Source organism: Arachis hypogaea, chromosome 16 (genome assembly GCF_003086295.3).
Source record: "Arachis hypogaea cultivar Tifrunner chromosome 16, arahy.Tifrunner.gnm2.J5K5, whole genome shotgun sequence".
Lineage (NCBI taxonomy): Eukaryota > Viridiplantae > Streptophyta > Magnoliopsida > Fabales > Fabaceae > Arachis > Arachis hypogaea.
Genome location: NC_092051.1, coordinates 27,658,338 through 27,730,426, shown reverse-complemented (window position 1 = coordinate 27,730,426; position 72,089 = coordinate 27,658,338). Strand labels below are relative to the sequence as shown.

The window sequence follows — 72,089 nt, the reverse complement described above, 5'->3', positions numbered from 1 at the left end:
ATTTTTAGTAGATTAGGTTCAAAATATACCTGAGGATGTCAGTGTACTTATAGTAGAGTCGATAACCACCTTTTAGAATAGTTCTACCTTTAATGGTGGATAACCATTTTTTTTGTTAGAAAATTTGTTAAGATCTCCTTTCTAGATGAATAGGAGAGATAGTAGGAATTAGTTACTGATTCGAACAAGTAGTGCTAGATTAATGTCGTCGTGTTCGACCTATGTGAGATCGAGTAGGTGTCGATCCAGCCACTATCTATTGATTGGGTTTTACTTATTTTGGGCCTAGCTAAGTTGTAGACTAGGGTATGAATAATACTTATTTCAATAAATAAAAAAAATTAAAATAGTTATTTAAAAATATTCCTATTATAAGGACAAGAAGGCGCAATGAATTTTCTATCACAAAATACTAAGTTTTAAACATTGGTTCTGGCTTTTAATAAGAAAGGCTCTTGTCAACAATGTTTTAAGAAAATATTTTAAGAATGGGTTTATCTATCTTCCATCTTAAAAGCACTTGTTAAGTTTTTAATGCATTTATTTTGTATTTATTAAATAAAAAAATTTAAATCTTTTCACTAATGATAAGTTTATCATATGTCTTTAGGGCATATGTTAGCTAAACTCTTTAAGAATATTATAAAAAAATATTTTATTTATAGTGATTAAAAAATATTTTTTTATATTTTTAATTTATTAAATAAATTTTTTATTATATTTTTAAAATATATTCTTAAGAAACAAAAATACTACCCTAAAAAATGGAAGAAAGATAGATTTTCATGGATACTGATTAATGTTTTGAAAGTCGAACCGAATCGGTCGGTTCAATCGGGTTAACCGAGAACCAGTCACTTAGTCGATTCGGTTGAAGTGCAAAATCGTCTGACAAAAAATTGGTAAAAATCGGTTGAACCAATAGTTAATCAGTGAATCATTTGAACAAGACAGATTTTTTTGTTTTCAATTAAAAAATAAAAAAAATAGTACATAAACCCTCCCCGTTCTCTCTCTCTCTCTCTCTCTCTCTCTCTCTCTCTCTCGCACACTACCATGGAACCCTAGCCCTTGCTCTCTCTCTCTCTCTCAGCACTCCACAGAACCCTAGCACCCCCAACCAACAGCAGCTGTAGCCAACAGCCAGCGCCCAATTCCCAACGCCGCCGAACTCTTTTCCTCATCCGCTGTTGCCGATCCTCTTTCCCTGGATCCCTTCTCCTCGCGTCACTGGGTCTGCTCGGAGCGTCTGTTGGCATCGCCGTCTCTGTCCTCATTGTCGTCGCCCACCCTGAACTTATGTCTCTGTCCACGTCGTCGAGCCCTCTTTCTCTTGCGTGGGCATCAAGCCTCTATCTTCGATCCCCTCTCTGTCCGAGCTCACTTTCCTTCCTTCCTCGCCGTCACTTCTTTTCCTCTCTCACCGCCGTAAGCAAAGCTATTCAATTTATGTTTTCTTATTTTGTTATTTTACTGATTCTAAGTTGCTGAAATATGATTTTGAGTTGTTCATTTTTTGCTTATTTTGTTAAATTTTGATGGATGATGGTTGATAATGTTTTGTTAATTTTCGAAAATAATTGTTATTTTGACTTCTGAGTTCCCTTCAGATGCAAGCCAGAGAAGCAAATTGTATATCTCTCTGCATAGTTGTCAGAACCGAACCGGTGATCGAACCGGTCAGGTTATTGGGTCACTGGGTCATTGGTTCAACCGGTGGGTTACTGGTTAAACCGATTGACCCGGTTCTATGTAAATAAAAATAAAAAATAGTCAAAATTTAAAATACATATTTTTACTAATATTTTAAAAATATCAAATTATTTTAAAATAATATGGAACATGAACAATAAATATTTTATTATTTTTACTCTATCGTAAATATTTTTTATTTTGTTTTTATATTAAAAAACTATTATTTTTAAATTTTAATAATTTATTAATTAGTTTATATCTATTATACTATTATATACTACAAGTATTTACTAAAAAATAATATTAATAGATATTATATAATTATAAAAAAATAAGTGAGTTTATAATTATTGTTAAATAAAAATATAATTAATTTAAAAATGAGTGAGTTTATAATTAAAATTAAAATAAATTAAATAAAAATAAATTATTTGATGAAAAATATCTATATGTATTATAATTTGCATAAATTTTAATAGGAAACATAATGGCTTGGTGGTTGTGGAGTGCTTTTGTTTCCTTGAGGCAAGGGTTCGAACCCTACCTCAAGTATTTTGGAAATATTTTCACTCGCAAGCGGTTCGGTCGGACCGGTCTCACCGAGTTTGACCGGTTCATTTTGGATTTGACCGGTTTGTACTGGTTCGATTCTTTGTACGGTCCAAATATCGAACCGGATCGATATAGGATCCGGTTCATCGGTTTTTTGATTGAACCAGTCGGTCCGGTCCGGTTTTAATAACAATGTCTCTCTGTATCTATCTGTAGCAAGAAAGTAGGCCAGGCTTTATCCGCGAGCAAGCTAGCTAGCAGAAAGTGAGTGAAGCTACTTTGGTCTACTCTGGGTGCACAATTATTATTGTAATATCCTTTTTGCTGATTTTTTGAAATAATTTTGTGTTTTGAGTTGGGATTTTTTTGAAATAATTTTGTGTTTTGAGTTGGGATTGTTGATTGTTGCTGATGTAATTCTGAATTTAGTTTGGATGCTGAGTTTTGATTCTTTGCTTAATTTTCTATTGTTGGATTCTTTGGCTTTAGATGCTGAGAAGTTTTTGGATTCTGAATTTTTGTTGAATACTTTATTAGTATTAAGAATATAAACGTAATAGAATAAGATTTGGTTTAAGAAAGAGTGAAAGAAGAGCAGGTAAACTCTTGATTATTAGTTAGTTATTCTGATTTAGGTCAATAACTTTCATATATATAGTGTAGACTTTGTATTTAGAAGTGTGATTCAGTTTTTAGTTCAAAATAATATGATCAATGTGTATTGATTCTCAATAATTATATTCTCAATTTTAATTCTTTGAATTCACTTCTTTGTTTCTTATATCACAAGAATTCTTCTCTTAGGGTGTTTATCTTGATTGTCAAGTAATTGAGATTGATTAGAGTTTAGAAGTTAATTAAAATTTTTTATTATGAATTCTTAATGATAAAATATGAACAAATTACTATGTGAAATGGTAAATTTTTTAATTTTATTAATTTAAAAATATTAAATTTGAATATTTAAAATTATATATTAAATTTTTAATAATTTTATTGTATATTTAATTAAACCGGTTCAACAACGATTCGATTTCGATTAGACCATTAAATCATTGAACCAGTCACTTGACCAATTCAATGACCGGTTCGGTTCTCGCAACCTTGATACTGATTGAGAATGCCCTTCTAATATAAGGTGCAAGCTTGGCAACTTTTGGTAGGAGGATGAAAAAAAAAAACAAAGTTGGTATATTTTATCATGATTCATGGTTATGCTAACGGTGTTAAGCTTGGGAGGATTTGGATCCTCTAAATTTTGAATTTTAGTTTAGAGGGAAAAGTGTGATCTCTCACTATTTATTTCATAAGTGAGATGAAGAGAAAATATGAGAGAAAAGCTATTCAAAGGTAAGAAGATCCAAATTCAGCTTGGGAACATATGAATGTGGTCACTTTATTATAATTTACTCTACCGACGCCATCAAGTACATGCAATTTTGAAACCTGGAAACTCATTACACCATGACTTATTAACTTTAGTTTTTACCTGAAAACACTCAATGAGTTATTAGTTAGGTCCCTTTGGATAGTGTTCATACCCTGGACCGAGCTATAAGGTCCGAGTTGCATGAAGACAAAGGACCGACCTCTTTAAAGGCAGGCCCATTACAACGAATTCTTCACAAAGAGCTCAGAAGATCACCGCAGAGGCCCAGAATGAAAGGACCACTGACTACTAGAAGGCGGTTGGCCAAAGATATGATCTTACTCACAAAAGATAAGATAAGATAACAAACTTATCTCAAAGGAAGATCGTCAAACACTACTATAAATACACCAGAGCACCCAAGTATAACTCATACTTCAATTCTGCAGAAAAATTGCTTAAAGCCCGTGCTAACTTAAGCACCGTGTCAAAGGACACACCCCAATCCAAGGGAGACAAGCAACTTCAAAACACGAAAATTTTAGATGCCATCCGTGAACAGCAGGATCGCCTCAAACAGCTCAAACAAGAAGCCGAACGTCAGTGAGAGGCCGAGAGAGATCTCCGGAGAGAAACAAGACGGTGTCGAGAGCTGGAGGACAAGCTCCTAAAGCTTGAAGCCGACCTCAAAACTAAGACCACTCGATTCAGTCACGAAGATAGCCCTCACAAGGACCAAGACCCGTTTACAAAAGAGATCATGAAAGCTAAAGTCCTAAAAGACTTCAAAGCTCCCGACATGACCCCGTACGACGGTATGTTTGATTTGAGCCATCATCTCAGCAATTTCAGAAGTCGGATGTATCTCACAGATGCCTCAGATGCAATCTGTTGCAAAGCCTTCCCGACCACCTTGACCAAGACGGCAATAAAATGGTTCGACAGCTTACCGCCAAGGTCGATAACAAGCTTTGATGACCTCGCCAAGAAATTCTTAGCTAGATTCTCCATCCAGAAAGACAAAGCCAAGCACTCCCCAAGCCTACTAGGGATTAAGCAAGGAGATAGGGAAAGCCTCCGCAGTTACATGGAGAGATTCAATAAAGCATGCCTGGATATACAAAATCTTCCAACAGAAGCAGCTATCATGGGTCTCATCAATAGCCTACATGAAGGACCCTTTAGTCACTCCATATCCAAAAAGCATCCAACATCTCTCAACGAGGTTCAAGAGCGGGGGGAAAAATACATTAATATGGAAGAGAACTCCCGATTAGGAGAAACTTCAAAGACTGGATTCTCTTACCCACCTCGGGACAAGGATAAAGAGTCCAGGAAAAAAAAGACCAACCTACTGAGAAACCCAGAAAGTACCACAACTACACCCCTCTTCGAGTGTCTCTTGTTGATATTTACCGGGAGATATGCAACACTGAGAAGATCTCACTGCCTCGCCCGATTAAACACAAGAGAGGAGGAAGTCGGACAGAGTATTGCGAATACCACCGTATCTACGGGCATCCTACCAACGAATGCTACGACCTAAAGAATGTCATAGAAAAATTGGCACGAGAAGGGCGACTAGATCGATTCTTAGCCAATAGAGTGGATGAACCAAAAAAGAGAATAAGGGATGAAAAGGTCGGACGAGTTGAACGTCCCCCTCACACCCCTGAGAGACATGTTCATATGATAAAGAGAGGATTCGCAGGAGGAGGGATCTCTAAGTCATCCCGCAAAAGACACCTTAAAGAGGTGTATCATGTGGGAGAAGGGGACAGGTCACCCGACCTCCCCACTATTACCTTCACTCAAGAAGACGCCACAGGCATCATCCCGGGGCATGATGACCCCGTGGTTATTACCATTATACTCGCCAACGCCAATCTCCATCGAATGTTGGTAGACCAAGAAAGTTCCGCAGATATCCTGTTCAAATCTGCCTTCGATAAGCTCGGCCTACAAGAGAAAGAACTCAGAGCATATCCAAATAGTTTTTTCGGGCTCAGAGACGCCCCAATCCAACCACTTGGATACATCCCACTGCACACAACATTTGGGAAAGGAACACGGTCAAGAACACTGAGCATAGACTACATCGTAGTCAACGTGAGCTCGGCATACAACGCCCTCATAGGTCGGACAACGTTAAACCAGCTCGCCGCGGTGGTCTCCACTCAGCACCTATGCATGAAGTTCCCGACTCCAGAAGGAATCGCCACCATAAAGGGAGACCAAAAGCTCACGCGACTCTGTTACAACGAAAGTCTGAACCTTAAAGGCGACCCGATAGGGAAAGAAACCAATACTATAAAACTCGGGGGAATCCGAGCTCGTGAAGAACTCCGCCCTCAGCCGAAAGGTGAGACCAAAGAAGTTCAAATTGGAGACACTCAAGACAAAACAACAAACATAGGGGGCGAATCTAAATGAAGACCTAAAGGAGCTGCTAACAAAGCTCCTAAAGGATAATTCCGATCTCTTTGCATGGAAGACTACCGACATACCCGGTATTGATCCCGGACTAATGTGTCATAAGTTAGCCGTATATCCTGGGTCTCGGCCAGTACAATAGAGGCGTAGGAAGCTTGGTCCAGAGAGGTCGCAAGCCGTAGAGGAGCAGATACGAGCCTTGTTGGAGGCAGGGTTCATAAGGGAGGTAAAATATCCATTATGGTTAGCCAATGTAGTATTGGTCAAAAAGTCAAATGGGAAGTGGCGGATGTGCACTGATTACACTGACTTCAACAAAGCCTACCCAAAAGATCCTTACCCACTCCCGAATATAGACACACTAGTCGACGCTTCATCGGGATACAAGTACCTCTCCTTCATGGACGCTTACTCGGAATACAACCAAATCCCTATGTATCAACCCGACCAGGAGAAAACCTCATTCCTAACCCCAAGAGCAAACTACTGCTACATAGTCATGCCTTTTGGACTCAAGAACACATGGGCTACATATCAAAGATTGATGAACAAAGTATTTGATGCGTGAGCATCTTGTCTATCTTTTCCTAGTGAATTTGCATCTAATTTGTTGAGTTTAATTAAGAATTAATTATATTTTAGCCACTATGGATGCTATTTTAAGTTTTGTGCAATACTGTTTATTTTAGGTAGCATTTGGCAGAATTTGATGGAGTTTCTGCAGAGAAAGAGAAGAAGCCAAGAAGATGACCAGCGAACACCGACGCGGACGCATGGCTCACGTGACCGCGCGGAATGGTAAAAATCGCAATGACGCGATCGCGTAGACTATAATTTGCACAAATGACGCGAACGCATGGACGACGCGGACGCGTCACATGCGCCACGTGCAGAAAATGTAGAAAAATGCTGGGGGCAATTTCTGGGCTATTTTGACCCAGTTTCCAGCCCAGAAAACACAGATTAGAAGCTGCAGCATGGACAATTCAAGTGGTCCCCATCCATCCATTGAAGATTTGATTATTTAAATTAATTCAAATTTAAATTCAAATTTTAATTCTAGGAAAAGATATTATTTTAATTTTTAGTTTTAGATATTAGATTTCAAATTAATTAGGATTAGTTATAAAAAGGGGAGACTTCTCTCCTAGTAGAAGGAGACCATTAGGGGGATTCCATTAGGAAATTCTATACAAATTTACATTCTACATTCCATGAGCAACTAATCCTCCATTGTTAAGGTTAGGAGCTCTGTCTATTTCTATGGATTGATTTTATTGCTTTTTCTATTTTAATTTATGTATGGATTTATAATTTAAGAATTGTTTTCGCTCTTTATTTTATGAATTTGGGTGGAACGGAAGTATGACCCTCTTTCTATTTGAGTTCCTGTAAAACTTGGAAAAGCTCTTGAACAACAACTTGAAAACATATTCTCCTAAATTTTAATTATTTAGACTTAACGGAATACGTGACATATAATCCTTTTATTTTTGGGTAATTAGAGTTTTTGTGGCATATAAACTGGAATTTGATTATCACCCTCTAATTGGAATTAATTGACCAAGGAATTGGCTGTTGATGAATTTTAGAGGAGACTAGGAAGGTCTAAGGAATTAGGGTCTAGTCACATATAGTTTGCCATAAATTAAATCCTGCATAATTAAATTAGTTAGTAAGAAAAGTTAATCCGGAAAAATAGATAACTCTGAAACCTTAACTGTTTTCTCCATATTTTCTTCCCAATTTATTTATCTGCATGTCTTTAATATTTTTAATATTGTTTAATGTCTTTTGAACTCCCAAACATTATTTTCTGTTTGTCTAACTAATCCTATCAAACGCTATTGTTGCTTAATCCATCAATCCTCGTGGGATTGACCCTTACTCACGTAAGGTATTACTTGGTACGACCCGGTGCACTTGCCGGTTAGTAAGTGTGGTTGTAAATACCGCACCAAATTTTTGGCACCGTTGTCGGGGATTGACTGTGATTAACAACTATTAGTTGTTTGATTATTTAGATTAGGCGTTTTAATTTTAATTTTATTTAAATACTATTTTTTTTTAAAAAAAAATCTCTTTGTTTTCTTCTTTTCGTGCCCCCGCCCCTGTTCCCTTTTACGTCCTTTTGCTTTTGATCTTTTTTTAACTTTAGTTCGTTTTTATTTTTTTTATTTATTATTTCATTTTAATTTCTTTCTATTTTTACTTTCTTTTAGTTTCGTTTTTGTTTACTTCTATTATTTTATTTTCTCTTTCTATATTCTATTAGTTTTATTTTATTTCTATATTTAAAAAAAATAAAAAAATAAAAATAAAAATAAAAAAATAAATATAAAAAAATTTATTTTTTTTAATTTCTGAAATTAAGTTTGCTGTTTCCTAGTTAGTTTTATTTTAATTTTTTTATTTTAATTTTTAGAATTCTGTTCTTTCTTATTTGCTTTTCTGTTTACCACATGGTGCGTTTAATTTTGTTTGGTGTGTTGTGCTAAGGAAAAATAATGGAGAGAGATCACATGGGTTACAACTTACACCCAAGTAGTGATTCATATTATGGTGGATGGAGGAACGACTCAAATTTTGGTTGGCAAAGTCAAAACCAAAGAAATTTCAATGCTCCATGTTCCAACTACCAAGAACCATCATATTTCTACCCATATCAAGAGCCACCATCAGATATTGAAGCTCCTCAGAAGAAGGGTGTTATGGAAGTATAAATTTTTAATGCTATTCTCGCCCAAAACAAGCTTATGACTCAGCAATTAAATCTACTTACTCAACAGATGGGTGGCATGCAAGTCTCAGCTATCAACACCCAAAATCCTCTTCAAGAAGTCAATTACATGGGGAGTGCTCCTAGAAACCCCAACAATGATCCCTATTCTAAGACTTACAATCAGGGGTGGAGAAATCACCCAAACTTTGGGTGGAGAGAGCAACCTCAGAGGCCACAAAATTTTAATCATAATTCTCAAGATGGTTCTCAACAGAATAATTTTAATAACCACAAGTTTCAATCAACTCAGCAGGAAAACTCTAAATCCCAAGAAGATTCTAATTGGGAGATGATGATGAGTTTTATGCAGGAAACCAAAGCCTCCATTAGAAACTTGGAAGTGCAAATGGGCCAAATGAGCAAGCAATTACCTGAGAAGTCTGCAAGTACATTTCCAAGTGATACAGTGGTTAACCCAAGAGAAGACTGCAATGCTATTCAACTGAGAAGTGGTAAAGTAGCTGGCTCTGAGATCAAGGTCAATGAAGAGTCAGTCGAAAAAGAAAGCCACCAAGAGGAAGAGGTTGAGGAAGCTTGCAAGGAAGTGATAGAATTCAAAGAAGAACACAGGGGAGTGGAGCTTGCAAGACCTCTTCCAAAGCCATCACCATCCAATACAACATTCAAGTGGGTAAAATTCCTATCCTTAATCCTTACTTTCCCATTTGAATATGGGCTACTAGAGACGGATGGTAACTTAGAGCTCTTTGTGGCATTAAGAGTAAGAGGAAGATGGTTAGTGGTAAGAGTTGTCAAGCAAGGTTCAATATGGGTGCATGCTCCAAATCGAAGTGCAAGAATTGGTGTAGAGCTAATTTGAATGGGTCCAGAAAGTTGTTTGGATGCCTCTGTGAGAATTCAGATTGCTTGCTACCCGGTGGGAACAATGGTGATACACAAGAAGACGGGTGTAAAAGCAAGGTTTGGAACCCTAGAATTCATTCCCACAATCAATATTCTTGGGGCCCTGTCACTTGTTTCCACTTGCTCAAAGGCGTTATGCGCCTCGTTTGGGATCCCGGTCGCCATTGGAATTACAAACATTGGTGGAGATTCTTGGATCAGTACAAGCACAAGCCACCATGACAAGAAACTCACAACATGTCCAACTTAAGGACTTTAACTAAAAGTGCTTGGTGGGAGACAACCCACCGTGGTATGATCGTTCTTTTTCATGCTTAGTTGTTTTTTGTAGTAGTAGTTTTTACTTAGTTGATTTTTATTAAGTTCTTACTAATTTTCTGATCATGCAGCTATTTTATCATAGGAACCGAACACCTCAGGCTCAAAAAAAAAAGGAGAGGCACACGACGCGATCGCGTCATTGACGCGAACGCGTCAATCATGTGTGCGTGAAAAATAAATTTGAACAGAGAGTTGCGCAGGAGTGGCGCAAGAACGATGCCTCTAGCACAAACAACCACGCGGACGCATGGCTCATGCGACCGCGTCATTCATGATTTTTTCCACTTCATGCGACCGCGTCATCCACGTGGACGCGTGACCCAAAAAATCGACGTAAAAGGTGTCTGGACAGAGAGTTAAGCTGGCTTGAGGCAAAAAGTGTGCTAAAAGCACAAATTTGGTCACGCAGACGCGTGCCCAAAGCGTCCGCGTCAATTGCATAAATAACCATCTACGCGGACGCGTGCCTGAAGCTAACGCGTCATTATGAAGTATGCGCAACGTACGCGAACGCGTCGCTTGTGCCGCCCAGTTTTCTTTCTCTCTCTCTCTCCCAATCCTAATTCTCTCTTATTCTCGTATCCTTTTATTTTTTCTTTCATTTTAATATTTGTCTCTTCTATTTTCAGTTCTTCTTTGCTTGAGGACAAGCAAACCTTTAAGTTTGGTGTTGACGCTGCGCTTATAGGTTTTCTAATACAAAAGGGAGGCGAATCATCTTCGCGAAGGAGCACAACCTGAAGAATAAAGCGACCGCTAGGATAATTAAGGTGGTTGAGTTCCTTTCATTTTTTATTCCTCCCCTCTTTTTCTATGTTATGTTCCGGTTTCCTGTTATTTTGCTTTGTTTGTTGCATGATCCTTTATTAGTTAGAATCCTAGGACTATTTTAGTTTTCCTATTGCTTTAATTCTGAAAAGATGTCTCATGTATTACTCACTGAGCTTAAATAAAAAAAAATATAGGAGTGATATATTGCATGAGAAAGTGGGTCTATATTGAATAATAGTCTTATTTACTTAAATGTGGTGGTATTTTCTGTGATTCTGAATGCATGACATGAACAGTGCATATTTTTTGATAGTGAAGTTTATGAATGTTAAAATTATTGGCTCTTGAAAGAATGATGACAAAGAGAAATGTTATTGATAATCTGAAAAATCATAAAATTGATTCTTGAAGCAAGAAAAAGCAGTGAAAAATACAAAGCTTGTGAAAAAAAAGGGCAAGCAGAAAAAGCCAATAACCCTTTAAAACTAAAAGGCAAAGGATAAAAAGGATCCAAGACTTTGAGCATTAATGAATAGGAGGGCCCTAAGGAATAAAATCCTGGCCTAAGCGGCTAAATCAAGCTATCCCTAACCATGTGCTTGTGGCGTGAAGGTGTCAAGTGAAAAGCTTGAGACTGAGCGGTCAAAGTCATGGTCCAAAGCAAAAAGAGTGTGCTTAAGAACTCTGGGCACCTCTAACTGGGGACTCTAGCAAAGCTGAGTCACAATCTGAAAAGGTTCACCCAGCTATGTGTCTGTGGCATTGATGTATCCGGTGGTAATACTGGAAAACAAAATGCTTAGGGTCACAGCCAAGACTCATAAAGTAGCTATGTTCAAGAATCAACATACTGAACTAGGAAAGTCAATAACACTATCTGAATTCTGAGTTCCTATGGATGCCAATCATTCTGAACTTCAAAGGATAAAGTGAGATGCCAAAACTGTTCAGGATTGCAGTTGTAAACCCCACTATAAGAAGAGACATGAGCTTAATCGAACTCTCATTCTCATGCAAATTCACATCCTAAGCTTATACTAGTTTTGGTTGCTTGAGGACAAACAACAATTTAAGTTTGGTGTTGTGATGCGTGAGCATCTTGTCTATCTTTTCCTAGTGAATTTGCATCTAATTTGTTGAGTTTAATTAAGAATTAATTATATTTTAGCCACTATGGATGCTATTTTGAGTTTTGTGCAATACTGTTTATTTTAGGTAGCATTTGGCGGAATTTGATGGAGTTTCTGCAGAGAAAGAGAAGAAGCCAAGAAGATGACCAGCGAACACCGACGCGGACGCATGGCTCACGCGACCGCGCGGAATGGAGAAAATCACAATGACGCGATCGCGTGGACTGGAATCTGCAAAAATGACGCGAACGCATGGACGACGCGGACGCGTCACATGCGCCACATGCAGAAAATATAGAAAAACGCTGGGGGCAATTTCTGGGCTATTTTGACCCAGTTTCCAGCCCAGAAAACACAGATTAGAAGCTGCAGCATGGACAATTCAAGTGGTCCCCATCCATCCATTGAAGATTTGATTATTTAAATTAATTCAAATTTAAATTCAAATTTTAATTCTAGGAAATCATATTATTTTAATTTTTAGTTTTAAATATTAGATTTCAAATTAATTAGGATTAGTTATAAAAAGGGGAGACTTCTCTCCTAGTAGAAGGAGACCATTAGGGGGATTCCATTAGGAAATTCTATACAAATTTACATTCTACATTCCATGAGCAACTAATCCTCCATTGTTAAGGTTAGGAGCTCTGTCTATTTCTATGGATTGATTTTATTGCTTTTTCTATTTTAATTTATGTATGGATTTATAATTTAAGAATTGTTTTCGCTCTTTATTTTATGAATTTGGGTGGAACGGAAGTATGACCCTCTTTCTATTTGAGTTCCTGTAAAACTTGGAAAAGCTCTTTACTTGAATAACAACTTGAAAACATATTCTCCTAAATTTTAATTATTTAGACTTAACGGGATACGTGACATATAATCCTTTTATTTTTGGGTAATTAGAGTTTTCGTGGCATATAAACTGGAATTTGATTATCACCCTCTAATTGGAATTAATTGACCAAGGAATTGGCTGTTGATGAATTTTAGAGGAGACTAGGAAGGTCTAAGGAATTAGGGTCTAGTCACATATAGTTTGCCATAAATTAAATCCTGCATAATTAAATTAGTTAGTAAGAAAAGTTAATCCGGAAAAATAGATAACTCTGAAACCTTAACTATTTTCTCCATATTTTCTTCCCAATTTATTTATCTGCCTGTCTTTAATATTTTTAATATTGTTTAATGTCTTTTGAACTCCCAAACATTATTTTCTGTTTGTCTAACTAATCCTATCAAACGCTATTGTTGCTTAATCCATCAATCCTCGTGGGATCGACCTTTACTCACGTAAGGTATTACTTGGTACGACCTGGTGCACTTGCCGGTTAGTAAGTGTGGTTGTAAATACCGCAACAGTATTCACCAATCACATCGGAAAGCTGATGGAAGTTTATGTAGACGACATGCTGGTAAAAACACAAAGAGAGGAAACGTTGTTATCCGACCTCACTGAAGTGTTCAACACCATAAGAAAGCATGGGATGAGACTTAACCCCACAAAGTGCACCTTCGCAGTAGAAGCTGGCGAATTCCTGGGCTTCATGCTCACTCAAAGGGGGATTGAAGCAAACCCGGATAAATGCCAGGCCATACTTAGTATGAAAAGCCCGACTTGTGTTAAGGAGGTCCAGCAACTCAACAGAAGACTAGCGGCTCTGTCCAGATTCCTAGCTGGCTCGGCATTAAGATCTCTCCCTTTCTATGCAACACTAAGGAAAGGAAAGAGGTTCGAATAGACCCCAGAATGTGAAAAAGCTTTCCAAGACTTCAAGACATTCTTGGGGCGACCACCCATCCTAACCCGACCCAGGGAAGGTGAAGAACTAATACTATACCTCGCCGTAGGAAGTCGGGCAATAGTTTCAGCACTAGTTAGAGAAGACGAAAATGGGCAACAACCCATCTACTTCATTAGTAAGGCTCTACAAGGGGCTAAACTAAACTATCAAAAGATAGAAAAGTTCGCCTACGCCCTTATACTCACTTCTCGATGACTCCGGCCATACTTTCAAGCTCACACTATCAGAGTACGGACCAATCAACCTATAAAAAGTATTCTACAAAAAACAGACTAAGCTGAAAGAATTCTACAATGGGCAGTCGAGTTGTCTAAGTTTGATCTCAAGTATGAAGCTCGGACAGCCATAGGGGTAGAAACAGGCTAGGCCAGGCCAGGCTTTGCTCTTAACAGGCCTAGCCTGTCATGTAGTTGATTGGCCTGAGCCTGGCCTGCAGCCTGCTATAGGCTTTTTTCAAAGTACTAAGCATGGCCTGTTATTCAGCCTGGCCTGGCCTGAAGCCTGTTAAAAGGCCTGCTAATTTTTTTTTACAAAAATAAAAATATTATTTAAAAAAAATTTAATAAACATATTTATATGTAAAATATCATATTTAATATTTATAAGAATTTTTAAACTTTAAAGTATTTAAAATATACAAAGCTATTTATAATTAAATATAATAAATTTAAAATATCTTATAATTTGTTAATAATAAAAAAATTATTTATATATGTAATTATGTATTAAAAGGCCCAGGCAGGCCTGACAGGCTAATAAGGCTAATTAGTGAGCCTGGGCCTGGCCTATTAACATAATAAGGCTTTTATAACAGCCTGAGCTTGTGCCTATTTTATAACAGGCCAGGTCAGGCCAGGCTGCAGGCCCCTGGCAGGCCGCCTGGCCTTTTTTCACCCCTAGACAGCCATCAAGTCCCAATATCTGGCCGTCTTCGTCGCAGAATACACCGACACCCCAGACACCCCCACTGGCTGGAACCTCTACGTCGATGGTTCATCGAATAAAGCCGGAAGTGGAGCCGGAGTAATCCTAGAAAGTAATAAAGGAACTCAACTTGAGCTCTCCCTAAAGTTCGAGTTTCCCGCCACAAATAACCAAGCCGAGTACGAAGCCCTACTGGAAGGTTTGAAGCTAGCTAGGGAGGTCGGATCTCAAAAACTTACCATTTTTAGCGACTCACAGGTAGTCACCTTGCAAATAGAAGGGAGCTACCAGGCTAAGGATCCTACCATGAAGAAATACCTAGACAAGACCAGAGAATAGCTTGGAAAATTCATGGGATATGAGATCCGACATATACCTCGGGAACAAAATGCCCGAGCCGATGCACTTTTGAAACTAGCCAGCACCAAACCTGAGGGCAACAATAGAAGCCTCATCCAAGAAACACTACAAAATCTGTCAACCTCGGAAGAAAAAAAGGTCTTAAGCATATCAGACTAGGACCAAGGGTGGATGACTCCCATAGTCAGCTATCTCAAGTCTGAAACACTCCCCGCAGACAAAGAAGAGGCGAAAAGGCTAGTACGAGAAGCGCAGTACTACACCATAGTGCACGACGTCCTATATAGGAGAGGAATCTCTACACCCCTCCTAAAATGCGTCCCAACCTCCGCTACGAGGGAAGTTCTTGAGGAAGTCCACAGTGGCATGTGCGGCAACCACTTCGGGGCGCAAGCTCTTTCCAAAAAGGTACTCCAAGCTGGTTTTTACTGGTCGACCTTGCAAAAAGAAGCAACAGAGTTCCTCAAAACATGCCCCCATATCAGAAGCACGCCAACTTTCACATCGCACCACCCGAAGAACTCATTTGTGTCACTTCACCCTGGCCATTCGCAAAGTGGGGGCTCGACCTCCTCGGACCTTTCCCTCAAAGATCAAGGCAAGTCAAATTCCTCATTGTAGGAATAGACTATTTTACAAACTGGACCGAGGCTGAACCTAGAGCCACTGCCACCACCCAAAGAAGTCAAAAGTTCTTATACAGAAACATTGTCACAAGGTTTAGGGTTTCATACTCCGTTACCACTGACAATGACACTCAGTTCACCGACACGGGCTTTAGAAACCTGGTAGCCGATTTGAAAATCAAGCACTAGTTCACCTCTGTAGAGCACCCACAAGCCAATAGACAGGCGGAAGTCGCCAACAAAGTCATACTGGCCGGGTTAAAACGGAGACTACAGGACGCCAAGGGAGCTTGGGCCGAAGAACTCTCGCAAGTCCTATGGGCATACCGGACAACACCACACTCAACCACTGGAGAATCACCATTCCAACTTGCTTACGGAATGGAGGAAATGATTCCCGTGGAAATAGAAGAAGGATCCCCTAGAGGAATTCTCTACAATGAAGACACCAACTTCCAAGCTCAAAGGGAAGAGCTCGACCTACTTCCAAAAGTCCGAGAAAGAGTTCGGATCAGAGAGGAAGCCCTAAAGCGTCGAATGGCTCTGAGGTATAATCGGAAGGTAATCCAGCGAAGCTTCGCCACCAACAATCTCATCTTAATCCAAAATGATATCGGAGCAGGTCGGTCAGGAGAAGGGAAGCTAGCAGCTAACTGGAAAGGGCCATACCGAGTTACAGAAGTACTAGGAAAAGGCTACTATAAGGTGTCCGACCTCGAAGGGTGAGAGCTACCAAGGTCATGGCATGCCTGTAACCTAAGAAGGTACTATAGCTAGAAAATAGTAAAGATCTTAGGTTAAGGCGCCCTCTTTTTCCTTAAAAAGTTTTTTAATGAGGCGCCAGGCCGAGATCTAAAAAACTGCCCGACCTAGAAGGATAAGCACTCTCATGTACACACTTTTATTTATGTTTTTATCTCATTATTATTTGAATGAAAGTTATCAATTCCCTAAAAAGTTACCTACCAAGATGCTAAGCTCATAAACACAAAATTCATCACCCCGATTAAAAGAAGTCAGCAAGGTGAAGCGATAGAAGCAAGATAATGCAAGAAGTTATAAAAAGTAACCCAGAAAAGTGACCTGACGAGGTCTAACTAAAAATGGGATTACTAAAAATAACTTAATAAGGCCCGACAGAGAAGTCAGACTAATGAAAGGATTACTGAAAAGGGACAAAAACATCTCGCAAAGGCCAAAGAACGGATAATAAACCAAGGCCCAAAATGCTCAGCTAAAAAGGTACAAGCCCTGAAAAGGATTTACCTAAAGCAAGAGCACGACCTCGAAACGGAGCTAAAAAGTCATCCAAACAAACTAAAAAGAAAATGTTCCCCATTGGGACACTACCTAAAAAGTTGTTGGAATACGACTAAAAAGCTCGGATAGCAAAGGCATACAGATCAACACCAAAAGGAGGCGACCCAAAGAGACAAATACGACCTCAAAAAAAGAGAATAAGTAAAAGTCCAAAGGTCGAAAAGCCCAGCTAAAAAGGGGTACAAGACTCCTGAAAAGATATACTATTCAAAAGGATAATCCCAAAACAAGGCTAAGAAGGTCGTCCAAACAAACTAAGGGTTTTATACCCAAAGAAGTTGTTTGGAATTCGACTAAGAAGCCCGGACAATAAGTTGCAAAGATGATATAGCCGACTAAAGAAAGGAGGTAGCTACCGTAAGGGAAACCAAGGCAAACCCCACCTCAAAGGGTGTCAAACCAAGGAAATCCAAAGCACCTATATAAAGGTTGAAGAGCAACCTCCTCCAAACAAAAGTTGAAAAACAACTTCCAAATACAAAGCATATTAACACAAGCAAAGTCAATGCATCATTCAACACAAATTAAAGCAGTAAAGACTCAAAGGCTGCCTAAACGGCAGCCCAAGAATTTAAAGTTTTTTTTAAGTTACTGGTACACGGAATCGTGATCACACATTTTTTACACAACTCCGTGCAGCTGACCAGCAAGTGCACTGGGTCGTCCAAGTAATACCTTACGTGAGTAAGGATCGATCCCACGGAGATTGTCGGCATGAAGCAAGCTATGGTCATCCTTGTAAATCTCAGTCAGGCATATTCAAATGGTTATGGGATTTTGATAATTGAAATATAATTAAAACAGAAAATAAGATAGAAGCACTTATGTAATTCATTGGTGGGATTTCAGATAAGCGTATGAAGATACTTTGTTGCTTCTGAACCTCTGCTTTCCTATTGCCTTCATCCAATCATTCATACTCCTTTCCATGGTAAGTTGTATGTTGGGGGATCACCGTTGTCAATGGCTACCGTCCGTCCTCTCAGTGAAAATGGTCCAAATGCGCTGTCACCACATGGCTAATCATCTGTCAGTTCTCACTCATGTTGGAATAAGATCTATTGATCCTTTTACGTCTGTCACTACGCCCAACACTCGCGAGTTTGAACCTCATCACAGTCATCCCTTCCCAGATCCTACTCGGAATACCACAGACAAGGTTTAGACTTTCTGGATCTCAGGAATGGCCGCCAATAATTCTATCCTATACCATGAAGGTTCTAATCTTAGATTAGAAACCTAAGAGATATGCACTCAAGCTTTGCAGATAGAACGGAGGTGGTTGTCAGGCACGCGTTCATAGGTGAGAATGATAATAAGTGTCACAGATAATCACATTCATCATGTTGAAGTGCGAGTGAATATCTTGGAATAAGAATAAGCTTGAATTGAATAGAAAATAGTAGTACTTTGCATTAATTCATGAGGAACAGCAGAGCTCCACACCTTAATCTACAGGGTGTAGAAACTCCACCGTTGAAAATACATAAGTGAAAATAGGGTAGACATGGCCGAGTGGCCAGCCTCCCATGGAGGTCTCAGAACGTAAAAGTTACATAATGTGTTCCAGAGATCGATCCAAAGATGAAAATACAATAGTGAAAGGTCCTATTTATAATAAACTAGTAGCCTAGGGTTTACAGAAATAAGTAATTAATGCAGAAATCCACTTCTGGGCCCACTTGGTGTGTGCTTGGGCTGAGCATTGAAGCTTTCACATGTAGAGACTTTTCTTGGAGTTAAACGCCAGCTTTGGTGCCAGTTTGGGCATTTAACTCCAGCTTTTATGCCAGTTTTGGCGTTTAACGCCAGAATAGGGTAGAAAGTTGGCGTTTAAACGCCAGTTTGCGTTATCAAATCTCGGGCAAAGTATGGAATATTATATATTGCTGGAAAGCCCAGAATTTCTACTTTCTAACGCAATTGAGAGCGCACCAATTGGGCTTCTTTAGCTCCAGAAAATTCATTTCGAGTGCAGGGAGGTCAGAATCCAACAGCATCTGCAGTCCTTTTTCAGCCTCTGAATCAGATTTTTGCTCAGGTCCCTCAATTTCAGCCAGAAAATACCTGAAATCACAGAAAAACACACAAACTCATAGTAAAGTCCAGAAATGTGATTTTTATTTAAAAACTAATAAAAATATAATAAAAAGTAACTAAAACATACTGAAAACTACCTAAAAACAATGTCAAGAAGCGTATAATTATCCGCTCATCAGTTAATAGGAAGCAACTAAGTGTCACAGAGTCACCCACAGAAACTTACAAAAAATAACAAGTTCAATAAAGTCCACAGGTCGGACTATACCAAATACATAATCAAAATAGAGATATAATAAGAAATCATAAAGGATATGAAGTTGCATCAGTAACGGCACCCTGAGGAGAAGGAGGGATCGTCGAGATAGGGACGGCTCCAACAACCCCGTCCAGGCCAGTTAGGATCTCTAGGTCAGGCTCAGGAGGGACCACCTCAGCAGAAGGGGCCGTAGAAGCTGAAGCTGCAGAAGCCTTGGCTGGCGGCACCGGGGGAGGACCTTCATCTTCATCTGGGGCAGGCACGATCTTGTCATCCTCCACCACATTGTCCATACTGAATAAAGAGAGGTCGAGCTCGGGAGCAAGAACCCGAACTTGGGTCTTTAGATTTTCATACATCTTGGTAATATTGCTCACCATATGAACTTGAAGCTCGGCATAATCGTCCTGAGCAGACTGAAGTCTCTCCCTAGTTTCCAGGAGCTCACCATATGTGCGGGTATAGCTCTCCTTATACTTTTTAGCCATCTCCTTGGCCAGATTCGCAGCCGCCTCTGCTGCAGTAGCTCGAGACTTCTCCTTCTCAACATCAAGCTCCAATTTAGCCACCTTGGCATCCAGCTCATCTTTCAAAGCCTTGACCCTATCATACTCAGACTTAGCATCCTCCATAAAGGCTCTAGTAGCACGAACCAGAAACTCCCGGACAACTCGAGATAAGGCCGCACCAAGATTGGCCATCCGAATACTATTGCTCGTTATGAAGTCAAGGTGGTGAAAGATCGAAACGTCGTCCAGAGGGACTTTACCATGAGGAGCAATCAATTCTGTGGCAAAAGCCACACCATCAAATTCTTTGTCATCAAGTTTATAAGTCCCAACAGTCTTTTGCTTCTTGGGAGGGGGACCAGCAGCAGTAGGAGAGGAGGCAGCACCAGAGGTCGTCTGAGACGGGTCAGATGGAACTGTCCAAACTCTTGGGGTCGGGATAATCTACCGCAGACCCTGAGACTCAGCCGCTGGCTTCTTAAGAGGCAGCTGTGCCGAAGACCCCTCCCCCAACATCTCATTTGACAGATGTTGGGCAGCCACCACCTTCTTGGCCTTCCGAAAAGACTTCATAGAATTCGAAGATTTAACCATCTCTGAAAAAGAAGCCAGGAAAACAATTACACAGTTGGAAAAGGATAAATTCACAAACAATAGAAGAAAATTATCTGTAAAGAAAGAGGTCGGATGCTACCTAGCTCAGCACGAAGGATGGAAGGATCTCCTAAAAACCTCTTCGTATACAGATGAGGAGGTTCCCCCCAATACTCCTCTAAAACACCCACAAAGGCCTGTTCTACCTCATCTAAACTTTTCCAAAGGTACTTAGGGGCTACAGGTTCTTTTTGCCACCATAAAGGAAAAGTAGGTTCATCATTTTCATCCAAAAAGAAAGGGTGAGCATTCTCAACAGCTCGGACTTTAAAATAGTAGTTTTTAAAGTCCCGAAAAGAGTTGTCGAACATCAAAAATACTTTCTTCCCCTGGGTAGCTCGGAAGGAAATCTAAGAAGCTTTCTTCTTGGCCACCCTAGGTTTTGTCAACACAAACAGGTAAAGAAAAAGGGATATTATAGGTCGGACACCCAGCTCTTGGCACAATAACTGAAAATCTTCATGAAAGCCCAAGAGTTCGGATGAAGCTGTGACGGGGCCACATTACAGGTCCACAGGAGTTCGGTTTCAAAGGCAGTAAAAGGAAGGGTAATACCTAGATGGCTAAAGAAGTAGTCATAGGCATAGAAGAAAGGACGTTCTCCCCGAGTTAAGGGAGGGAAACTAACCCTTTCCTCAGGATCGGGTGACAACAGTTCGTAATTCTTCTCGTCCTCCCTATTACTACACACCCTATGGAACCTCCTAAGCCTCTTACAGTACTCCAGATCGGCCACAGTAACACACATCAGAACTATCAAATCTAACCAATCGGCCATACCAGCAGGGACTTTGCTGGACATCTCGACAATGTTCTTATGGGAAGACATATAGCAACTACACCTACAGCAAGAAAACAAAAAAGGGGTCACTATCAAACAACTCGGACAGCAACAGAATAGGAAGAAATAACCAACAAGCATCAGGTACGGTAAACAAAAGGGAACCCCAGGTCTCACAAGAGCAACGAATCAATACCAAAAGCCCAGGGGCACCCTTTGGAGACAACAACATAGTAGAAATGCAGAAAAAGAAACGACACAAAAGCCAGAACCCTAACCCTCTTAAATAAAAGAAAATACAAGGAGACAAACAGAAACCTATATACTAACATCTCTCCACATAAACAGCAAGATAAAAAGATGGTAACTATCAAGAAACAAAGGCACACAAGAGTCGCCAGGAAAGCTTCAACCTCTTTTCAAAAAAGAAAAAGCAAAAGCTTTGTACATAAAGAGAGCATGCAAGAGTAAAGCGCAAAGGAGGGCGACAAATAAAACGCATAAAACAAAAAAAGGCGTGAAGAAAAAGCACCAACCTGCGGAAGAAGATAAGCGAGCAAGCAGCAAGCCACGAATAAATCTTCACTAAAAGAAAATGGAAACTCCAAAAATCCAAGAAAGGAACGATTTTGGAATGCTGGGGCAATCAAAGGACGAACAAAAGGAAGCCTCTCTTCACTGAGCAAATGAAACTGATGAAAGCAAGAAACTGAAAACCAAGGTCTAAGGCTTTTCAATTTCAAAATAAAGCGAGGGAATGGAATGGCAAAACAGAATATAAGCCCAATCAATAGGCATTAAAAGCGCATGTGCATTCCCAAGGAGGAAACCCCATCGAAGAACAAAACGCAGCAATAAAGGAGCGAACGCAAAAAATGCTTCGCATTTTGAAATAACATTTAAAGACGCAAAACTCGCATAAGAAGGAGCAGACCGGACACAACCGAACAGATGCTTGAACACGACTTCCCCAAAGAGGTCGAAGCTCGGAAGCACAACCTCGGGAAAAGATCAAAGCTCAAGCAGGGGCACTGTTCATACCCTGGACCGAGCTATAAGGTCCGAGTTGCATGAAGACAAAGGACCGACCTCTTTAAAGGCTGGCCCATTACAACGAACTCTTCACAAAGAGCTCGGAAGATCACCGCAGAGGCCCAAGGAGGCCCAGAATGAAAGGACTACCGACTACTAGAAGGCGGTTGGCCAAAGATATGATCTTACTCTCAAAAGATAAGACAAGATAACAAACTTATCTCAAAGGAAGATCGTCAAACACTACTATAAATACACTGGAGCACCCATGTATAACTCATACTTCAATTCTACAAAAAACTTGCTTAAAGCCCGTGCTAACTTAAGTATCAGAGTCTCTTGCAGGTACCACCACCCTCCGGTGACCAAGGATTCGCAGCACCTCAAGATCCAGCAAGTCGGACACAACTGCTCTGACCACACCAGAAGATCTCATCCGAGATCGACTCTCAGTTTCAGAAAACCCTCAGAACAGATAGTTTGTTAGTAGACAAAGAATTTAACGATCCCATAATTGTTTGGACTATTAAATGGCTCTGGTAATAAAATATATTTTTAATTTTTAATAATTATTAAATAGTCTTTATTTAATTTTATTTATAAATTAATCCTTCATCTATTATTTAATTTAAAAATTTATTTTAATTTTATAATTATTTCATCATGTATGTTTGTTAATAATTAGAAACAATAACTAAATAAATTTTCTATTAATCGTGACCTACATGAATATTTTGGTAACGTAAATTAATGAGTTTTTTTTCTATGTCAAACAAATTCAAATTGGAGCAGCTACTACTACCTATGGTGGATTGCAACCCTTAGGGTTAGGGTTCCAACTCAAATTTTTGGCAAAAGTTGAAGAAATTCATGGGAGGGGGGAACAAGAAGCCCTCCATGCCCGACTCTACCAATGCTGTCGCCGTGAACCACGCCTCCCGTGGAGTTTTACCTGTATCGGCGCCAAATTCCGCTAGAATACCATCAGCTCCGCCTCCACTGTCGGGTGTCATGGAGGTCCTGCCGGTGTTCCGTGATGTTTCGGTGGTGGAACGGCAAAATCTCTTTTTGAGTAAGCTTCAGGTTTGTTGCTTCGTCCTCAACTTCCCCGACACGCTAAAGAACGTTAGAGAGAAGGAGATCAAGCAGCAAACGTTGATGGAGCTCGTTGAGTTCATCCAATTTGGCTGCGAAAAATTATCAGAGAATTGCCAAGAAGAAATGATTCGAATGATTTCAGTTAACATTTTTTGGTGCCTTCCTCTGATGTCATACGAGAACATCGGGCATGAATCCACCGATCCCGAGGAGGAGGAGCCTTCTATGGATCCCGCATGGCCTCACTTGCAACCCGTTTACAAGCTTCTCCTATGATACATTGTTTCTACCGATATGAAGGTTACGAAACGATACATTGATCACTCTTTCATGTTGAAATTGCTTGATTTGTTTAACACAGAAGACCCTAGGGGCATGACCGCGTGAGTATTTGAAAATTATACTTCACAAACATAAATCATGAATGATAAAATAATAATTTATAAAAAATAGATTTTAGAATTAAATAAGGACTATTTAGTAATTATTAAAAAATTAAAAAATATATTTTGTTAATGGGACCATTTAATAGTCCAAACGTTATGAAATTGTCAAATCCTTTACCTAGTTAGTACTTGTATATGATTGGAGAAAACAGTAGCAAACACCAAATTGTTGATTTTCTTGATTCCGATAATAATAAGTATATTTGAAAGGACTTTGCATTTAAATGAGTCTCAAGAGATATTATTAGAATTAAAAAATAATATATTTAATGAATAATGCTACATGTACAAATTTTTTTAACAATCAAGTCTAATTAAGTTAGTTTAATTACAACTAAAAACACTCTCAAAATAAAACACGTGCACGCTCCAATAGTACATAATTCAAAAGAACGGGTTGCAGTTTTCTTCCTCTCTCACTCCAAAACAGTTTCTTCTACTCTTGTTCCAAAACCGTTTCATCTTTATCTTCAGATTTAAAAATCTTTTAAAATCCAAAATCGTTTACAATAAAAAAAATCTCAAATCAGACCACAAAAACTCCAACGAAACTTAAGAAGCAAAGAAACTGACAATTATTCAAGATAATAAATTCGATTCTTTCTCATTTTATTATTGTCAAACATGCAAAAACTTATGAGCACAGAAAAACTAGGATTAACAAGTATATATGCATGCAATCACTTGGCATGCTTTCTGTCACTATTTTCTATAAAAAAAATTGAAATTTTTTTAAACTATTTATTTTGTAGATGAAATTATACCTTCAAAGATTAAAGAATCTGAATTAACGGAAAAGATGAAGAATATAATAAGGCCATTCTAGAACAAATCTCTTATCGTATTTGAGGGATATGGTTGTCTAAATCATTGTTGATACTGAAGAGAACATAACAAAATTTAAAAGAGCATTTATTCTGTTTATTCAAAAAGTTTTCTATCCCCAACAGCAGTCCCAAAGATTTCTCTAGTTCACTTCCCTGCAATTCTGGATGTCGAAAACATAACTGAAAAGAATTAGGCTAGCCATATTTATGAATTTCTCATGTAAGGAGTCATAATCTTCAAGAAAAAGAACAAAAAATCCGTCGATAGTTGCATATATGCTCTAGTCATCATATACTTCCACAACAAAAGGTGGGGGGTTGAGCGTGGACCTACTATCCTTCAAAGACCATGGATGTTGTACTAAAAGAGGGAAAATTTGGTAGAGAGGATTGAAAATGAATCCAAGAGAGATGGGATAAGTTTCTATGCTAAGAACGAATCAAGTTAATGAGCTTTTCAAGCTAAATGATCCTGACTGCTACTATGTAGGGTATAGAGAACATTTCATGTCCATATCTCCTGGAACATACATTGATCAATTCATAAGACTTTTTCATATTTTCTTGAAATATTTCAATATATATCAATGTTATTTAAATGTTTTTTTTTCAAATTAAGTAATATATAAATATATTTCTCTACTTTCTTTCCACAGTTTGTTAGGGTATTTGATGCGTGAGCATCTTATACTCATTTTTTGCTTATTTTCTAATTAAATTTAGTTAGAGTTTATTAAGATTTATTATATTTTAGTGCAAAAATCTTCTTTGGATGTTACTTTGAGTTATTTTGGTGTTTTTATAATTTCAGGTAAAATTCGGGCGAACTTGGCAAAGTTTTGTGCAAAAACAAAGGAAGAAAGTAGATGTTGTCAACCCTGACCTCCTTGCATTCCAACGAGCATAACTTGAGCTATAGAGGTCCAATTGATGCAGTTCTAACAATGTTGGAAAGCCAACTTCCAGAGCTTTTTAACAATATATAATAGTTTATACTTTTCTTCTGGAATCACTGCCAATTCTGGTGCTAAACGCCGAGCCTGGCGTTTAGCGCCCAAGATGGACAGAAGAACACCAGAACTGTCCATTTCCAGTTCTGAACGCCAGAATTGCCCATCTCTAGCGCTAAACGCTAGCTAAATGCCAGAATACGGATCCACTTCACCCAAGGAGCATCTTTAGTTGGATTTGGCTTCTAATTATTATATTTTATTTTACTTTAGTTGTTTTTATTTACAAACAAAATCTTATAGGCCCATAATTTATTTTTTTTAAATCAAATTAGATTAGATATAAAAGGGAAAAGATTTACCCTTTGGGGGATCTGCTCTCTTCCGTATTTTTTCAGAACCCTAGTTTCTCTGTAAGTCATGAGCAACTAAACCTCTTGGTTAAGGTTAGGAGCTCTGTTTATTTTTATGGATTAAGATTATTATTCTTCTATTTTAATTAATATTTTGATTCAATTCTAAGGATTATTTTCGTTCTTAGTCTTATGAATCTGGATGGAACGAGAGTATGAACCTTATTCTACTCAAGTTCTTGTGATTCTCGAGAGAGTTATCTCGCTTGAACTACAGCTTGAAAACAAATTCTTTCTAAATTGCTAATTATATGAACTAATTGGAATATGTGACATATAATCCTGTTAGATTTGGGTAATTAGGGTTTTTGTGGTCATAAACTAGTTTTGAACTTAACCCTCTAATCGGAATTAAGTGACCACGAGAGTGGCGGTTAATGAATGTTAAAGGAGGCTAAATCACCAAGAGATTAGGGTTTAGACATTTACAGTTTTCCATAGAATGAATCATACATTGTTAAAATAGTTGGTAAGAACTTTTAATCCGGAAAAGTAAACATCTCCAAAGCCTTAACTGTTTTCTCATACTATTCTTATACCAAACTTGTTTTTAGCTTTCTTTACTTGCTTATATGCTATTTTATGTGTTTCAACCATTAAAACCTCTTTTTGATTCGCCTAACTAAGCCAATTGGATAGCCATTTTTGTTCAATCCGACAATTCTCATGGGATCGATCCTCACTCACCTGAGATATTACTTGGATGACCCGGTACACTTGCCGGTTAAGCTGTGCGAAATCCTAATTCGCGCACCAGTATTATATTTCATCTTAAACACAAAAAATATTAAGAGATTTGTAGAGTAAATATACTTCATACCTCCAAACATAATAGTATGTAATTCAAAATTTGTGTGATGTGCTCTATTATTCATTTGCTTTACTGTCTTATGTATGTATTGTACTCTATTATTTATTTGTTGATGCTTATTATTCATGTGCTTTGATTCATTATTGATGTGTTGTTGCATATTATTTCAGAATCTCATGTTCATGAGACACTCTAGTAATTACATTGTTTGGAAAAAAAATCCTTTCTCATTTGGAAAAAAGTTAGAAAATTATATACTCGTACTTGACAAGGACAAGTTGGCAACCCGACCATACTTAATTGCACCGGCTTGCTATGAAGGTCATTGTACACATTGTATAAATATTTCATTGGCTCCTCATATTTTTTTTTAAATAAAAACACATCCAAATCCATCAAGTGATTGTAGGTGAGGAAGAAGAGTTTTTAAATGTGCAGATCAACAACACCAAATGCACTTTAATTCACTCATAAATAAACCGAAATTATATTTAGAATGAACCGAAAATTAAATACAAAATGTAAACTCGTTTCAAAACAAACACAGACCAAGTACATCTTATTTAAATCCAGAATGAAACAAAATTACTTAATGATTGCGACACACAAACTCAGTTCAAAACAAACACAAACAAAATTGAATTATGAACAAAAATACATCCAAATCCATCAAGTAATTTTGTAGCATTATGTGTTTCTTTTTCTTTGTTTGATTAGATAAACAAGACAAGAAGAAGAAGAATATGATAAAGAGTTTTGAGGAGTCTTTTATTTTTTTTTTTTTTGATTTTTTTTCTTGGTTTTATTCCTTTTAAGAGAGTGAAACAAGAAACATCATAACAAAATGAAATAAGAAGAAGATGAAAAAAAAAAGAAGAAGAAGAAGAAGCAGTAGAAGGTGAAGAGGAAGAGTTTTGAATTTTGCAGAACAACGAGACCAAATGCACCTTAATTTACTCAGAAATGAACCGAAATTATATTCAGAATGAACCGAAAATTAAATTCAAAATATAAACTCGTTTCAAAATAAGCACAGACTAAGTGCACTTTATTTAAATTCAGAATGAACCGAAATTATATCCAGAATAAATCGATAACGATAATGACGATGCGTATTAGAAGAAGACGACAATTACGATAACGATGATGATGATGGTGGTGGTGGTGGTGGAGGAGGAGGAGAAGGATGAAAAGGAAGGAGGAGAAGAAATTTCAATGAGAAAAGAAGAAGAAAGAGGAAGAGGAAGAGGAGGAGGAGAAGGAAGTGTTGGTGACGACGATAACGAAAGTGAAAAATAATAAAAAAGTAGGAGAAGAAGAAGACGACGTAGCATTAAGGATAAAGAAGAAGAAGAAGAAGCACCACGAGGAAGAAGAAAGCGGAAAAAAGAAGCGCGTGACTCTAAATCAATTGGATGAATTTGGATGTTAAAATTGATTGAATATGAAAAATAATACAAAATATATTTTAAAATACAAAATAAATATTACAAATGAATTAAACAACATATATATATAAATACATAATGGCTGATTTAGTGACTAATTTTCAGTATATAGATACCGTTTTTATATCATAATACTTTCGAGTATTAGCATAATCAATCTTTAATTTTTTATTTTTACTTTCAATTATTTTTTATTCAGTTTAATAACCAAATATAACATTAATTTTGGATTTAAATTTTATATATCAACAGTATAAAAGTGTTTTACATATACATCTGATTACTATTTAAATAAATTTTTTATATCTATAAATTGTCCGCTTTTTGTTTTGGTTCTTATTGAAAAAAATAAATAAAATTTTAAAATATTTATTTTAGTCTCTATCAGACAGCTTGGTATATATATTCCCAGGTCGCAAACTCCAACTAAAACACAAACAACGTGGTGGATTACTGATTTACTGGATATGATGGTGATGTTGATGTTGAGTTGCATGGTACCTTGCAAATACACTCCACATAACATAACATAAATTGAACCACTCGTTGTTTGTCCTTGAATTACAACTAGTTTATGTGATGTTCCTAAGATACCTCATGTATGTACATTTCTTTTGAGGACGTTTCTTATATGAGAAAAGTATTTTTGGGATCTTTAAAGTCCATGAAATCTTTGATATTAATGAATATTTGAGTTGCTGGTTCATAAATAATTTTAAGCTAGAGAATTGAAAGTATTGAAAGTAGAATGGCCGAGTTTGTGATAAGTAGTAATACTGTAATAATAGTATTGTCGCAATTATTATTATTATTATTATTATTATTATTATTATTATTATTATTATTATTATTATCAAAAAGTAACATAATAATTCATTGAGTAAATAGTCATTTTTGACTATGAAAGATTTGGACGCTGACAAAACTGACCATAAAAAATTGAAACTAAAGTTATACCCATATAAGATATATTTTGTTCGACAGAAATAACCAATTATTAAATTTTTATTCATAATTTCATAAATACCCCTAACTTTTTATATTATCTTCTTTTATCTCTACACCCAATCTCTAACCCTAGTAATTTAATCCCGCTCCCTCCTCCTCTGCCTTTACCTTCCAACCTTTTCCGCCGTCACAATCCCCTTCCACCGCCGCCATTCCCTTCATTCTCCTCACCTCCTTTTTCCTTCAACCATCACCAACTCCAATACCATCACCACTCCATTTCCTTCCTCATCCCTCCTCTCCAACCACCTCCTCTACACTATTGAAGACCTTCTTCAGTCCTCACAAATGTATGTTTATTACTATGTTAATATATGTTGAGAATGTCAATGAAAATTGAGAAAAAGTGTAGGAATCTAAAAGACACCAAGTTGTGTATTAAAATCATATTCGGACATGAAAAGAAGCAAAGAAACATGAAACATATGACCAACAGGCACACTTATATGCTTATCCCTCTTTGTTCTTTCAACAAAATCACTCATTCCCCCCATCAAACGAGAACACAGTAGAAGAATTTTAATTCTTCAGTGTAATCAAAATGCAAATTCTCTCAAATCACCACCGGCTCTTCCACCCACAGCTTCACCAAACAAACCCCTAAAATCGTTGCCACAATCAGAACCAAGAACAGAACCATGCACAAGTATGTAGCACTCAGAAGCCCAAGCCCAAGTTTCTTAAAGAAGAGTGCCGTCATGGTGGTGGCTGTGGTAGTTCCTCCTCCATGATGAGCTTGTTGATAAAGTTCTAATGATTCTACAGTGGTGTATTTGATTTAATAATAAGAGGAGTGCTAGGGGGACATCAATTTTTGTAATTTGTAGCCATCAAATAGCCATCAATGATGATTTTAATGGTGTGAGATTGGTGTGAAATTTCATCCAATGGCTCACTTTTCTTTGCTGGTTACATGCTGGCCAGAATTCAATAAAATTGCTGGTCCCCTAGACTTTTCCTAATAATAATAATAGCATCCTTCTTTTCTTTGTGTCTAAAAATATGAGAGACGATTTATTTGGTTTAATTTTGGGTTTACTTGGTTCTGTTTTATTTGTGAGGACTGAGGAAGGTCTTCAATGGTGTGAATGAGGTGGTTGGAGGGGAGGGTGAGGAAGGAAATGGAGCGGCAGTGATGATGGAGTTGGTGATGGTCGACGGGGAAGGAAGGGTGAGGGGGCTGGAGGCGATAATGGTGGTGGAGGGGGATTGTGACGGCGGAGAAGGTTGGAGGGTAGAGGCAGAGGAGGAGGGAACGAGATTGAATTGTTAGGGTTAGAGATTGGGTCTAGAGATAAAAGAAGATAAAAAGTTAGGGGTATTTACGAAATTATGAACAAAAATTTAATAATTGGTTATTTTTGTCAAACAAAACTTATCTTATATGGGTATAACTTTAGTTTCAATTTTTCATGGTCAGTTTTGTCAGCGTCCAAATCTTTTATGGTCAGAAATGACTATTTACTCTAATTTATTTGTTAACTATCTCAAATAACATTTTGAGACAACAACCTGACCTAAGAACTTGCTCTATTCCTATTCCTTCTTCGAATTGTAGCAGCCATTGAAGGACCTCCACCTTCTATGCCTCCGGCTCCAAGACGGCCACCCAACAACGATGACCAACAGAGTTGCCTTCTCCGATTACAACCCGTCCCAGTTTCGACCCGACAAACTGGATTTATCCCTATTGCAGCTCCTTCTCTCCCTCTCGTTCTGGCTCTCTCTCGCTCGAACTTGCTGTGGAGTGTGGAGGCGCTTTGTTTCCTGCAATGAAAGCTTCCTGTTATGGACGGTGGTGATGTCCGTGCCCATCTCCGCAAGGATATCTGATCTCCTCTTGATCTCCTCTAGATCCATATAAATTTCTTTACTATATTATTTTTTTGGGTTTAACCATTTCCATTTTCCTTTATCAAACTGGATTGATTTGCAATTGCACAAACTAATGGCTTTGAAAATTAATCTCCTTTGTTGGAGTTAATACTCAAAATCGTCCCTGAAAGATACCTCGATCTCCATATGAGTCCCCGAAAGATAAAGTTAATCAAAATCATCCCTGAAAGATGACGGACATGACCACGTTAGTCCTTCCGTCATCTCGTTTGCTGAGCTGGCTAACGTTGGGTGACGTGTTCCATTAACTGCCTAGGTGGATGACGCCTACGTGTACGCTGGAGTTGCTGACAAGGTAAGTACATTAAAAGAAATCAAATCAGTCCCTTAGATGATGAACCCTAATCCTAAATTCAATGATAAATAAATCGCGGTCTACAATCAAGCAGCTCCAAGAAGAGAGCTTGTCTTTCACAAATGATTGGCACCATAACACTCAAAATCCAATGTCAAAGGCCATCCTCGCTCGAATCAAACCCCGTAACCGCCCCAAAGTCACCACCTTTACGCCGACCCGCTTCAGTCCCACTCGTTATTGACGCTGTTCGAATACTGGCAACCCACGCCCATTGGCGGGACTCCCTCGAGTCTCGCTTTGCAGAATCTGAGGTTCTAGTTTCGGACGTTGCCCATTTCGTTCTAGACCGAATACACGACCCCGAGCTGGGTTTGAAGTTCTTCAACTGGGCTAACTCGATACCCTTTTTTTGTTCCCTTGATGGCTTTGCTTATTCCTCTCTTCTTAAGCTCTTGTCAAGATTCAGAGTGTTCTCCGAGATTGAGCTGGTTCTGAACAGCATGAAAGTTGGGAACTTGAAGCCTACCCATAAGTCTTTGAACTCTCTGATTTGAGCCTACGGAGATTCTAGGATGGTTGATGCTGCCCTACGGTTATTCTATACAGTGCGGGAAGTGCATGGTTGTTTCCCTAGTGTTGTCGCTTCTAATTCGTTGCTGAATTGTTTGGTCAAAAGGGGGAAGGTTGAGGTTGCAAGGAAGCTGTATGATGAAATGCTTGTGAGAGATGGTGGTGAGTGCTAAACAATGACTGTCCCCACAAGTAATTTGCTTTACCTATTGACACCATGTAATGCTGTAATTGGATGAGGAATCAGCAAATTGCTGTGATCGCCATAACCCAACCTTCCGAAGTCACTCCTGCACATAAACCGGGGCTCAATTTGTGAGAAAAAAGACACAAGAAAAGAATTGGTTAGAGTTAAAGATGAGGAATAAATACTTGTGACTGATGGTGGCACTGGTAAAGTTGTGGATAACTATAGCACCGGGATAGTGGTTATTGGTTAAGGATCTATGCGACTTTGGGAAGGTTGAGGAAGATAGAAGGTTGATTGTATCAAACACCTAGACACTAAACGACATCGTATCAAGACCTGGAAGCTATTGAATCAAAATGGCATCGTTTTGTTACTGTGCCACGTGGGCACTTAATGGAACACGTCACCCAACGTTAGCTAGCTCAACAGACGAGATGACGGAAGGACTAACGTGGTCATGTCCGTCATCTTTTGGGGACGATTTTGATTAACTTTATCTTTCGAGAACTCATATGGAGATCGATGTATCTTTCAGGAACGATTTTGACTATTAACTCTCCTTTGTTATTAATATTTTTATGGCTTTGAAGCTTTCTCGGAATTCATACATATGATAATGTAAAAAATGAAGTACCAGTAAAAATGGATAATGTTATTGGATAATGGGTAGGAATTGAACCTTGTTTTTGGGGTATGAATTTTTATAACATGTGTTTGGATGGGTTGTGAATTTGACCCATGTAGCAAAGTTAAAAAGAAAAAAAAAAAAACAGAAACCAATCCTCCTAGAAAACGGAAACTAATTCCTCTAAAAAAATAACCAGTATGTACAAGGTTGGTTCAACTGAATCATGTTGGGCCAGTCCACAAATATATTTAATTTTAGAGTAAATCTAGCATTTTCAATAAGCTCAGTACGGCAGTCATCTAAATCATTCATTTGGCATCTTATTGCTAGGGGTGGCAATCGGTAGAGTAAGGTAGGTTTAGATCCAATCCTAACCCTATCTGCTAACCCTATCCGCTCTTAACCCGCGGATATCCAATTTTACCCGTGGGTTACAGAAAAGATACACTATTATTATATAACTTGATGATAATTAAAAATAGAACTAATTTTTATGTAAAAAAAAATATTAAATTATCAACTAATGATTTTCTTTTAATGGCTAAGGATCTTTTACATTTAGTGAGAGGTCTTTAGTTCAACATCTACTTAAAACATATTTTTATATAAGTATATAACATATACATATATAGAGTGTGGGTTGATCGGATAGGATTGAGACTCAACCCACACCTTACCCTACCCGCTACAGATCGGGTTGGCAACCCTATCCGATCGGATGGGATCGAATTGGATACCTGCGGATAAGGTATATATTGCCACCTCTACTTATTGCATGATCCTTTGAGGAACTCATTATTTTTTCTCCACCAAAAACATTCCCTTCTTTTGATTATGTTCTTGTTTTGTTGGCAGCTTTTTGTTTTTTTTGTGATGATTAATTAATTACCTGATTGATTCATAAGAATATTGGATGTACATTACTACAAAAAAAAAAAGCACTTTTAGCGGTTATTTACTTATTTTTAGTGTTAATAAAAATAATCACTAATATATTTATCTACAATTAAATATTAATTGTCTTATATTTTATCGTTAAACAATTTTAGCAGTAATTGTACGGAAAAGATTTTTTTTTAATGGTCACAAAATATATATAATTTTTATTATAGCACATAATAATAATGTCTAATATATAATTGTCACAAAAATATAAGTTAAATAAGATATATAATGACTATTATGTTATTATTACTAAAAATTTAATACTAAAAATAATTTTTATTGTCAACAATATGACACTATTATGTTATTATCACTAAAAATTTAATACTAAAAATAATTTTTTATTGTGATAATATTAGATAGTGTCATATTGTTGTCTATCTTTTTATGTTAAATGAAATTTAATAGAGTAATTTTTTTGTCATTATATATGAAGTTAAGTTTAATAAAATATTCTTATTAACGTTAAATTCAATAAAGTAATTTTAATTTTAGTACTGGAACAAATTTAATATTACCGTAGGAACAAGTATTTATATACCATACATTTCCTCAAAGGTTCTGTTATACTTTTTTTTTTTTTATTCTCCCTCATTCTCCAAAGCAATTGTAACAATAACAAATTATGATGCATGCACACTAATATGGACACGGACACGAACACGAACACGAACACAGAATACGACACGATACGGAATACGTGGACACACAAATTTAAAATTCTTATAAAATATGGGAACACGACATATATATAAAATATAAAGTATTTTTTAGATAAATTGTAATGATATTTTAGTATTTTATTAATATTAAAATATAATTAAATTTTTAGCTATTTTTTATTTTTTTAATTATATAAAGTATTTAAAATATATTTTATTTTAATAATTAATAATATATACTATTTATAAACTCATTTCAATAATACATGTTAAGAATAAGACTGGATATACTGATATGTGATGATATTTAGGTGTGTCTAAGCGTGTTAGGAGAAAAATTTAAAGTATATTTTTTATTCGTGAAGTTTGACAAAAGTTTCAAAAATACCTCTAAGTTTTATTTTATTTTAATTTTGTCCAAAAAATTTTCGATTTACATCAAATATACCCACTGACGGCTAATTTTTCACAAAATTTAAGACAAATTCAACAACAATTTCATAAGAACAACCCACAATACAAGCATATCGAGCATAATTTCATGCATTATTATTAGACTGATCTTAAATTTTTTGAAAATTTAGCCGTCGAGGGTATATTTGAAGCAAATCGAAAATTTTTTGAACAAAATTGAAACAAAATAAAACTTAAGAGTATTTTTAAAATTTTTGCCAAACTTCAAGGACAAAAAATATACTTTGCCCTTTTATTTTTTAGTAAGACACGGTTGGACACATAAGACACGTGTGTCGGACGAGTATCGACGTGTGTCGTGTTTAAAATGTGTCCGACACGGGAACACGATAAAATCAAGAAAATGTTCGTACTTCATATATAATAAACAACATCTAAGTCACTCCCTCCCCCCTCCCTCCCTCCCCCAAGTCTCTCCGGAGCAGCTGCAAGAACAACAACAATAAATCTCAATCACTCTTTCAAAATTGCAACAACGACAACATCATCTTCTTCTTCTTTGTTGAAGCCGTTGCAACAACAACATTTTAATAAAAAAATAGAAAATTGTCCCCACCTTTAACCACCTCTCTTCTCCTACTCTGTCACCATCTCCACATACAAACCCAAAATTTTCATTTTCATCCTTATTAACCCCAAATTGAAGAAATAGAAAATTGTGATATTATTCCCAAAATTGATTCTCATCACTGTTTCTACTTTTTCAATTTTTTCATCATTGTTTCTCTTTTTTCCATCAATCCATTAACAACACATTTTGAAAGTCTCGAAGGAGAGCATATTCAAAGCGAGAGATGAAGAGAGAGATGGAGGATGCAAAGCAGATCCATAAGAGAGAGAGAGGGAGAGAGAAGGAGAAAAGAGATGGTAGAAGAGGACGCGTCGCCGCCATCGACGAAACCGGAGAAGAGACTATATCTTCCTTTCAAACTTCCACTTGCATTGCCTGTTGGGGTACTATTTGCATAGCATTCTCCACACCAAATTCATCCTCATTAGTTTCATCCATCAACGGAAAATAACAACGCCCAACGTTCTTCTGCCTAGCACAAAAGGCAACTATGAAAATTCGATTCCCAATAAAGACGATCAAATGAAGCAGTAAATTCATACATATCTCTTCTTCCTGGATTTGTCGTCATCTTCAACTTTAATGCCACTACTTAAAGACGACAGAAGCACGTCCTATCATAGGGCTTGCTCCCATGTTCTTTGAACTCTTCATAGTTAATATTTTTCATTGATTGACTATTCAGAGATTTGAGATGGACATTCCTTTGTTTCGACCATGCACAATGGTGTCATCTTAGAGTTTTGATTTTGGGTGAAATTGGGAAACAATGGTGGGAACTCAAATTCAAATAAAGAAGAAAACATTTTTCTTTTTCACAATAAATTTTCGTTTGACACATCACCAAACCTCATTTAGCGAAAAAGAATTCTCCTTATAGTTAGACATATTTGTAACATTTTTAAATATTTAGAGGATATAATTATCGTTAATAAAAGTTGAGGGTATTATTGTCGGCATCATGAAAAATCAAAGTTATAATTAGTAATTTACTCTTGATAGTATTTTAGATTGAGGTTTGATCATTAAGAAACATAAATATAATTTAATATTTATTTAATTGCTACTTAACATTTATTCAAATGTATGATGTACTACAAAATCTTTTTTAAAAAATATATGCAAATAAGATAAGTCTAAACATGAGAAAATCGGGATTAAAAGTTAAATAATCTTAATAGACTAGTTCAAAAGCATATTACTTAGTGATAACATACCTCAAAAGACCAAAGTCGCTGTTTCATAAGCCAAAAGTTTAAATGTGTGAAAAATACTTGACTCATAATGCATTCTAGTAAAATGTGTGTTTTAACACTTTTTATTTTTGATATTGGGATGAGTTAGGTGTGTTGTCTCGTTATGGAGTAAACAGGTGCTTTACTTCATTGTGGTGTCACGGGTAGAAGAACTTGGATCCAGGGAGTTATGGAAGCAACACGGACCGTCCGATTTGTGATCTAGAGGCCACGTGGCGCGCTGTCGTTGCTCCATGGACGGTGCCCCTTATACCAGCATGTTGGACCATATTCACTCCTTCCGAGTCTCTTTCAAGCACCCCACCAGCAAAAACTTTCCTCTCTTCTTCTTCTCCTTCAGTCCCACAAAACTCCATTAGCGTTCATGCATGTTGGAAGGAAACATTCATAATGCTAAAGAAACAAAAATATAAAGATGTTGATCGTCCTGAACTTCATATTATACATTATTTCAGCCACCCTGATTATGTAAGTTTAATTTTTAATTTTTTTTATATTTCAGATTTATTATTATTATTATTATTAGAAAATATATTTAAATGTAGTAAATATTATATGTTATAGAGTTAATGTTGTTATTGTTAGAAAGTAGATTTAGGAATATATATATATATATATATATATATATATATATATATATATATATATATATATATGTTAAGATTATGATTAGTAAAAATAATAATATATGGGTTAGAATTTTTTTGTAATAATTTTAGAAATTATAATTATTTATTACGTATAAGTTGATTATTTTTTGGAAATGGTTTGTGGAATTTTGAGTAAATTTGGCAGAATTTGTTGTAATATATTTTTGGTTGTTGTTTGATTTTTAACTGAGATAGAGATGTTGGTGTAGGAGCTGAGTGCATTGTTATGAAAACCAGACCGAACCGATCAGTTCAATAGAAAAATAGTTAAACCGGACCCTAAATCGATCCGGTTCAATGAACCGACTGAGTCAACGAACCGGTCAAATTCGATAACACCGGTTCGACCGAACTGCTTGAGTGTCAAAATTTTCTAAAACGTGGAAGATGGGGTTCGAACTCCCCTCTTGAAGGAGAAAAATGATACTCACAACCACCAGACTACTAAACTTACTATTGATATATGCGCAGATTAATATACATGTAAATATCTTTTAGCAAATAACTTACTTCTATTTAATTTAGTTTAGTTTTGGTTATGAACTCATTCATTCTTAAATTAACTATAATTTTAGTTAACAATAATTATAGACTCCGTTATTTTTTTATAATTATATAGTATCTCTTAATATTATGTTTCAGTGATTATTTTTTTTGTTTGACTGGGATTTAGTAAAATTATATACCATAGCTTTGCAATTTGAATTATTATGTATCGGTTAGTTAATTGTGGAGAATATGTAAATTATATATCATAGATAGTTATTATCTTTTAGTGGTAAATTAGTTATTGTTAATGATTTGACTAATAAGCTTATATGTTTTTGTAGAGTTTACGGTATTTGACATGTGATCACCCACTCCCTCCGGATCGGTACAATAATAGGGTTTAGGAGCACTTACGGTTTACCGGTTTCTTGCATGTTTCCCAACTTGGAGTAGTTCATTGTCAAAGTGCACTGGTAAATGCACTAGTCGAAAGGTGGCACCCAGACACATATACCTTTCACCTTCCTGTTGGTGAATGTGCAGTGACACTGGAAGATGTTGCTCTTATCCTTGGTCTTCTAACAGATGGTCTTCCAGTCACAGGGATGACTATGAGTAGTTTTGAAGCCCTAGAGGTGGAGTGTTTGCAGCAATTTAGGGTTGCACCGAGGAAGTCAGACTGTAGAGCAAGCTGCATAAAACTGACCTAGCTTCGAGATCTTAAAGAAAGAATACAGTTGGTTGACAAAACCAGCATGCAGAGGTACGTGAAGTGCCACATTATGCTATTATTTGGTACAGTGTTGTTTGGTGATAAGTCTGGGGCATCTGTGCACTAGAAGTTCTTGCCTTTGCTTCGTGATTTTGGTAGTATCGGACAGTACAGCTGGGGATCTGCATGCCTGGCACACCTGTACAGGTCATTATGCAGGGCATCTTGTTTTGACTGCAAGGAAATCGATGGTCCGCTAACACTTTTGCTAACTTGGGCTTGGATGCGTCTCCCATATCTAGCGCCGGTTCCTCGAGAACCCCGCAGTTTTCCGCTTGCAAACAGGTAACATTATCTTACAGTTACATCCTATATTCATGTGTATAAAGGAATTGTCTTAATGAATTAAGTCATAGTAGGTGGCGTAACTGGGAGCGTGGAGACCGACGCTTTAGGTACCTTACACTAGAGCATTTTAGAAAAAACTTGGATGATCTCCAGGAAGGCCAGGTGTGTGGTTATTAAAGAAGTAACTGATTCGGGTTTAGTGTTAATGTTATCTGGGTTGTAATAATCTGTTTCCCTTATTTATCGCAATTTGTGTGGCTTGCTTATGCTATGGATCGCATTGATCCGGATATAATTCCTGCAGATATCTACATGCACTCGGTTGTGTGGAGCGCTACGGTGCCTCTAGTGTCTTTTGAAATCATTGAATGGCATGCAACCGATAGATTTAGGAGACAGTTTGGTTTCGTTCAGGGAGTTCCTCATCAGGAATGGAATCTTGACAAGGCACACGGAATGGTCTTGACTGGTCCTAAGAATCTTGACTGGGCAACGGCCACGACTCATTCGTTTTGGGTGATGCAGTGGACAAACAGGTATAACCATATTCTTACTGAGCTTCTCATGCCTCCACAGCATCCGTTGGAGATTTACATGTATTGGTACCGTGCAAGATATGGCAACCACTTGAATCTGTCAGATCGTGTGGGTCAAGAGAATGAGGAGGGTAATGAAGTCATGGATGATGACAATGGAGAACAGGAGCCACAGTCACCGCCTCCTCCACCTCCACCTCCACCTCCACCTCCACCTACACAAGAACAACCGCAATACTCAAACCCATATGTACCGCAAATACAGTTTACCACATCATATCCAATACATCAGCAGTATTGGGGTACTCTACAGCTTGACTCAGGAGATGGAGCATCTTTTAGCCAGTTACTTGGATTCAAGGCTGTAGAAGCAGGCCAATCACAGTACGGCCATCAGCCTGATTTCATGCCTGGTAGGTATTCCTTGGACGCGATGCATTCATACCGCACTTCCTCGGTTAGTACTGAAGGGTTGGTATCTGGTGACTCAAGTAGGAGTGATGGTGGTAGAGGAATTCTTAATAGTCAAAACTCTCATTGTGTTTCAATGGGTCTAATTGAAGAAAATGTTAATACAGCTGATCTAGAGAGGGATGAGTATCTAGTTGATATCCCGGATGACGAGAATGACGATGAGGAGGAAGATGAAGAGATGAACGAAGATGAAGAATCGAATAATGATGCTTTCGGTGATGGTAAGGGTTTAGGTCTTATTATTGCTTTAATCTTTAGCCAATTCATTATATTATATTCATTTACGGTTGATTTGCTTATATTATATACATGCTGGATCATATGATTATATTAAATTCATGTGTGGTTGATTTGCTTTTTTATACACTTGCTGCTTCGTTTGATTATGTTGTATTCATATATGGTTGAATTGCTTATACTTTGAACTTGCTGGGACAATTGATTATATTATATGCATTTATGGTGATTTGCTTATATTGTATACATGCTGAGTCATTTGTGTTGGTTTGATTATATTAGAAACTTGTTCACTCAACTAATTAAGTTGTACACAGGTGAGGTACGTACTCCAGCTGGAGCAGGGAAATGCTACAATCTTAGGGTTGATCTGCCACGTCATAGCGCTAATCGATACACTCCATCCATGTTCAAAAGGATCTCCAAAAAATGCAAGGATCTTGTGGACGACATAAAGTGGGCAAGGAGAAAGTAGATTTCGTGTATTTAGTATTATTACAGTGTACATCATCAAACACTTTTCCATGTATTGTTTAAATGTTCTATGGATTGTTACAATGCAAATTATGTAATACTTGTCTATCGAACATGGCATACAGTAGTTTGATATCAGTTACAATGTTTCAAGTAACATACTTTATGGCAAAGATAAGTTATACAGGGTAGAAAATATCATAGCATACTTGGATTTAACACGAAATACAAAATCTACTGAGCATCATTGTCGGCATTTGCACCACTTGCCTGACGGCATCTACTATGGCTGTGTCCCTTAGCCCCACATTGCCTACATATCCTAGGACGACGTAACATTCACGTGTCCATCTCGTTCAAGAAGCACGTCATCCTTGGATGACATTTGGTAACTCGCCTTAGGTACAGATTTGGTACGAAGTAAGGCCCGTTATAAGCAGGCCATGTAGTAGGATTCCCCAGTGGCCTAAACCTGGCTTGGTAAACCGTCAGACTTGGTCCATATTATACACCTCATGAACATAAACCTGCCAATCTAATCGTTGATTTGCACAACATGCAAAAACATGCCTACAAGGAATTCGGTCCACCTGGAACTCACTGCAGTCACATCGTTGTCGACGGAGGTCGACGGCATACTCCACTTCACTTGGCATCTCACGCACTTCAAAGACCTCATTCTGCCTGTCGAAGCAATTCACCTGGATGTTTCCTGATGCAAGTTGATTCGCATGCAACTTGGAGGTCACAATCTCAGAAAAAACATGGTCGACAGTAATCCAAGCCTCCGCCTCGGCTCTTTTTCGAGTGAACAACTCGTTGAGTCTGTAGAAAGTTGCTTTCACAAGTGCGGTGATGGGGAGATTGCGCGCACCATTCAATACTGAGTTGATGCATTCTACGAGGTTCGTAGTCATATGACCCCATCGGTAACCACCGTCGAATGCCAATGCATACTGTTCCCGGGTATTCGGTTTAGCCAGGATGTGTAAGCCTCACTTCGCTCTCGTAAACGTTGGTAACGCAACCCGTACTCGCGGACCGTCCTCGAATATTCTGCGCAACAAGAAAGCACAAATTACAAAAAAAACAATTAACAGTACCTACTTATTAATAACGACCCTCAAATTACAACAAGGTTACCTATATTGACGACAAGTTTTTGTAGGTATGGTGCCTTGAACTTTCTCAAAAAATTCGACTCTATATGCCTGATGCAAAATATGTGGAAAGCTTTGGGAGGCGACCAAGCTTCGTTACTGCGGGCCACAGCTGCATTGATGGATTCGTGTCGGTCAGAGATCAGTCCCACGCCATCCTGAGTCACTACATGTTGTCGCAGGTTACTCAGAAAAAGTGCCAAGCATCGGAAGTCTCTCCCTCCACAATAGCAAATACAGTTGGGACGATATTGTTGTTTCCATCTTGTGAAACTGCAACCAACAGACAACCCTTGTACTTTCCATACAAGTGAGTCCTACCTACTTGGACAACCGGTTTACAATGTCTAAATGCTCTAATACAGGGGTAATAACTCCAAAAGACTCGATCTAACACCCGGATATCCGTAACCAAGTCATCGCCTTGATAGGCAGGCATAGTCTCAAAATGGACAACTGTTGATGGCTCCTTATGACACATGGCCTCAAACCATATAGGCAAAGCTTCGTACGATGCTTCCCAACCTCCAAATATTTTTTCCACTAACTTTTGCTTAGCCAACCATGCTTTTCAATAGCTGACGGTGTAATTGAACTTGGACTGCACTTCCGTAATAACTGATTTCACCTTTATCGAGGGATCAGCCTCAACCAATGGCTTTATTGCTTCTGTAATTGTGTTCGAATCAAGCTTCGAATGATCCTGAGAAATGGTTGCTCTGGTGCAATTGTGACTACCATTATACCTCCTTATAACCCAACAGTACTTTCTGCTCATCAAGCTAACCCTAATAAGCCAATCACAACCTGATCCATACTGCGTACACTTGGCATAAAATGTTAACGGCTCTGACTCATACACCCGGTAGTCTACACCTCTTCAGATAGTATAATCTTTCATCGCCCTAATAACAGCTTCCCTAGAACTGAATTCCATACCCACGGCAAATTCACCATCTGCGACAAAAAGAATTTCTGCCACGACGAAAGCTGTAGCATAAATAGTTAATACACAAATATTTAATAAGTCCAATTAAAAGTAAATCAATCTCTACCTACATCAATCTTAAAATAATTAATAAACACTAATTAAAATTATGAGCACATAAATAATTACTGATGAATAAACATTAATTATCATTTAACTTCATTAATAACTAACTACAAATAATATTATCAACTAAGCAAACACACCAACAAATGCCAATTACGTATATTATCACATATCACATAACTATTTGTTCACATTGATCAATATAAATTATTATAAAATTCTAATCCTTCGTGTACCTATAGGCAACTACGTACCTGCATTCATATACTTCAGAAACTCCGGAGCATGCATGGCTTCTAAGTCCAAAGCTCGCATGAAAGACGGCTCCTCAAACAAATGTTCGTTTGCGAGTGCACTTGCCACGTCAGCTACATTTGGTGCCACATTGCCGTCACCTTCGTCTTCGTCTCCATCAGGACCAACAACTTTGTAATTGCTTTCAAATTCTTCCTCACTGTCGCTGTTGTAATCTTCCCGTTCAATATTTCGATCGGCTTCGGACGGTTCGAATTCCACATACACCTCAATGAACGATATCTGACCACGACTTTCAATGTACATTAAAAATATCTCTTGCATGCTCGCTTCATCTGTTACATATTTTGTCTGAAATTGTACGAATCCACCAAATAAAGGTATGGGATACCTGTATAAAATACATGATATTTAATTCACAAATCACACCTTTTAGTTCCTCGAATGAGATTGTGAATGGAATAACAATATCTAATGGATTTTCACAAACAAATCTCACTCCTTCAATTGTTTCTAACAAAATCTGCCCGAAATAATATACTTTCATTAAAACTCTATCATCCATTTTTCTCACTCATATGAATAAACTTCACACTTTCAATATTTTTCTATGTTTGAAATAAGAAAGAAATGTAGATGAAGGTGCTTCGGGAAGAAGAAGATGAACTGAGGAAACACTCGTATCATTACAATACAAGCTACCGACGCTTATATAACGGAAAAAACTTATTATACTCAACTCGAACTCATCGATTAGCGTTACTATATTCAAAAAAAAATTTTTTATGCAAAACTCGGACGGTCCGTTTTCCTAATTAGAAAAAAAAAGAACTAATCGGACCTCCGATTAGTTCACCGTGAAAGTCGAAATTTTCCCTCCCTCTCATTTCGGACTCTCCGATTTGGTGCCTCAATTTTTTTTGCACACAACTCCCTCCCTCCGATTTCTTCCTCAATTTTTTTTGCACACAACTCACTCCCTCCAATTTCTTCCTCCATGGTACATCCAAAAGTTGCCCCACACCCCTGTAAAGCACCCCCTTAATCCATATCCATGCGTTACACACATAGATGAAGCATATCTAAATTAATGAGCCGTCTTTTAACACACCCTTCTAAAAATGAACATACTTAATAGTCAAATTATTTTGTAAGTAGCTTTTCTCTCATCTTTTGAAAATATAGTATGAAGCTACCAAAAGAAGAAAATGTGCAAATACAAGCTAAAATGAAAACTATGTGTTTTTCATCTCTGTTTCTAAGGAACAATGTGACAATGAATTGAAATAATTTCTAACATCCTTTTATTATTAAGACTATTTAAACAAGACTTTTGATTCTTAATCAACTAATAAAGTGTCGAAGAAAAAAAACAACAAAAAAATTTAACCTAAAAGTTTCTTCAATTTTTTTCTTCATCCATAAATTCTCTGTAATATAAGACTTTATTGTATATTATTATTTAGAAAGAGTATAAAGAGACAATGAATTTAGTGTACAATGTATACAATAGGGATAAAAAGGAGATAATGGATATGTAGATGGTTATTTTAATTATTAATTGGATGGTTATTTTGTTCGATTCAGTTTAAGTATATACAATTAACAAATGCTTGATGGTCATTTCACTAGGTAGCCAGATGATTATTTTAATAACTACATGGATGGTTGTTCGAAAGAAACCTGGATAGCTAGTTGAAGCTTCCAGACAAGTGGGCCTAAACGCAAGGAGACCACTCGAGTACAGAGTATAAATGGAGAGGGGTCTATTGGTGCACGAATTGTGAATCACACTTTTCACAACTCGTACCACTGACCAGCAAGTGCACTGGGTCGTCCAAGTAATACCTCACGTGAGTAAGGGTCGAATCCCACGGAGATTGTTGGTTTGAAGCAATCTATGGTTATCTTGTAAATCTTAGTCAGGAAGTCAATTATGTTTATCAGTTGAATTGCAAATAAACAAGAGAGCATAAATTAAAGGTTACTTGTTATGCAGTAATGGAGAATGTGTTGGAGTTTTGGAGATGCTTTGTCTTCTGAATCTCTGCTTTCCTCTGTCTTCTGATTCACGCACGCACATCCCCCTATGGCAAGCTGTGTGTAGGTGGATCACCGTTGTCAATGGCTACCATCCATCCTTCCAGTGAAAAGATTCCCAATGCGCTGTCACCGCACGGCTAATCATCTGCAGGTTCTCAATCATGCCGGAATAGGATCTGCTATCCTTTTGCGTCTGTCACTACGCCCAGCACTCGTGAGTTTGAGGTTCGTCACAGTCACTCAATCATTGAATCCTACTCGGAATACCACAGACAAGGTTTAGACTTTCCAGATTCTCATGAATGTCGCCATCAGTTCTAGCTTATACCACGAAGATTCTGATTAAGAGATCTAAGAGATACTCATTCAATCGGATATAGAACGGAGGTGGTTGTCAGACACACGTTCATGGTTTGAGGAAGGTGATGAGTGTCACGGATCATCACCTTCATCACAATTAAGCGCGAATGAACATCTTAGATAGGAACAAGCGTGTTTGAATAGAAAACAGAAATACTTGCATTAATTCATCGAGACACAGCAGAGCTCCTCACCCCCAACAATGGAGTTTAGAGACTCATGCCGTCAAAGAGTACAAAGTTCAGATCTAAAATGTCATGAGATGCAAAATAAGTCTCTAAAAGTTGTTTAAATACTAACCTAGTAGCCTAGGTTTACAAAAAATGAGTAAACTATGATGGATGATGCAGAGATCCACTTCTGGGGCCCACTTGGTGTGTGCTGGGGCTGAGATTTAAGCAACTCACGTGAAGAGGCCATTTGTGGAGTTGAACGCCAGTTTTTGTGCCAGTTTGGGCGTTCAACTCCAGCTTTTGATCCTTTTCTGGCGCTGGACGCCAGAATTGGGCAGAGAACTGGCGTTGAACACCAGTTTACGTCGTCTATCCTTGTGCAAAGTATGGACTATTATATATTTCTGGAAAGCCCTGGATGTCTACTTTCCAACGCAATTAGAAGCATGCCATTTCGAGTTTTTTAGCTCCAGAAAATCCACTTTGAGTGTAGGGAAGTCAGAATCCAACAGCATCAGCAGTCCTTTTTCAGCCTGAATCAGATTTTTGCTCAGCTCCTTCAATTTCAGCCAGAAAAATACCTGAAATTACAGAAAAACACACAACTCATAGTAAAGTCCAGAAATATGAATTTTTCCTAAAAACTAATGAAAATAGACTAAAAACTAACTAGAACATACTCAAAACTATATGAAATTAACCCCAAAAAGCGTATAAAATATCCGCTCATCATCTATCTCTCCCCAGAAGTACGTCACCCTTCTTACTCTAATTGGCTGCATCTTCGTACGGACACTGACTTTAGCATCGGAGTGTGATTGCAGGTGGCCCCACCCGCCAACACGCCGACAAATAGGCCGAACGCATCGCTTTAGTAGCTCATGCTTAGGTCCAGATCCTCTCACTCCTTTGCTCTGTCATCAACTTCACCCGATCATCAAACAAGGTTCCAACGGAGGAGTTGAGTTCCATGTTGTCCTCCCAACCCTTTTTTCGGTGGGGAGTTGACCTTTTGGGGCCATTCCTGGTAGCCCTGGGGTAAGTAAAGTATCTCATAGTGGCTATTGATTACTACACCAAGTGGGTAGAAGCAAAGCCGTCAGCCAGAATATCGTCGGTAAATTGTCAAAAATTTTTGTGGAGACAAGTAATCTACAGGTTTGGAATCCTAGAGATCGTGATCTCGGATAACAGGACACAGTTCACTGACAAGAGATTCGGAGAATTCTTATCCGGGATGGGATCAAACAAAAGTTTTCCTCAGTGAAGCATCCCCATAGTAATGGTCAAGTCGAGGCGGTGAACAATATCATACTCAATGGATTGAAAAAGTGCCTGGATAAGTGAAAGGGCTCTTGGCCAGACGAGCTAGCATCAGTTCTATGGTCTTATAGGACAACGCCGCAGTCTTTCACTGGGGAGACACCCTTTCGGCTTATATACGGGGTCGATGCGATCATCCCTGTGGAAATCAGGGAACCAAGCCCAAGTCTACTCCTCGACGGAGGCACTAAAGCAATCGAAAAAGATCTAATCGATGAAACAAGGGAGATGACCCGGTTATCGAAAGCTGCACTAAAGAGGATAGCCTTGCGCTACAACAGCAAAGTGCTTAACAGAAACTTTGGGGAAGGGAATTTGGTGTTATGGTGTAATGACATCGGTCCGCCGACCCTAGGAGAAGGTAAGCTAGCAGCTAATTGGGAAGGTCCGTACAGAGTAAAGGAAGTCCTCGGAAAGGGAGCTTACAAGCTAGAATGCTTGGATGGGAGCGATATCCCGAGGATGTGGAATGTGGTGAACTTGAAAAGGTTCTACTCCTGATAGGCGACCTCCCTGCATAACGGTTCTCTCCACACCTTAATTATCATCTCTTATTTCACCATCCATGTTTTAAGTGTCTTGTTTCCTTTTAAAAACTACAAGTGTTTGTATTTCTGAAGGCACTATTTTCCCTACCTTCCATACGAGGCTATAGTAAGGGAGGTTAACGAGGCCTATGTTGAAACAATTAATTTACGCCTCTTATCATATGGTTTGCCTTTGTTTTAATGGCAACCCAGAACTAATCACCCCAGGAGTCAAAACGATTACGACGATATCCAGTGCATAGTGGTTTACAGCTTAATAGCCAAACAAAGAAGAAACAAGTAAAATAGCCAGAACATTCTATGAATGAAAACAGTGGTTAACGATCTAAAGTCAAATAACACCACAAGTTATGACAACTATCTAACGACGAATAAATCAAAGTAGTTTCAAAGTTACAAAGTCGGGGGCACCACATCAGCCTAGTAAGTCACAATACAAGAATATAAGGCAAACAGAAAAAGCCTCATGGCCTCGGGATGTCCACAATCTTCCCATCTTGCACCATTTTAAAGGCTCCAATCAATGAAGTGTCGAAGTCGGGAGCAAGGTCCAAGATCTGGGCCTTAATCTCCTCCTCGGTAGCCTTGACAACCTTCTGAGCATCCCTCACAACTTTTTAGTTTTTCTTCTTCAAATCCTGGGCCTCTTGCGGAGCAACCTCAGCTGACCTCGTGGCGTCGACAGCTTTTCCCTCCAGCTCCTTAACCTTCTCCTCCAGCTCTTTCTCCTTCGCCTCGGCAGTCGTGGCCTCACTTCGGGCGATATTAAGTTGGGCTGAAAGAGAGAGGTCGCACTCCGTTAGACGGTTGATTTTGGTGGCACTCTCCTCGGCTGTTTTCTCCGCTTCGGCAAGGCGGGTCTTCAGCGACTCCTCTTCAGCCTTCAGCCGAGCAATATCTCTCTGGGCAGCCCTAAGTTTACCTTCTGCAAGTTGGCTTTAAGCCAGCACTGGTTCCACCTTTCTCGCGATAGCAACTTCCCGAAGAAGACTGCGGTAGGCCACCTCGCCTCTCGGAAGAACTCTTCCGAGCCCGGGAGAAGTTGGGAGTCGATGAAATGTCGGGAGTCAAAATTTTTCTCCATGACTGTTGGAGTCTTGCCAAAGCTGGAACTGGTTTTCCTTTTCTTTGGGTTAGTCACAATGATCAAATCGCGGTCATCAACTCAGCCATCGTAGTCTTTCCAACAGCCATGGAAACTGCGAAAGGTAAACACAAGTTATAAAGTCGGGAAACCAGAGAAACTTGAACCACAACAGTCAAACCCATTAAGAAAACAGAAGTAGGGCAACTCACCTACATGGCTTCAACCGTTTTCCAGTCGCCCATCATCAAATAGGGTTTAAGATTCTTGGTGCCAAAGATCACCAACAAGATGTCGGTGATTTGGCGGTTCTCCTTACCTAATCCCTCGTAGGTCACCTTTATTAAGTAATCGGAGTCGGCACCAAAGGGTGATGGACAGGGGCCGACCATTCCTTGAAGTGGGTGCTCTTGAAGCCGTCAAAAGAATCTTCAAAAAGACCAAAAATACGACGGTTCTGTACAACTCGGAAGGATATGTAGCCTTTTTTGTGCTTGCCTTCCCGGGAGGGGTTGGTAAGTAAGAAAAAGTAGAGAAAGACATTAACAGAGGCTGGGAGCTCCAAATACTCACAGACCATCTCAAAAGTACGGATGGCAGCCCAGCTATTCAGGTGAAGTTGTGACGGGGCGACGTCACAACGATTCAATAGAGAGATGACGAAAGGGGAAAAGGAGAGACGGACACCCAATGTGGTGAACATGGGCTTGTATACCCACATCCAATCGACCGCCCGCAGAGACGCCAGGTTTATATGGCAGATGCGCTCCCGTTAACTCGGGACAAAAACCTGGTAATTCGCCTCCTCCGAGCTCCCTCCATATAAGGTCCCGGAGTCCCGAAGCTCCTGTAATTCTTCTTGGGTTTCTCAGGAAGCCGTATCTTTCACATCAAATGTGATCCAAAGATAGCGATCCACAACATTGCATGTCGTAGGTTGTTGAGCTATACTTATAGTGGGGGCACCACTTAAGTCAACTCGAGAAGTCGAAAATTTGGAAGAAAATGAAAAGACGAAACTACATCCTACCACATTACTACACTACACTATCTACGCTGATTCAAGGCCTAAATCCAGAAAAGAACCTAAATTCAAGAAACAGACACCTAATGGTACACCCTAAGAACCATCTAACAAAGGCAAGGCTAATCTAAGTAGGCACAAATCAAACAGGAGACATCATACAATGATCAACAAAGAAAGTAGGAACATCAAGTGTAAAAAATAATAAATACGTACCAGAAGAAGACGCAGCAAAAACAATAGGGAGAGGCAAATGGGATGAGCGCAGCAAATCTCACAGCAAACCAACAGCAGAAGGAAAGTGGATGATGGAAGAAATAAGAGGAAAAGAGTACAGAATGGTAAAAAAAATTAGGAATGAGAAGTTTCGAAGATAAAAAGCAAGTAACACAGAAGGATAACCGTCAGGGTGAAGCACAAAAAGGCAGGGGTATAATGCACTTTTTTTCTCGCTTTCAAATCAATTATAAAGATTAAAGAGCATTAAATGCTCTTGACACAGAAATCGAAGCATCCCAAGCAACGGATGGGGGCAAATCACGCGCATTGGAGGCACGGACTCTACTGACGGACTCTCGAGCTCAAGAAGATTCGACCAAAATGGGTGCGAGTAGCTTGAATGGCCAACCACGAGTTTTCGGCTTTACGGTTGGCATGTTGGGGCACTGTTCCGGTCCAACCCGACCCATTACGGATCCTGGGTCCAGCTACAAGTCTTCGACCCACCGGGTCTACTGACCCCAACTCAGAGGCGACCCATATGTCACCTACCATACCGCGAAAGAAACCTGGACAGTTAGTAGAAGCTTCCAGACGAGTGGACCTAAACGCAAGGCGTCCACCTGAGTACAGAGTATAAATGGGGAGGGGCCTACACCTCCCCAGAGGTACGTCACCTTTCTCACCCTAATTGACCGCCTCTTCGTACGGACACCGACTTTAGCATTAGAGTATCCTTGCAGGTGGCCCACCCACCGACACGCCGATAAATAGACTGAATGTAACTCATGCTCAGGTCCAAATCCTCTCACTTCTTTACTCCGTTATCAACTTTACCCGATCCATCAAACACCCAAACAACAGAACAAGATACAATATGAATTTCAATAATTTAAATCAATTGGATTAGATTAAAAAATAAAATAAAATCAATACAATTCAAATTATAATAAATTATATCGTTTTTTTTAAATCAATCTAAATTCTATTATAATACTTTTTTTTTAAGTTTCCGTGGTTATCTTATTGCCATGTAAACACAAGATATGTATATAAACATACTTTATCATACATTTCATTTGCATTATAAATGAAATATATATAATTATGTGCTTTTGTTTATTATTTGTAACTAAAATAAAATTATTATATATAAAAAGATAATATCAATGTAAATTAATTTTCTAATTTTTCCATACTCGGTCATATACACCAAAAAAAAAAGTAAAAGTAAAATATTATAATAATTATATAGTTGAGATTTGAAAATTTAATAATATTTTATCTTAAGTTGCACTGTAGAAAACTCCTTAACTGCGCTTGGTCACCATTTGTATTAAAAGAAATAATGTCGTGATTAGCATATTAATAACATGCAGTTAGAACACAAACTATAATTGCTAACTACTTAATAGATGTGACATATGATATGATGTCCAAAAAAGTCTGTGTCAATATTAAGACCAATTCTATAAGGGTCGTTCTACGGTACAGATTCAAGTTCATACAGATTTACAGATTTTTTATGTAAATGAACATAAGATTGACACATCGCTCTTTTTTTTTTTTTTTGCAGGGCTTGTCTCATGGTTGACGTTAAGTGTGGCTGAGCCATTAGCCATGGGCGTTCGTGCGCAAACACTAGTGTTGAATCTGTTGAGGTGAGATTTGGTCATCAACAAAAACTGGGTATCCAAAGAAAAAAGTTTTTTTTTATTCTGTGAATGGGAAAGAAAAAAAGGAGAAGCGATGTCGGCCTGCATCCATGGAGGGTGATCAATTGAGGAAGATGTGATCCCCAGAAACGAAGACTTAGGTTTCTGTGAGAGGGATAAAGCCGCTGAAGGGTTGATGTGGCGGAGGGTCAACACTGGAAACCCTCTACGATTGAAGTTGCGGCGTCGTGTCTTATCCTGCGTTGGTTGCGTATTACCGTTAACCGCTCCGTCGGAGGCCGGACTGGAAGTTGCTGCTGTTCTAGTTGGGGCCTTATCGTAGGTATGAATTTCGTTGATTTTGCTCTGTTGCATTATGTTGTATCCAAAACGGTGTATTACTTTTGCTCTATGTGGTTCGAGCATTGGCTGTATTGAATTGATTATAATCCATAAATTTGTTGATAAATTCTCTTTCGATATTTTTGGTTTTCGAACTCGCCTAGGATCATGAATAGCTGGTTTATCCGTCTCTGTCTTTGTGAACTTTACTTTCCTCGTCACAACGCTTTCAACCAGACTTTGTTGCCCACTTTTCGTGAACATTTAACTTCCTTCGGACTTTCTTCCTTTTGAATTTCTATCAATGGAATTCCCAGTTGTATTGGTTAACCGTAGTACTGAATACTGGTAGTAATAGACTTATGGGATCATTTACACTTGCTTAGTCTGACTCAGATTTGTTATCTCTTTTTCTCTTTTTATGTGTAACAATATAGTGTTCCTGCCATGCCATGGATAGCCATTGTATAGAATACACGAAGTCATTCATGTACCCGATCGATAACTGATGCACCACTATTTTGTGATACATTTTGTACTTAATTGAGTGGATTTTATCCACTAAACTCACACTTATTCATATAATTCGCATGTTTTACATTTTCCTTCCTAATTATGTGCTTTAATTGAAAACATGCTTCTCTGGCCTTAAAATTGCTAATTATTAATCCTCTCTTATTACCATTCGATGCCTTGATATGTGTGTTAAGTGATTTTAGGGTTTATAGGGCAGGAATGGCCTAGAGGATAGAAAGGAAGCATGCAAAAGTGGAAGGAATACAAGAAATTGAAGGAATTGCCTGACCTCTTCGTACTAAATCGATCATAACTTGAGCTACAGAGGTCCAAATGAGGCAGTTCTAGTTGCGTTGGAAAGCTAACACCCGGGACTTCAAAATGATATACAATTTGCTATAGTTTCCATGCAGTTAAGTGACGCGCACGCGTGCATCACGCGTACGCGTGACCTTGCAAAAGTTCATCGACGCGTACGCATGACGTACGCGCACGCGTGACGTACGCGCACGCGTGACAGAGCCACGTGCTGGAAATATCAGAAAATGCTGGAGGCAATTTCTAGGCTCCTTTTGGCCCAGTTTCAAGCCCGAAAAACACAAATTAGAGGCTGCAGAGTGGGGGAATCACATTCATTCATTCATACAACATTCATTCACATAATTTTAGGTTTTAGATATAGTTTTCTAGAGAGAGAGGCTCTCTCCTCTCTCTAAGTTTTAGGATTCTTAGGTTTAGCTATTTTCAATTTCAGATTTCTGTCTTAGTTTAATTAGTTTCTTTTCTACTCTTATTTGTTCTAACACTTTAGTTTATCTATCTTCCCTTGTTGATTTATTTATTCTCCAATTTAGTTTATGAACTCCATGTTAGATTTGATTTTCTATTTAATGAAATTTGAGGTATTTCATATTCATGATTGCTTTCTTCAATTTACGTTATTGATGCTTTCAATTGGTTGTTTGGATTTTAATATTCCTTGCTAGTTTCCTATGTTTTTATGTTATACTTTCCAAGTGTTTGATAAAATGCTTGATAGGATTTTAAGTTAGATTTTTATGTTCTTGGCTTTGGTTGAGTAATTGGAGACTCTCGAATTATCAAACTCCTTTGTTGATTGATAATTGAAAGTTACTGGTTGATTTGGATCCTTCTAAAGCTAGTCTTTCCTTAGGAGTTGACTAGGACTTGAGGAATCAAATTGATTTGTCCACTTGACTTTCCTTCATAGTTAGAGGTTAGCTAAGTGGGAGCAATGAACAATTCTCATCACAATTGATAAGGATAACTAGGATAGGACTTCTAATTCTCATACCTTGCCAAGAGCTTTCTCAATTATTAATTTACTTTTTTGCCATTTTATTTCCTTGTTCAACCTTTCAAAAAATCCAAAAAGATATTTTTTCATAACCAATAATAACTACACTTCTCTGCAATTCCTTGAGAGACAACCCGAGGTTTGAATACTTCGGTTATTATTTTTATAAGGGTTTGTTACTTGTGACAACCAAATTTTTGTATGAAAGGATTCTTTGTTGGTTTAGAAACTATACTTGCAACGAGGTTTCATTTGTAAAATTCTTCACTGACAAAAATCCGTTTGTCAATAGCCATTGTGTATTCATCACCACTATTGCCTTATACTACATTTCAACAAAGGAGAGTTACATGTAAGCATATATTAAACAGGAGCAGGTCCTCATCAATTATTTTTCACTTTTGTCAGTTTTATTGGTTTCTTCAACTAAATCATTCGTATATTTACCTTGTTTAGTAATAGTTCTTCTTAAACATTCCCTTCTAATTGATCCTTTTGTTGCAGAAAAAGAGGAGCTCGAGCACTGGAAAGAGAGGTTGGCTGCTGCGTGCATTGCTGGAGAGTCACAAAAGAGAGATGCTGCAAATAATGTATAATTCCTCAGCTTTTGTAAATTGGGATCGGTTCAGTCAATATGAAACTATTACAAGTGACCTTTTCGGAGGGGGTACATTAGTTACAACATTTTTGTGTAGTTATGTAACATTTTTATGTGCATTTTCCGTTGGACAGTGATATTTGTGAATCATAAAGTTTTTTCTTTCTTCTGTCGGATAAATATAATCGACTCACATATGTACTTAACCAACATATAGAATAAAAAGATTCGTTGTATTTGTTATACCCATATCAATAGTAACTTTCTCATGCATCCAAGTTTTTGCTCTCCTTGGTTGTTTTGTTACCGATAACCTGGCATATTAGGTATTCTGTTTTTTGAAAAATAAATTAATCGTGTACCATGTTACATGGTTTTTGGAAAATATTTCATCCCGCTGATTCGTGAAAAATTATAATGTTTAAAAGAAAATTTGCATCTATATTTTAATTAAGACAACCATGCAATCCAGTTCTGAGAAAGTAGAGTTGCTTGTAATAAAATGGTCTCTTAAGTTTTAACACAGCTTCAAAATTAAGATTAGACCCCAAAACTTGTATAAGAAAGTACAGTCCTTACCGAAAAGATTGCAATGCTAAGTCTCAGAGTCAGGACATAATGCAATAGAATTTCATCTGTATTTCTACCTAAATAATGTACCTAAAGAATGTAAATGTTGCTTTAGTGGACAAATAATAGCATATTCTAGACCAGAGTTAAGATTGTATATTGTAGAACATAATTCATAAAGAAGAGGAAGAAAATATTTATTAGGATATACTCAAATCTCAAACCTTATGATAGTTCACTGAAAGGCAATTCATGTTTAAAAAAACTGCACAAACAAGAAGCACACTGGCTCCATTTTGTAACTCCAAAATGAATGGACAAACGGGAATGAGTAATCTATATTTGGTTGAAGAGAGTTAACAAATTGATAAGCATAACATAAGGTTGCTTAATCTCCGGATTTTTTGTATTCTGGCTTCAGTTCATAAGTGCCTTGATTAGTTCCTTTGTTATTGGAAACACACAGATCTTTAAGTATATCTTTCAGAAATTGCTGCAGAAAAAAGTGTGTTAGATCCAACACATCAGTTATATAAGGCACTACTGAAACTATATATCTTGCTTAAAATAAATAAATAAATGCCAGATGGAGAGATAATGGTGAATTTTTCATATCCATGTGTAATCGTGAGATATCTACCAATTGAACAGAGTAAGATTCATAACAATAGCAATAACACCAGAGTCTTTGCTCACTAGTAGGGCTGGCAATTCATACCCTACCTGCGGGTACCCAACCCGGTTCAACCCGTTCGGGTAGGGTAGGCTACCTGACCCGCTGTGGGTAGGGTAGGGTACGGTCTAGGTATGCCTGCGGGTAGGGTAGGGTACGGGTTTAGCGTGTACCCTATCCTACCCTACCTGCACCTCATATTAGGGGTGTACATGGGCCGGGCCACACCGGGTTTGACCTGACCTAGACCCGCCCGAAATATAGACCGGGTCTAATTTCATGACCCTAACCCGATCCTAAACCCGATGAAACCCATGCATCTTCGGGCCGGGTAAAAACCGGGTAAAAACCGAGTGAAAACCGGGTCTTTGACATGTAAAATTCACCTAATGTCCAACCATTATTTTACAATTCACATAGTAAAATTCACTTAAAAAATTATAACAAAAACTAACCATTTTCTAAAATTAAAATATAACCACAATCAATATTAATATTGTCTCATAACACTAAATAGTTAAGTCACATACTAAACACATAACCACAATCAAAAGTCTTATTCTTCCTAAACATAGAACTTTAACTCAGTCTTTATAACATAACATTAACCACAGAAGAATAGTCATCCATCAATTGCTATTAATGTTGTCAACTTGTTCCTTGTGATATGGATGCATTAGTAAAACCTACAAAATACAAATCACAAAATATATAAAATTATTCATTTTCATATAAGAGATTATTACTTCAAATAATAAAGTCGCAATAATAAAAATATTATAAATGTACCTTCAACAACCTTCTGACTACTATCATATTGATCAAACTCTTGATCTCCAACTTGTTGTTTCGAAGGGCACAACCAACTTTGAGTACATATCAAAGCTTCAGCCATTAATGGTGACAAAGAGCTGCGGAAGACATCAAGCACACGTCCACCAGTGCTAAAGCATGATTCAGAAGCAACGGTTGAGACCGGAATACCTAAGACGTCATGGGCTATGAGAGAAAGAATTCTGTATTTTGAAGCATTCACTTTCCACCAAGCCAATATATCAAAATTCTCATCTTCTACAGTATCCTCGCCCAGATATCTCTCCACATCTGACTTGCTATCTGCATTAGCCTTCTCTCTTTTTTGCTTTTTCCACATATTCACTCTATTTTCAGAAACTCCCTTAGCACCAGTTGAGACTTTAGTATTATCATCCAAGACATCTCTAGATGAACTTTCACCATCTTCCCTTCCTTTATCATCTACAACATCCTTTTCATAAAACTTATATAAAGTCTCCAATGTTAGTTTAACAAAACCAGTCATAGTAGTAGACACTTCCTTGTCATAAACATCCTCCAAACACCAACAGAGATAATCTAATTTATAACGAGGATCCAATACAACAGCAACAAGTAACAACGGGTTAAATTTGTCAACGGGTTAAATTTGTCAACAGGTCCCCAATATTTATGATATTTATTCTTCATAGAACAGCAACAAGTAACAACGGGTTAAATTTGTCAAGCTCATATAACTATAATTCTGATTTGATGTCCAACAATCTGTTGTCAAGCAAACCCGAGCATATGACTTTGCCAACCATTCTTTTAGCTTTTTCTTCTCATCTAAATAAAGTTGAAAGCAATCTCTTGAGACCGTCACCCTAGATGGGACCGTAAATCTTGGCTCAAATCGATTTAACATTTTGCGAAACCCAATCCCCTCAACAACTTTAAACGGCATTTCATCAAGTACAACGAATTCAGCTACAGACTTCTTACAATCTTCCAAGCTATAACCCTTAAAAGCTTTGCATAGTTCCCCTTCTTCATCAATTTTAGGCATATAACCATGAAGTGTCCCCTGCTTCCTTACTTTAGTAAATATCCATTTATGAGCACTCTTCAAGTGCTTATTTAGAGAATTCGTGCCATGTTTAGTAGGTGACAACTGTATTTCTTCTGGCAATGATGACATTTATCCTGATGCTATCCCTTTGTCTCAGTCAACGGAAATACAGAAAAATACTGCCAAACATATGATTTTTTTCCCTTACGAACAACTTCTGGATCTTCATTGTTTGCATCTTTGTTTTCTTCGTCTACTTGTGCATTAATAGCAGGAGTAGGAGCAGCAGGATTTTCAGCTTCAATAGCGGAAGTAGGAACAGCAACATTTTCAGCTTCAATTTCTATTGGTTTGTCTTCTTCCATAGTTGGTGGAGGAACACAGTTATCTCCTCCTCCCATTGTTTGTATCCTAAAATAACAAAGTCAAGACCATAAATATATCTATAAAATTAGTTTAGACTATCAAATTAAATTTGTAAAACTAATTTAGATCATCACATATTAAATTTTAGTATAGGAAAAAAGAGAGGGGGGAGGGGTCTAGCTTAGCAAGTTGTTATTATGATATAGAAGAAGCTTATCAGTTATTACTTATCACGAAGCATAATTAAAAGGAACTTGCAAATTGAATTTCATATGGAATTGCTAATTGTTAATTAAAAGGCACTTGCAAATTGAATTTCATATGCAAATTGAATTTCATAATTAAAAAGCTTCGTGGCACACCATTCTTCCTCAACTACGAGTTTTCATGTCTTCAAACAGTGTAGGTTTTATTTTTTCCCGAAAAAAGAAAATAAGACAAATCAATATATCAAAATTAAAATGAAACCAGTGACAAGAAAACACAACTCAGAAGGCGATTGGGATAGAGACAACAACTAGTTCAATATTTTCCTTTCAAATGTACTGATTTATTTTTCAGATCACATACTCAAGTTTTGGAAATTTTCAGTCAACACCATCTCAATTTTTCAGTAAACACAGAACAAATACTGAAAATCAACTAAATAAATCAGCAAAACAAAAATCAGTAAATACATCAACACCCATCAGTCATCAGTAATCAGTAAATACCAAATCAGCTAAACAAATAATCAGTAAATACATCAGTCATCAGTAATCAAGAACAACTCAAAACAAAAATCAGCTAAACAAATCATTTAACACACATCAACACCCACACCAAATCAGTAAAAAATCAGTAAACACAGAACAAGTAATCACTATTAACCAAACACATCAGTAATCAACAACAATTCAGAACAAAAATCAGCTAAACACACATCAACACCCACACCTAATCAGAGTTCTAATAATGAAAATCAACACCCACATCCTAAATTCACAAATTCTGTTTATCAAAAACCCTAATCCTTAATCAGAATATAATGAAATAATAAAATTAATTACTTACCTGAGAAGAAGATCTGTGAAGAAGACTGGAGAAGAGAGCGAAGCAGAAGGAGCAGGACTAGCAGAGCAGAGCAACGGTGGGACAGTAATAGAGAAGAGGACCGTAGGTTGTCACCATCACCGAGAAGCAGGGTAGCACCGTAGGTCGTCACCGTCTTCAGTCGAACAAAGAACTTCGCCGGTGACTGGGCTGAAACACGGAGGGTTGAGAAGAGACGAGAACGGGAGGAGTGGGCGACTGCGTCATGCGTTGCTGTGTGCTGCGAGACTGGGAGTGGCCCGTGGGGAGAGACGATGAGGTCAGGGGTCACCAGATCACATCCTGTGCCGTGGGGAGTGGGGACTGCCGGTGCCGGAGTGGGGAGTGGAGACTGGGAACTGGGGGTGTGGGAGTGACTAGTGAGCCTGAATGGCTGAGCTGCTGAGGGAGGCAGTGAAATGAGTGAATGGAGAATGGACTGCGTGCCCTAGTAGCCCCTATCCCTAATTTGAAATCAGCGTTGTGTATATGGCCGGGCCGGGTGACCCGAGCCATGGCCCGGTCCCGGTTTCACCTCCTTTCTTGGTTTCATTTTTTTTCCCCATGTCCTCCCCGGGTCACTTCGGGTCCGAGCCTTCACCGCCCAAAATCCTTCGGGCCCGGGCCGGGTCTTCGGGCCGGGCCGCGCCGTGTACACCCCTACCTCATATATAACACATATTTTATAAAAATTAGGTATATAGTGAAGGGAGTGAGAGTTGAACCCACAACCTCCCTTATGTAATGACTTACAATAAGTGAACAACCATTAAAACTAGTTAGTTAATTTAGTAATTTAAAACATTAGTTTTTTATTTTTTATGTTATTAATATGTATAAAATTCGAAATGATTGAATTTTATATTTACTTTGAAAAAATATGATATTTCTGCGGGTAGGGTAGGGTAGGGTTTAAAATTTTAGGGTGCGGGTAGGGTTAGGATTGAGAGATTCTCAACCCGCGGGTAGGGTTAGGGTAGGCTCCAAACCCTACCCTACCTTACTCATTGCTAGCCTTACTCACTAGATAGGCAACAACACAGAATAAGATCTCAACAATTAATGGTACAGTACTAGTCTCTCAGAATTTCTCAGCATGATATATACAATTTCTTTGAACTAATGAAATCTACCTGACACATTTAAGTCCTCCAATTGCATACGTATTGGGCATCTAGTGTACATGCATAACCACTAGAAGCAACAAATTCCTATGGTAGGAGTTTATGACTCTATGTTTCTGACGATTGCTCCATAAGATTATCATAAAGTAATATCCAATAGACTAAAGCTGGATATTAAGAGAAAGATATTAGTCAAAGCACATACTTCAGGTTGGTCGGTTTCTTATATGAGATTTCTTAAACTCCAACACAGGCGGCCCAACGCCGCCTGATAGGCCTCCCACAATGAAGACGTTGCCCAAAGGTGCTTGTTCCCGTCGCTGCCGCCACTCAACCATCGCAGGTTCTTTCCGCCGATTGATCTTCTCCTCCGATGCCAAGACCTGATGCCATTCAGAGCGACTCCATAACTGCAGTGTTTGGTCACACCCATGAGCAACCTGGAAGACGTATTTGGCCCTACAGCTTCAACGAGTCCACCAACCATGACCAAAAACAAAACACAAACAGCATCGGCCCAGTCCAGCTGCGTCAATCCAATTGGCGATCTCTCAAATTGGCCCTTTCATTGAACCCTAAAAAAAAAATTAGGCCCATTATTCAATAATTCCATTAGCCAGCTTCCCTCTCCAACTAGCATACCAGACAAGCTTGCAAAGCTCTGCCAAGCCTGTTCCCTCAACCCAACGGCTTACCACTTGTCAACATATTCTTCGATCTGTATAAATGAATCTGTACCGTATAACTGGCCATTCTATAAATATGTAAATTTGAAATCTTTACTCTAGAATCACTTTTTTATTAAATATAGAATTCTTTTAATTATCAAATAATTATTTAATATTTGTATGTATATTTTAAAAAAATTCAAAAATTAATTAGGTAGTACTTATATTTAATTATTTGAGTACAATATACGAATATATTATCCATAACATTATATAATATGAGTAAGTTTATTTTAAAATCGATATAATGTTCTGAATAATATTTTGTTAGTTAAATTTTTATTTTTTTTATTGTATCTAATTTTATTTAAATAATTTAAAATTTTAAAATTATAAAATTTTTAATTTAAATTTATATTAAGAATTTAATTCAATCTAATATAAATAAATATATTGGTATTATTATAGTTAATTATATTTATGTATTTGATTTAAAAAAATAATGATATAAAATTTTTAAATTAAAAAATTAATAATTTTAAATTTTAAATTTTAAATATATTTAAGATATATGTAAAATCAAATATAAATAACTATATTCGTATTATTGTACATATTTCAGATATATTGTCCAAAATTTTTATATGATTATATATCTTGGTATAAGTACGCAATTGTACCATATCCAAGTGCAATGATATTTTTTGTTTTCTTTAAAATATAGCATATCTTAGATACACAATACTTGATTTGTGTACTTAATAGTTTTTTGTTTTGTTTATGTATCCAAAATGTGTAATAAGTATTTAAATTCGTAATTCATCTATACATTACTCATTTTAATAAATATTATATTTTATTAATTCAAATAAAAAAATACCACAAACAAATGAGAATGGAAATCATTGGAGTAAGGACAGTTTTTTTTGCTAGGATGAATAATCCAAAATCTTTATTCGAACACGTGGCATGATTTTAGTGATTAGAGGAACCAAACATAAAAGTTGTAAATGGCCATGTTCGGTTTGATTGACTATCACTACAACTAGCACCGTTAGCCAAAAGACAAAATACACCTTTTGAAATAGTTTTTTTTTAATTATTTTATTAACTTTTATAATTTTCTTTTTCACCAAATTCAAAATTAATTTTTTTTATTTAGATCTCTACATTATTTTTAATTTTGTAATTAATTTTGTTAGATAACCAACTAAAATACATCCAACTGCAATTAACTAGTAAAGAAAAAGGCTAAAATAACAAAAACAAAGTTGGGCCTTTTTAATTTTTTTTGGTAAAAACGTGAATTTAAATTATCATAAGAAATATTTAAAATCAATTGAAAAAATATCCAAAATAAAAAATATCTAAAACCAAATAAAAACAAATCTCTAAAATTATTATAAAGCGAATATTTAAAATCTAATAAAAAAAAATATTCGAAACATAATAAAAAAATTCAAAACCCAACAAAAAAATGACATTCAAAATCATTTTGAAAATCTATAACCTAATAAAAGGACACATTTAAAAATATTGAAAAAAGAACATCCGAAAATTAAGAAAAGAAACATTCAAAACTATTAAAAAAATATTTAAAACCTAAAAAGAAGAACAATCTAAATCATAGAAAAAAATATCTAAAACATATAACAATAAACCTAAAACTGAAAAAAAAAATCTAAAATTAGTTGAAAGAATTATTTAAAATAAAAAAAAATCCAAAATTACTTAATTACCTATATTTTTTCAATACATTAATACCCGTGAAATTTTCTTACAATTAAAAGCAAGAAAGAAAAGGATAGAGTACATAACAAAGTCGTGAATGACTTTAGTTCCATAATGACAGATAGTTAAATACGTCATGATCTTAATTTCAACTATAAGCCTTAAATATCAGTTTTGAAAATAAAGAAAATATCATGTTTCAGAAATTCTTATCTTTTGATGGTGAAAGATATGATGATCAAACATGATGAAAGATATACAGATTTTAATGTAATATTATTAGATATAAATTATCTAACAAAATAACCAAATAGGTCTAATAGGATATAATTTCAAATATTATTATATTTTTAACTTACTATTCAAATTTAAAAAAATTTATTTTATTAATGATTATGAAATATTTTAAGATAAAGATAAAGATAAATCTTTTAATATAATGAAGTTTTAACCGCTTTTCTCTCTTATAAAGGATCACTGATACGTATCATATATGTTTTCTAATTCTAATATCTCGAGACTCATACCTAAGTACCAAAGCAATTGAGATACACTACACTTTCATTATTGGGATCAAGAAAATCAACAACAATTTGGTGTTTGCTACGGTGCTACCCTATTATCTTTCTCCGATCATATTCAGGTAAGCCTAGAACTGAAAATATTACTTACAGTAACAAACTAGTGACAGAGATCTATTATTAACTAATAACTCAAATAATATTTTCCTTTTTCTAATGCCAAAACCAATGTTAAACGTAGTGTACTTTAACTTGTAGAAAATTCATTACACCTTGGCCCTGTAATATGAAATTTAATTTCTTTGGTCCCTCCTCTTTAGTTATTTATGGTTTGGTCTTTCGTCTCCCAAATAATGAAATAACTATAAAGGAGTCTTAAATGCCACGGAATATAACAGGTCCAATGAATAAAGTAACTTATTATAGGACTAGCAAGTCCTCTAAGACTCTAACAAAAGCAAGTTAAGGGAACGAACAAAAAAAAAGAAAAAGTTTTAAGATTAGTTATAAATTCAAATTTTTTACTATTTACATAAAAATTTAGCTAGCATATGTCTTTAGAATGCATAATAGAAAGTTTGTATTAAAAAATTAGAAAAAAAATATAAATAACCTTAACAAAAATCTGTTAGAAAACCCCTTTATATTAAGTAATATTAACATATATCAATATTTCTTGCAAAACCTCAACTGGGGACATATCTTAGGCCTTAGCCATAGATTGTCTGAAAATAATCAAATATCAATAAAACCAAACAACCACCATTATTCGTATTGTTATAAATTATGCGGATCACAAGTTTGAAAATTTGTTTAGGACATTATTATTATGTGGTGGATGAGGAATTGTGGATGGACTTTGGAGCTTGTAACAAAATAGAGTATATAGATATATGCATGATTCTATAATTAAATATTAAAAGACACAAGACTTATAGAAATTTATTGCAATCTTGATTGGCATACCCATAATTGAAAATGACACCAAGCGTTTTCTTGTTCCAAATTCATTCCTCAACCTCACTGTCTTGATCTTTCTCTGCCAATAAAAAGGAGTACTTTGTAACTGTTTAATCAACTCAGAAGAAGCAAAATAATAATAATTTGTTATTCACAGAGAGAGATAATGGAAGATGGAAAGAGTTGTCACCCTCTTCTGAGAGGAGGTAACAAAAGAGAGAAAGGTTACAGCCATGGCCTATCTTCCTCTCAGATGCAAGTAATGGCTTCCTTCTGTGAGGCCCTATTGCCTTCTCTCCCATTAAACAAGGAACAAAACCTGCAACACAATCATGCACTTTCAGCTTTCTACAATATCTCTGGTTCTCAGGCTCCATTTCCTGATGAGGTGAATTTTATTTTATTATTTTCTTCATAGGTTATGCATGACATGCATCATACGTGTGAATCTTGCATGTGCTGTTTTTCTTCATGATTATCACAAGCTTAGCCAATTTGATTCAATTGTTGTACTTGAATCTTCATTACTGTTTGTGTCTGAAATATCTGTCAATTTGAAAAACTTAATTGAAGTAGTACTTTAATTTTGCAATTGAACACAAGAGAGGAATTTGTGAATTAAATACAATTTATTTTATTTGTGTTTAAGTACGTCTAGTTTGAGTACTTTCTCTTTTATTTCTTCTATATTGTACTATGCTCCACTTTATTGTTTTGATTTTTTTTTTCAAATGAAAAAAATACAATTTATTCTATTTTTATTTATGAACCAATTCAAAATGAAAATTCAGACTGCAGAGATCATGATCAAGAGGGCATTACCAGAAGCATGGTCCCTAGTTAGCTGGGTTCTGTGGATTCTTTCATTCAGGTTTGGAACATTGTTGCTTTGTGGAAAGGATTGCTTGGAATGGAAGTGGCCTTTCATCCACAAATTCTCTGAGATTCCATTGAACAAAAGAGAAGAAATTCTCAAGAAATGGTCAAGGGAGAACAATTGGACACCTCTAAGGATAGTGTTTGTGTTCATCAAACTTGTTTCCTTCTACAATTTCTTCACAAGGGTAATAATGGTTTTCTTCTTCTCTGAGATTTCAGTCTGTAGTGAATTTTTGCATGTTAGTAATAACTGGATGTAAGGACCTTCCGATTTCATAATAAGTGAATGAAGAAAATGTATACCACATATTTGATTATTTGACTGAGAGACATACTGAAAAGCTGCATGTCTCATAATTGTCTTGTTAATCCCTTTTCTTGCTAGCTAAGTAACTAATTATTTTTGTTCCCTTTTGTTTAACTTTGCTACTTTTCTCCAATTGCTGCAGACTGATGGAAGCGGGCATAATCCTGCATGGGAAGCAATGGGGTACAAAGTGGACACCAGACAGAAGTTAACACATAAGGAGAGGCCTCTACAGAAGGGGATAGTAGAAACTATGTATGAAAATGATTCTACTTTAATCCAGTCTCTCACCGAAAAGGGCCTTGAAGTCACTGAAGATCTAGAGCACAATTCATACAACATCAAATGTGATGTTGTCATTGTTGGCTCTGGCTGTGGTGGAGGAGTTGCGGCTGCAATTCTCGCAAACTCGGGTCTGAAAGTGATTGTCCTAGAGAAAGGAGAGTATTTTGTTTCTGAAGATTATTCTTCCTTTGAAGGTCCATCCACGAATGAGCTTTATGAATCAGGTGGAATCATGTCAAGTGTCGACGGGAAGATGATGATCTTGGCTGGTTCAACAGTTGGTGGAGGCTCAGCTATAAACTGGTCTGCATGCATCAGAACACCTGATCCTGTTCTGAAGGAATGGTCTGAAAAATATAAAATCCCACTTTTTGGAAGCTCTAATTATCAATCTGCAATGGATGCAGTATGCAAAAGGATTGGGGTGACACCACAATGCGCAAAAGAAAGCTTTCAAAATCAAATTCTCCGAGAAGGATGCAAGAAAGTTGACTTAAAAGTTGAGTCAGTTGCAATAAACGCTTCAGCAGATCATTATTGTGGCTCATGCTGCTATGGTTGTAGAACTGGAGATAAGAAGGGCACTGACTCTACTTGGTTGGTTGATGCTGTTGCGAACGGAGCAGTGATCCTCGCCGGATGTAAAGCTGAGAAGTTCATATTGGAAGATGGAAAGAATGGACTGAAGAAAAAGAAATGCAGAGGAGTAATTGCTGCAGCCACTTGGAGGAGTAAGGTCTCAAAGAAGCTCCGAATTGAATCCAAGGTATCTATTTCATCATGTGGCTCTCTCTCCACACCTCCTCTATTGATTTCAAGTGGCCTGCAAAATCCATACATTGGGAAGAACCTCCGGCTACACCCAGTCCAATTCGCTTGGGGGTACTTCCCGGAAGACATGACAAATTTCAGTGGAACTAACTATGAGGGAGGAATCATAACTTCAATCCACAAAGAATTTGCAGAGGATTCCACCCCAAAATTCATTATAGAAGCACCTGCTCTAGGACCCGGATCATTTTCAGCATTGGTTCCTTGGGTCTCAGGGCTCAATGCAAAAGACAGGTTGGCAAAGTATGCAAGAACTGCGCACCTTTTTGCATTGGTAAGAGACCAGGGTTCAGGAGAAGTAAAGGCTGAAGGCAGAGTTTCTTACAGACTTGACCAAGTGGACAAAGAAAGCCTTAGAATTGGATTGAGGAAAGCCTTGAGGATCTTGGTTGCAGCCGGAGCTGTAGAAGTGGGCACTTACAGGAGCGATGGCCAAAGAATCAAATGCAAAGGGATCAAGGAGGAAGATTTTGAGGAGTTTCTGGACACAGTCACAGTGGCTGGTGGTCCAAGCTCAAGGAATGAACTTTGGACTCTTTTCACTACTGCACATCAGATGGCAAGTTGTAGGATGGGCGCCACCAAAGATGACGGCGCACTCGATGAAAATGGTGAGAGTTGGGAAGCAGAAGGGTTGTATGTGTGTGATGCAAGTGTGTTTCCCAATGCTGTCGGTGTCAACCCCATGATAACAATTCAGTCCACAGCATATTGTATTGCCACTAAGATTGCAGAATCACTGATGAATGAGATGTAGAACATGAACAGCTAAGTTTGTATCATTCTAATTTAAGAATTTCATAGTCAATTTATGTTTTTTCCTTTCATGTTCAAATCCAATAATTTATCCATGATTTATGTATTTGTTAGCAATGGCATAATGAACTTTATTTGCTTGAAGACTAGTAGTATCAAATGCTTATTATGCAGTAGCTTGTAATAAAATGTTACCATGTCTCATGTTTCTCACGGATTTAAGAGAATTAAACATAATACCATGTAAAACAACATGGTGGGTGGTGATGTTCAGCTAGATGTTGAGTTGCATGCTATCAAACCAAAGTATACAAAGACAGTGTAGTGGCTGATTTGTATTTGACAACAACGTTTGCAGAATGTAGTTGCTTTCTCTACTTCTATTGGTTGCATAACTTTTGAACTTAATTGGTCATATTAGAAGCAGCATGGTAGCAATATATGTGCCAATAATCAAATTTATAATATGAAACACGAAATGAATACCACCTTGCAAATACAGTCCACATAACATAAACTGAACCACTTGTTTGTCCTTGAATTACAACCAGTTTATGTGATGTTCCTAAGATACATCATATATGTACATTTCTTTTGATTATGTTCTTGTTTTGTCGGCAGCTTTTTGTTCCTTTTTGGGTGGTGAATTAATTAATTACCTGATTTAATTTCAAACAAATTCAGCTTCATAAAGTATATCGCCGATAAGCAATCTATCTATTTATAATATTATAGAAAGAAAAACCAAAATAATGTTATGTTAAAACTTGACACATAATATTTTATATTGTAGCCACATCATCTTAATAACAGATTAGTAACTTCTCCATCACTCATGTTTACTCCATATTATCACACCAATAAAAAATACAGAAATACTTGGTGACCAAATGTTTTTAGTAAAAAAGTCCAACCAAGTCATGTTATATGTACGCCTACGCACACTTCTTCGTCTTATTCTTCTTCCTCACACATTGATAACTTTCTAACTAGAGTTATATTTTCATATCTTTTATGATAGTTTATGAATTTATTTTGTTAAAATTCAATAAAAATGTCTAGTTTAACTTATTATTATTAACTAATATTGTTAGTCAAATAAAATATTATATTTGTGTAATTTTCAGATTTCATTGAAGGTAAAATCATTTAAAAGGCTCAAACATGCATAAATTCAATGACAACTTAAAGATGCACTTGCTTTGGACTATAACTAGCTAATCAAGTTGTCACTACAATTAGCTTTTGCAGAAAATCAAAGATTTCCACAATCTCATGTTCCTCAAACACATGCATGCTAGATTTTGAAAAATAATGCATTCCTTACTCTATAAAAAGAGAACTCACTTCGAACTTGAGATATAGAGTGGAGGAGTGAGAGATACACACAAAATAGAAATACAAATTAGAGGAAAGATAGTTAGAGAAGATTAGAATTTGGAATCAACAATCTAACTTCATTTTCAATAATGTACAATTTTCTCTCATCATTTACTTATATTTTATGTTTTACTTGTGTGATTATGAACTAATTTTGTTAGGTAGGACAAAGATGTAACCTTTTATGTGAATTGGATAATTATAGATCAATATCATTCAATAATATTTGTTTTGATTCATGTGGGTTTATAACCAATTTTAATGCTTTTAGATGCTTGATCACCATTTAAATGATATATTGATTTATAATACACTTGAGAAAGAGGTTGTAAATGAAACTATTTATTGAACAACATAAAATTTGAACAAAAACTAGAGATAGACATGTGGTTGTTATGCAATTTTCATAAGAACATAATCTTTTTCTCACATAAGTTGTAACTAAGAGATTAGTAAGTTTAAGAGAGTCTCTTGACCTTGAGAAAGCTAGAAACTATATTAGGAAACTTAACTAATTTGAATTCACAACTTTCAGCCATAAGAAAACCACATACTAAACCAATCAAACACCTAAACTATAAACATTTTCAAGCTCATTCAGCCAAACACAGCCATAAATAAAACCAATTCAACCAGCTAAATCAAATGCCAATTCATATCCAGTACCAATCCAGAAACAAAATTAAACCAAACCTGAAGCTGCCTGCCACTGCTCTACACAAATTAGCCATCAAATATCATTATCTCCAACCCAACTTCAACCTTCAGCCAAAACGGAAGCAGAATAAAAAAATAATAATAAATAGCATTTATTTGTATATTTATATACCAAAAGAAAAAAAATACCTCTACCTCTCAAACGGTGGCTCCTGCGGCAGCAACAACTCCACCACCACCGTCGAGCCTCTCTTTACCACCATCATCATCGTCCTTGTTCCACCTCAGCCATCACTCACCGCTGCCATTCTTCTTCCTCGCGATGCTTCAATCACCATCGAGCTCTCTCTCTCCTCTTCCTTCTTTCTTCCGGCTAACGCCTTCTCGAGCTATGCTAGCCGTTGAAGATCTGACGCCACTGGTCGCGGTCTTCTCTCTCTTCAGCGAACCCTCTCTCTGTGTCCTCTGCTTCCCCGCCGTTAATAGTTGGATAAAAAAAATTATATTATATAATAATATATTTTTAACAAAATTAACTATTATAATATTTTTTATTTTAACGAATAATCTATTATTTTCAAGTAATATAAAATAATTAATTGTAACTAAAAATAATACTGTATAATAATTAATCTTAACGAATAAAAATATTTGTAGATATATTTATATGTTTTATATTTATTTATGAATAAATTACCAATTATGTTCCTAAATTTTTAGAATATTGGCAATAATAACTCTCATATTTGTTAACGATAATTATACTCTCTAAATATTTTAAAACGCTACAAATCTGCCCGATTGTGAGGAGAATCTTTTTCCGTTAAACAGAAGTTGGTGATGTGGCAGATAAAACATGACATCCCTTTAAAGTTTACTTCTCTATTTTTTCTTTATATAAAATTGAGAGACAATATTTTCTTCAATTTCACCCAAAATCAAAACCTTAATCATTGTCATGCATGGTAGAAGCAGAGGCATGTCCAATAATAATCGAAGGACACAGTCAATAAAAAATGGTAGCTCTGAAGGGCTTGAAGAACATGGGAGCAAGCCCTATGATGGGACATACTCCTGTCGCCTTCAGGTGGTGGCGTTAAAGTTAAAGACGAAGAGAAATCCAAGGAGATAGTTTTTCAGGTGTCTTAGAAGGTATGTATGAATTTACTGCTTTATTTGTGCCCCTTTTTGAGAGTTGATGTTGATGGATGGCTTTTGTGCTGGGCAGATGAAGAACACTGTGTATCCTTATTTTCAGTGAATGGACGAAACTAATGAGGAAGCAGTTAGGGTGGAGGAATGCTCTAAGAATAACACACTAGTATGCAATGCAATTGAAGATTTGAAAGGGAGATTTAACCTTCTGCTTATCTGACATTAAGTGCCAATCAAATTGATTATGGTTTTCAATGTCTGCCAAAAAATATTTTAAGAATTTCTTCCAATTTTTCTTTGTTTCTGCATCAACTACTCTATATGCAACTAAGAATAGATGCTTGTTGGCATCTTGAACAACGGCTGTTAGCAGCTGTCCTTCAAAATAACCCTTCAAAAATACTGCATCAAGGCATAAGAATAACTTACATCCTTGCTTAAATTCCCTTTTGTAGGCATCTAAGCAAATGTATAGACTTCTAAACTTAGGCAACCCTATAGGTTGTGGGGTTGTGCCCATATGGCAAGTGGATTCTGGATTGGCCTTATGCAGCTCATTTAGATAAGTCTTTAACTTCAAATATTGTTTTCTTTCTGTTCCCTTAATGATATTCTTAGCCTTTTCCATTGTCCTAAACATCATCCTCTCTCCTACACATATATCAAACTCAACCTTAAACAAGTTTCGAGCCTTTCTGTGGGACAACTTGGAACAGACCCTAATCTTGCTAATTAACTCTTCCAAAATCTATTTACAAGTGACTGACCTACTTTTATTACTCCTAGGACAAGTATGCTCATCCACCAACATTTCAATTTGGTAACTAGGTGGCTGGTTTCTTCTTGCACAGTAAACCTCCCATGGACAAGTTTCATTGTAGCAAATGACCTTACACCTATGTGGTTCAACCTTCAGAAAAATGCCTCTCTGTCCATTTGAATATTGTACTTCCTGAATACATTCTTAAACTGTTCCATCATGCCAAACTCCATGCCTAATTCCAATCTAATTTTGCCAAACTTTGTCTCAGGATTATGCTGAGGGAATACTAAGTTTTCAGCCTCAAAATCAGAACCGGGAGGGATGTGCAACTCCTCAGAGTGGTATTGATATTCAGCTGGCTCCTCATCATGGTCATTTGGGTTACGAACAATCTCCTTTGGAGCTTCATTCTCTTCTCTAGGTGGTAGAATCCTCTGACCTGATGGAGGGGGGTCTTAGATGATGCCTCCTACATTGTGTCCCACCAGAGACATCCTCATCTAATCCAACAATGTGAACTAGTCATATCATTAAGTTATTAATTAACCGACAAATTTTTGCAAGTAAAACAGAATCACAAAATTAAACAGAATTAGTATAGGATCTGCAATTCATTTAATACGATATTTGTAAATAATTGCATGCTTTAATCAACAAAAAATATACCATCATAAAACATAATCATATTCAATATCATACATGCATTAAAAAATATACTAACCTACATGTGCATCACTATTGTTCTGTGGTGCAGGTTCTGCTCTACCAGATGATTGGGGTTTTGGATGTTTTTTCCTATGTCTCCTTCCCCTGCCATCAACTTCTTCAGGGTTAGATTGCCCCTCTTGATCTGCAACTTGTATACCGTGGTTGTTTCCTAAATTAGGAGACTCATTGGCAATTGTTGCAGCTTAACTTTGATTAGGCAACACCTCAATAGATCCGTCATTTTGTAATTGCTCATCATTCCCACCTTTACTCAACATTGGTTCACCCTCTTCTTGCCATTGCTCTTCATGCTGTGGGGAAGACTCGTGATGATCTTCCTGATTTTCTGAAGGAGGTCCTTCTTCTTCTTTGTCATCAGGTCCTCCAACCATTGCACTAGCCTGATTTGTATAATCAGAAACTAAAACTTCATCAACATACTCTGGTTCAGCATCAACAGGATACTCAAAATACAAGTGGACCCTATTTTCATTCTTCAATGCAGCATCACATATCTTAACCACACCA

At 37.1% G+C, this 72,089-nt stretch overlaps 5 protein-coding genes across 25 annotated transcripts; 3 read left to right on the top strand and 2 right to left on the bottom strand.

Annotated features, from left to right (window-relative positions):
• Positions 1-23,097: 23,097 nt before the first annotated feature.
• Positions 23,098-23,601, top strand: LOC112756912 (serine/threonine protein phosphatase 2A 57 kDa regulatory subunit B' beta isoform-like). Its single transcript, XM_025805517.1, has one exon. It carries the CDS (start codon positions 23,098-23,100, stop codon positions 23,599-23,601), a length of 504 nt encoding a protein of 167 aa, XP_025661302.1.
• Positions 23,602-41,126: 17,525 nt separating this feature from the next.
• On the bottom strand, positions 41,127-41,555 carry LOC114925487 (uncharacterized). Its single transcript, XM_029293825.1, has one exon. It carries the CDS (start codon positions 41,553-41,555, stop codon positions 41,127-41,129), a length of 429 nt encoding a protein of 142 aa, XP_029149658.1.
• A 5,410-nt stretch (positions 41,556-46,965) lies between these two features.
• LOC140180076 (uncharacterized) lies at positions 46,966-47,507 on the top strand. The gene is made up of 2 exons (XM_072220472.1): positions 46,966-46,982; positions 47,078-47,507. The coding sequence occupies exons 1-2, from the start codon at positions 46,966-46,968 to the stop codon at positions 47,505-47,507; spliced, it is 447 nt and encodes a 148-aa protein (XP_072076573.1).
• Positions 47,508-55,057: 7,550 nt separating this feature from the next.
• LOC114925466 (uncharacterized) lies at positions 55,058-69,423 on the bottom strand. Of its 20 annotated transcripts, none has more exons than XR_011874147.1 (9): positions 69,131-69,423; positions 68,972-69,040; positions 65,318-66,881; positions 65,023-65,190; positions 64,663-64,939; positions 64,282-64,386; positions 64,031-64,159; positions 63,847-63,919; positions 59,867-60,678 (listed from the first exon to the last, which is right to left on the bottom strand). XR_011874147.1 is itself a non-coding variant. In XM_072220144.1 (5 exons), exons 4-5 carry the CDS (start codon positions 56,872-56,874, stop codon positions 56,202-56,204), a joined length of 570 nt encoding a protein of 189 aa, XP_072076245.1. In that variant the 5' UTR covers positions 56,875-57,810; positions 58,819-60,678; positions 63,847-63,919; positions 64,031-64,159; the 3' UTR covers positions 55,963-56,201. The 20 variants fall into 20 exon arrangements, 2 of the variants coding, with proteins under 2 accessions (XP_072076245.1, XP_072076244.1); XR_011874144.1 differs by having other exon boundaries at positions 59,867-60,535; XR_011874142.1 differs by lacking the exons at positions 59,867-60,678; positions 64,282-64,386 and adding an exon at positions 55,058-55,373.
• Positions 62,855-67,175, top strand: LOC112758746 (long-chain-alcohol oxidase FAO2). 2 transcript variants are annotated; one of them, XM_025807484.3, is made up of 4 exons: positions 62,855-63,002; positions 63,998-64,228; positions 64,632-64,904; positions 65,169-67,175. In XM_025807484.3, exons 2-4 carry the CDS (start codon positions 64,007-64,009, stop codon positions 66,897-66,899), a joined length of 2,226 nt encoding a protein of 741 aa, XP_025663269.1. In that variant the 5' UTR covers positions 62,855-63,002; positions 63,998-64,006; the 3' UTR covers positions 66,900-67,175. The 2 variants fall into 2 exon arrangements, with proteins under 2 accessions (XP_025663269.1, XP_025663268.1); XM_025807483.3 differs by lacking the exon at positions 62,855-63,002 and having other exon boundaries at positions 63,914-64,228.
• Positions 69,424-72,089: the final 2,666 nt, after the last annotated feature.

Bases quoted from the DNA above. Each gene is read 5' to 3' on its own strand.
- LOC112756912 (XM_025805517.1), top strand. From the start codon at position 23,098: ATGGGAGGGGGGAACAAGAAGCCCTCCATGCCCGACTCTACCAATGCT.
- LOC114925487 (XM_029293825.1), bottom strand. From the start codon at position 41,555: ATGACTACGAACCTCGTAGAATGCATCAACTCAGTATTGAATGGTGCG.
- LOC114925466 (XM_072220144.1), bottom strand. From the start codon at position 56,874: ATGACTGGTTTTGTTAAACTAACATTGGAGACTTTATATAAGTTTTAT. The intron at 56,240-56,342 runs GTACATTTATAA...TGTATTTTGTAG, and splicing joins TAGTCAGAAGGTTGTTGAAG to GTTTTACTAATGCATCCATA.
- LOC112758746 (XM_025807484.3), top strand. From the start codon at position 64,007: ATGGAAGATGGAAAGAGTTGTCACCCTCTTCTGAGAGGAGGTAACAAA. The intron at 64,229-64,631 runs GTGAATTTTATT...ATGAAAATTCAG, and splicing joins AGGCTCCATTTCCTGATGAG to ACTGCAGAGATCATGATCAA. The intron at 64,905-65,168 runs GTAATAATGGTT...CAATTGCTGCAG, and splicing joins TCTACAATTTCTTCACAAGG to ACTGATGGAAGCGGGCATAA.